The sequence below is a fragment of the Alligator mississippiensis genome, chromosome 2 (genome assembly GCF_030867095.1).
Source record: "Alligator mississippiensis isolate rAllMis1 chromosome 2, rAllMis1, whole genome shotgun sequence".
In the NCBI taxonomy this organism is placed as follows: domain Eukaryota; kingdom Metazoa; phylum Chordata; order Crocodylia; family Alligatoridae; genus Alligator; species Alligator mississippiensis.
The window spans coordinates 167,492,744-167,564,832 of NC_081825.1; the positions used below are offsets into that span (position 1 = coordinate 167,492,744).

General features: G+C 45.5%; 1 protein-coding gene and 1 long non-coding RNA gene across 2 annotated transcripts; one reads left to right on the forward strand and one right to left on the reverse strand.

Annotated features, from left to right (window-relative positions):
- Positions 1-3,400: 3,400 nt before the first annotated feature.
- LOC132248272 (zinc finger BED domain-containing protein 5-like) lies at positions 3,401-5,302 on the forward strand. Its single transcript, XM_059721310.1, has one exon. It carries the CDS (start codon positions 3,401-3,403, stop codon positions 5,300-5,302), a length of 1,902 nt encoding a protein of 633 aa, XP_059577293.1.
- Positions 5,303-18,710: 13,408 nt separating this feature from the next.
- Positions 18,711-21,678, reverse strand: LOC106740025 (uncharacterized). Its single transcript, XR_001373428.2, has 2 exons — positions 19,148-21,678; positions 18,711-18,968 (listed from the first exon to the last, which is right to left on the reverse strand). It is a non-coding gene; the product is annotated as an uncharacterized LOC106740025 (long non-coding RNA).
- Between the last annotated feature and the right edge of the window lie 50,411 nt (positions 21,679-72,089).

The window sequence follows — 72,089 nt, forward strand, 5'->3', positions numbered from 1 at the left end:
GAGAATAGAGAAGAATGAGCATGAGAACAACCCTGTTTAGGTCTGGCTACTAACTAGTAAGTTAGTATTCAAATAAAATCATAGGTTTTAGAGATTGTAATCAATTTTAGGTTATAGCTCCGCAACAAAAAAGATCCTGTAATAGGTAGCCAACATGTACTGCCATCATAAGCGAACCATATTCTGTTCCAAGCACCCAACTATTTAAATTTATAGGCCATCTGTTGCATGTGTTATATTAGTTCAGCATTCTCATCAGTATTGGAAAGAGCTCAGCTCAGTCAAGTTACTGTCTTTCTAGGTCTCTTGAACCAGCCAAACCTCAAGCTGCTACTAGTGTAGAGGCAGGCAAAGAATTCCTCCTTGCCCAAGGCCTGAGAGAACGAGACACAACACTGGTGGGGTTTTGATGTTTTATGACCAATTTGGGGTGTAAAAGCCAGCAGTGGAGTAATATAAAATGGCTTCCTGTTATCCTTGGATCTGGGTCATAGGGCTTTTTTCAAAGTTGTACTAGCAGGTTTGTTTCTCTTTTAGCAAGCTGCAGTATTATTGCTAGTACTGCAAAGGCTGTAGAGACTTTAGCAAGCAGTAGCAATAAGCAAATGCTTCATAACAATTGATCAGATGCCATTACCATACTCCTTCAAACATAAGGCATCATTAAGACTCACCTTCATTTTTAGACTTTACATTTAAGATGATAATAAAACATCAAATAAGTATAGTTGCCTTATATAATGGTCCAGGGATTAAGAAAGAAACAGGCTTTTTTGGTACTAGCTTGGGATGTATCTGCTTTTTTTCCCAGACTTAATTTTTCCCCAGATTGTTTCACACTAAAATAGAGTACAGAAGAGTTGCATTCTTATGTGTTTAATGACAGGTCTGACATTGCTCCTATTGCAGGAGGGCTTCTAGAACTTCCAAGGACTTCCATGTCCTTTTGTGGTGTCTTGCATGATGGACTTGTTTGTGTGGTTGTTAGGTTTTTTTGGGTTTTTTTTTGGGGGGGGGGGGGGGTTCTTTTTTTCTTTTCACAATGAAGATGGAGACAAAGGTGGTTTGAAGGCATTGAGCATGTGAACAGGAACACGGGAGTCTATTTTCTTTTTCTCCAATAGTAGTATGTAGCACAGACACGTACATACCCTGTGATGAGAATACAAGAGGGGACATTTAAATATTTGTGGATTATTAGTAAATGATATGTAAGAAGACAAAGTGTATGTTTGGCCTTCATCCAAAGTAGAAAAATGAACTCTCTCAAATCATTCATTTGCAGACAGCTTCCTCTGAAATTATTTGATATATCAAATTCATTCTTAAATGTCTAAAAATAACATGGAGCCACTCAGTGCCATGCCATAGTGAAGACTAAGGCCTATTTTGCCCTTAAAGCAGGAATTCAGCCTATTTATTTTGCAAACCCAGGTACAGCATGTCCTCCTCAAACTTACAACACCATAAACAGAATAAATCCTATATCACTCTTAAGAGTATAAAAATCACCAAAAATCACTCTTAAGAGTATAAAAGCTGATCTCCAAATTAGCTCTAATAGGCGCCTATGAGTCTTAACAGAATAGTGTGACATATCAAACTTTATATATACTTAATTGAATTCTCATTCATAGGCTATATTTGAGGAAATTAGGTTGCAGTTAAGCTTTAGTTGTTCCCACTATGTAAGGAAACAGGCTGTTATGTGACAGGCTTAAGTTTCAGACATCATACATAATTCATTGGATCACTGCATTTTCTTAGGGCTACTTAACTCTGTGTTCTAAAAATAAGCTAAAACACAGTGGGCATGTCTACTTGTGATGCTATGTCACTGTAGCAATGCACTAGAGCGACATAGCATCCATGGGCAAAACCTGCAACACCACATCTATGATGCCATAGCAACGTGCTCCCCATTATATCATGTTGCAATGGTGATATAGTACCTAAAACAGCACACATGGCTCCTTACCAGTTGTTACGGTGCCGTCTTTTAGTACTTCCAAAAGGCAGTACTAAATGACAGCACAGTAACAACAGTGCCATTGTAACAACAGTGTTGAAAACCAAAATAGTTAACTACACAGTGAGAAGAAGGAAAGGCTGCTGGGAGCATTCATAGGAACTGAGCTTGAAGTCCCCAAAGAATCATCCCAAAATGCAGTGGGGACTCCTATGTTACTGCTCGCCTTGCAGTGCATTAGATGGAAGCCATCAGTTTTCCTCATCTTAGTCCAGTATGAGTGTGCATCACCACATTTAGGGATGAGTTATACCACACAGCAGAGCTTTCCAAACTGTGTGCCGCGACACATTAGTGTGTCGGTGGCAGTGTGTAGGTGTGTCGCGCGAAATGCAGAAAATTTTGCGGAAGGGCACCGCGGAGCTCCCTTACTTGCATCTGCTTCCCTTGGCCCCTCCCCCAGAACTTCCTAAAGCAGCTAATGTTAAAGCAGCTAAGCCTTAGCAGCTAAGGCTTAGCTGCTTTAACATTAGCTGCTTTAGGATCATGTGGCATCTTGACATAGGACGCACGTGATTGGCGGTGTCAGAGCGGTACGGTGAGGAGTGTGAAGAATTCGGAATTCTCGTTGGAGACTTCTTTAACGGAGCAATTAACGGAGCAATTAGTTGCGAGTTACACCACCCCCAACTCTCAGCTGTGCTGAGCGGAGGAGTCCCCCGGAGGTCCTGGACTGGGACTGCACCGAGCGGGCCGTCCGCCATCTTGGCCAATCGGAACGGAGCTCAGTGGAGGCCAGAAGCCTCGGAATCAGCGTGCTCCCAATCACCCGTGCAAGCGCAGCTGCAGGCTGTCACCCAGTCAACCCACCTGCTGCTGGCTGAAGGTAGGCCACCCTCCCAAACCCAATGTGGCAAACAGCAAGCCACTCACCACGTGGCACTTATAATTTGATTTCTGCCATTTATTTTTATTTTTATTCTGCTGTAATTGTGGATTGACCACCCACCGGCAGTGTACCACCAGAGAGTGCTGGAACTGGACTCTGGACATAGGCATTGCAAATATTTGCAGCAATATAGCCTTGTAGTGAGACATATATATTTACACCATTTTTATTGGACTTTTGCTTCTCTACTTCATGTGTTTTTGCAGCTGAGCTCCTACCTGGACCTATGTGTCCTAATATGTATTGTAAATACTTTAGTTAATTTTGTTTATTTTTCACATTTTCTCCTGGTCCTGATTCCTATCTTTATCTCACTTTATCACTGTGGGAGTGGAGCGCAGATGCTGTTATTTTCATAAGAAAAAACAGAGAAAGATAAGCGCTAAAAACAGTCCTGTTATTTTCATATTTAGTTAATGCTAAAACCTAAAAATAAATTCGCATAGATTTATTCATTAAATTGCAGTTGAATTACCCATAAAATGGATAAGTTTCTAATTAAGAAAAGAAAAGTTGGTGAAGATGACGTTTGCGATGAACAAAATGTAGCCGCTATAGAGGAAACTACGCAAGAATCAACTGTTGAACGGTCTGTATTAGTACGTAAGAAGTGTAAAGGAAAAATTTCCAAGCCTCGTTTATACAATAAAGATTATATGAAACTGGGGTTCACATTTTCTGGTAATGAAAACAATCCTTGTCCTCGGTGTTTAGTTTGTGGGGATATACTTGCAAATGAAAGTTTGGTACCAAATAAATTAAAGCGTCATTTTACCTCAAAATACAGTCATTTGTCAGAAAAACCAGTAGAATACTTTACTGAGCTTTCAAAATCTATAAAGAAGCAGTCTGCATCATTCACAAAGAGAATGAAGACAACAGAGAAAGCTCAAAAGGCAAGTTACTTGGTTGCTCAAATAATTGCCAAAAACAAGGACCCACACACTATTGCCGAAACCACCATAAAGGAATCTTGCTGTGCTATTGTTCGAACAATGTTTGGGCCTGAATTTGAGATAGAAGTTAATAAAATCCCTTTGGCAGATAACACGATTGGAAGACGTATTCAAGACATGTCTGATGACATTAAGCAGCAAATGAAGGATATTTTTCAAGACAATAATATGATCTTTACATTGCAATTAGACGAAGCAACAGATGTCAGTGGGTTAGCACAATTATTGGTTTTTATACGTTTCATTCATACTGACAGAATTATTGAGCAATTCTTGTATTGTCTAGAACTTCCAATGAGAACTAGAGGTGAAGATATATTTAAAACTTTAGATTGCTTCATGATGGAAAATAATTTGCAATGGTTAAATTGTGTAGGAATATGCACAGATGGCGCACCCTCAATGGTTGGTTCAACAAAAGGTTTTATAGCTTTAGCAAAGAAAGAGAATGAAAATATTATAATTACTCATTGCTTTTTACATCGCGAAGCACGAGTCGCGCAAACCATTGGAAATGAATTAAGAAAAGTTTTGGACAAAGTGGTTCAAATGGTCAATTACATTAAAAGTAGACCTCTTCAATCAAAATTATTTGCTCATATTTGTGAAGAAATGGGGGCAAGGTTTAAAAAGCTTCTACTACACACAGAAGTTCATTGGCTCTCAAGAGGTCGAGTGCTTTGTCGTGTATACGAATTGAGGGAAATGATGCTTAAACTTTTTGTGGAAAATCAGCAAAATGAATTCTGCAATCTAATTCAAAACAAACTTTGGTGCACAAAATTGGCATATCTTGCTGACATATTTGAACATTTGAATAAAATAAACACCAGTATGCAAGGAAAAGGAGAAAATATCTTAACAGCGGTAGATAAAATTTGTGCTATGAGAGACAAAATAGCAATTTGGAAAAGGAAAGTGAAAGAAGGAAATTTTGAAATGTTTTCCAAAACTGCTGAGTGCGAGCTAAAATGTGATATCAGCTCGCTAATTGTTGACCATTTAACATTGCTCGGAGAGAAAGTTCAGCATGACTTCCCAAATGTTGAAATTCAAGACTGTGATTGGATCAGAAATCCATTTCTTCCAACTGCAACAAGGAACTTTTCACTTATTGAAGAAGAAGAATTAGCTGACATAAAAAATGATCGAAATCTGTTAATGTTCTATGAAGAGGGTGACTTAGACAGCTTTTGGATTTGCATTTCAAAAATGCATCCAAACATAGCTAAAAAAGCGTTAAAAATTCTTCTGCAGTTTTCTACTACATACATTTGTAAAGTATCCTTTGCAACGATGGCAAACTTAAAGACACTCAAACGTGGAAGCTTAAAAATGCTTGATGACGAAATGCGAGTGTCTTTATCTAATATTCCACCAAATATTCAGAAACTGTGTTCATCCCATCAACCTCATACATCCCATTAAAATGGTAAGTAGTTATTGGTGTTATTCAACTTTTTTTAATTCTTGCACATACTTACATACTGTTACTCATAAATGACAACAATGTATGTTATTATCTTACAAATCATATATTTTTAAAAATATAAATGAAAGGTTTTCATGAGATATGTTGTGTCCCCATACATTTCGTTATTACAATTTATGTATGTGTCCGTATCCCTTATAACGGGTTAGTTTAACCTCCGGCTTGCTAGTAAAACTGAATTACTGTGTCGCGAAATGATGCATGTCTAAAAAGTGTGTCACCAACATGAAAAGTTTGGAGAGCTCTGCCCTACAGGCAAGTACTACAGTGATTTCTAGGAGGGGAAGATGGGTCTTATTTGCAACTCGCAATCCTAATATCTATTTTTTCATATAATATCCTGTCCGGTAATATTAGTAGGCCTTTAGCCATTACCTCTCTTCCTTCCCAGTGGCTTGTTATAGTACTTCCTGTTTCTCCTGTTCCTTCTGCTTGGAGGAGTTCTCCTCTGGCTCCTGCTGCAGCCACAGTGATGGTAGCACTGGCCTCTATGTCTTGCCATCTTCTTGTGAATTTAGTTGCTCAAAGTTCCCAAAACAAGGACACCATCTCTTGGCTGAGCCAAGCCAACCTGTTTCTCTGATGGTATCTGTGAGCTTGTGAAGTGAACTGGAGTTGCAATGTCTATTTAAAGGGACTCATCATATGACCACATACAGAAGGTCCCTTTTGTTGCCAGGAAAAATGGCCATATGGGGCAATGCCCAAATAAGGTAATGAAAGAGAGAATTTTTTAGGATGGGATGCCCTAATGACTCTCAATATTATTCCTGTGGTAGTTGTTGTTGGTAGCTAGACCCAGGTTGGGGTATTATCAGTGTTGCTTTCTCCCTTGTTTCTTTAAACTCTTTCTGCTCTCTCATCATCTCTCCTTTTTACCATTACAGGCCTATAATAAATGTAAAAAACCTCCTTTAGAAAAATATTAATATGAAGGTCATAGACTACTGTTACATTGCAACCAATATCGTACCAACAGGCTTCTCAATATTTTGGGCATGGTGTTTGGAACTGCTCTGCAATTTGTTTTAAAAGATAATCTAAAATTCCATAGGCACATTATACAAAAGCAGATCATGTAGTTAATGAGGCAACATCTCCCTAGTTGACAGTTTGGGACTAGCTTGAGACACACAAGACCTGGACTCTACCTTTGGCTCTGCTGGTGACTTGTAACCTCCTTGAGCAATATCAGTTTTGTGCGTCATTTTTACTATCTGTAAAATGGGGATAATCCTGCAGACCTCCATTATATAATGCTTTTGAGATCTCTGCTTCCTCTAAAGACAATGATGCTAGGGTTTTTTTATTGTTGACTGGTAGTATTTCAAATCTGCTTTTCCTTTCCTCAGGACTGATGTCAAACTACAAGTAGGATATCATTTCCTAAATAATCCCATTTACTCTTGGGTTTAAATATTCATGCCTAGAATATACCCTCTTCCCCCCAGACAACCACTTTCTCCTTCCTAGTTACCCTTGCCTCTTACTTCTGCCTAATTCCCTTTACTGAATTAGTTAATTCAAAACAAAATGGAGTATGATACTAAGCAGAGATCCTAGGCCCAAGGGGTCAGCATAAAATGCTACCCGAAGAGTAGATACCTATGGCATTATATTTAGATGGCCTTTGTGTCATAATTCCCCCTTTACTCTGCCAGTAGTATTATGCAGTTGGCTTATGTCAGAATCAAGTTAGGATTTTCTTCATGTCAGCTCGGTCACTGTAAACAGTGAACAAGAGAGATGGAGTTAGGGCTCTGTATATTCCCACTTTCCACCTACTATGAATCATTATGAAGTACACAGTGCACAGTTATGTACAACCAGACCCAAGCATTTGACTTAAGTGGACATGTGTAAGGTATTTGACTTATTCGTTCCTTAACATACAACTAATCAAATATCTTACAAAATAAATTATGTCAACACACTTTTATCAACAAAAGATTTTTCTATAAAACCATATTCACAGACATTGTGCAAGTAGTTTTCAGATTTATACTGACTATAGTCCATATTCATTTTTCAATAATTTTTCTCATGATTGATGGCAGACTAACCTACATACAGTTATTCAGACATGCCATGCGTTCCTTTTTTTAATGATAGGCTTTTTTTTCTAAGGCCTCTGAAATGTCTCCTGTTTTCCAAGATTTGTCAAAAAGCAACATTAATGGTCCATAAAGCTCCTCAGGCATGTTTTTATATTCTTGGGCACTTATAAATGAGCAGCCATCAGAGCAGAATTACAGCACATTGGAGCAGGCTCAATTAATCAGCGTCCCCATGCTTAAAAATGGTAGTGGGGGTGCTTTATCTAAAGCTTGTTTTGATGAGCTTTAGCTAACGTGAGTGAAAATTCAGCAAACTTTAAAATGTTCAATAATTGATGTTTAATAAAGCCTGTAGTTACTGGTGGCCTAAAATGTGTTTCATAATCTCTGGAAGATGTGAAAACATGATTCTGCAATTTTCTGACTATATATAAGAAATATTTATTGAATATTTCTGCACTTTTGGGGAAACACAGATTTTAAGATCCAGAAGGGACTATCCTAGTTTTCTAGTTGATTTCCATGGGCCATACTGTCACACCCAGTAACTTCTAAATCAAGCTTAAGCCTGTGAACACAGCATATTTTTATAAAAGTATGCATATTACCATTTTTCCAGGTCTTAGCCAAGGCAAAACAGGATCACCTAACCATGCATAATACATGAAATTAGGATCTGGCCCTGGGTTTTGGTTAAAATGATCAGTTCCTTTATACAACCTGGAGTTTCTGTTTCAGTTGTAGTATCTTTGGGCTGTGTTACATATTAATGTTAGGCAGCTCAGATAGCTCTTAATACCTGGACTGTCCACACATTAAAATGTGTAAACTAGGTTTAAGCAGCCTTTAGGCATCTTAAAGTACACCACTCTAGGGCAGCTTTATTGCTGACCCCTGTTACCCAGCTCATATTCCACAAATGTGTACCCACTCCCCAGAGATAAGCCACCCAAGTTTAAATTCTCCAGCATCCCAGGGTGCAGTGTCCCCTTCCTCTACCTTCCTGTTCTGTGTGGACAAACTTTTCATCTCCTGAACTCTACTGCCCAGGGGGAGGTACTGACACCAAGCCAAGCCAACTCCCCCTCTGACCTCCAGGGATCCAACCTGGCCATGCAACTCTTAGGAACACAGAGCAGTCCAGGAGGGAGAGCTAGGGGACCTAGAGGAAGGAGCAAGGTAGGAGGCCAGATTGGGGTCCCAGTAAGATGGACCTTCCCTCCCAGGGCGGGCAGTGTCCCCATGATCTGAGGCAACTCAGTCCCAATCCCAATTTATTAAAACATGAGACTTTATTTAATTTACTTACTCTTTATTTATTTATGTATTTATTTATTTTACTTCTTTTTATTTTATTCTTTAATAGCTTCAGTGGCTGACTTCCTTAATTTTACCGCCTAGTCCCCAGCTGCCATTCCTTACCATTGTCTCTCCACCTCCCATTTCACTACATAGTCCCCACCATTATACTCTCCCCCTTCCACCCTCATGCTCCCACTCCCACCAACCCATCTCTCCAAGCCACCCCAACCTAGAGCAGGGATAAAAGCCTGTCCTGGCTCCTTAGCCCTCTAACAGCAACTCACAGCTGTAGCTCCTAGTCAGGCCCCTTCTTGCCAGCACTCTAATGGCAAGTCACAGCTGTGCAGGTAGAGGATAGTTAGAGAAGTTTTTAATCTAAATATGTGACTGCTCTAAACTTGAGCTAACATTAACACTAATTAACATTTGAGAAGCTCAAGGTGTAATGTGTAACAAAGCCCTCTGCCACAAAAGGATCTTGTCTTAATTTAAAGGCTGTGTCTGATAGAAATTTCATCATCTCCCTAGGTAAATTATTCCAATGGTTAATTAACCACATCATAAAAAAACATGTGCCTGACTGCTAGTCTGAATTGGTTTTGCTTCACATTCCACCTTTAGCTCTTCTTACTACTATTTTTCTGTTCAATTGGAGAGCAATCTGTTTGAATTCCATTCCCCCGGAAGGTTTCAATGACTGTACTCAGTTACCTCTTTGGTTAACTAACTGGATTTGGCTTTGTTTTGCAACTGGACCCACTGGGTAAATACACGGTAGGGTATATACATGGGATTATAGTAAGTGTTCAGAACACAGCACTTCATACACCTACCATTGGATTTCCTGTTTAAAAATGTAAAATTTAGGCAATCCATGCTGAATCCTTTTTGAAAAAACCTGTGATAAAGGTAACGCCTCCTTTCTCAAAGTATCACCAGGATACTTCTAAGGGTAAAATCTAACTATTAGTCCTCTCTGTCATGGCTGCCAACTAATGAACTGTCATTGGCAAACTGTGATTAATTACCAAATCTTGTCTTTCCCATATATGGTCATTGTCAAATGACATCAGAATACAGCACCTGTTGCATGTGTCCATAGGTGCCAACTCATTTAAATACAAGCTGGAGGAAACACCTCATAAACTCAAACATTGCATTAGGAAAGCCAGTTTGCCTTGGCTTCATCTAAAAGTCATGCTCCTCTGTCTGGCATTGTAATACCATAACAGGGCATAGAAATGGCAAGTTGCCCCTGTAGCCCTCCTCCCACAAGGAGGAACAGGAGAAGAACACACAGGCAAAGAAGAAGGAGAACCAGGCAAGCAGTGCCAAGGAGGAGGAGGAGAATGAGAGGTAAATAAGAAATCTAATCAAATGTACAGCATGGGAGGGAGGATGTACTGTTTAATTTTTCAGCAAGGTGCTGCTTAGTGTAGATGCTGCCTTCTTAAACTACATGCAGATTGGGAAAGTTGTGAAGAATTTTTCAGGAATTACTTCCTGAACACAGGAAATTAGCTGGGCAAGCTCTTAATTAATAAACTAACCAGTTTCTAACTAGCCTAATTTCCCAAAGAATCTCACTCATTCGATTTTTCTTTCATACTGACTGGCTAGAACTGTGAAGCTGGGAAATGTAGAGAGGTGAATGTCAAAATCATCTTTTATATTCTCATTTTCTTCTCTCTTTATTGCAGTCTTAACTCGGACTGTGTTCTACTACAGGAGAAAAAGATAATCTCCAAGAACCTCTCATTCTCATGCCTAGTGACTTCTGACACATCAGTGAGTCAACACTACCAGGCAATGGAGTGACTTTCCAAGATCCAGGCCCCCTCTTACCAATGGAGCATTGCCAGCCCTGCCATTAAACCTGAAACTGCATTCCTTCTGTGGCCTTTTTTGTTTTGTTGCATTCTGTTGCGTGCACATAGATTGCATGGTCTTTCAGTGTACAAATAACCTTAGAGAACAAGAAGTAGGGACGCTTGGAGGCAGCTTGCTCTCAGTGTTGGACCAAGTTAGGGGTTTGTGCCAACATTAGCTCAAATGATTTAATGTATTTTGTATTAATCTGAATTAATTGAACATTTGAGTTACATTGTGCAGGTTTGGAATGAACACATGTTCATACAAACTAAATCATGCTATCCTCAAGTTCCTACAGGCAGAAGCTCCCTTTTAGTGCTCATCATTGAATGGAGAGACCAACAGGTGTGGTTCCTGGAACTTAGCCTCTCTGTGTGTCATCATAGGCATTTGGATTTGCTTCTACCACATGCGAAAGGACTATCCCTGCAAATGAAAGAAACGGTAATAGTGGCCTGCATCAACTGGCCTATCCCAATCTAATTCAACTATAAACATGGAGCACCTAGACACAAGCAGTGAGGCTGCTCTGATGCCCTGTAATTACAGCACATCAGAGCAGACTCAATTAATCGAGTCTGCTGGAGCATGGTAATTACCATGGTAATGTCTCTGTAAATCAGGTTTCAGGAGTCTTTATCTGGATACCTCAAAAATGAGGCACCTAGTGTTAGATGCCACATGTTTTAGCCTTCAGCTATAACCATGTTAATAACGCAATAAAAAAGAAAAATATGAAAGGAGTTATTCCACCAACAGAAGCAGCACCCTATTTGGGTACCACTCTCCTAGACATGGGACAGATGTAACATCATCTATGATAAAATGCCAGGCTCTATGGATGCGGGAACAACAGGGAATGTGAGGTACCTTGATTTTTAACAAGGTTTTTGACACTGTCTCCCACAACATTCTCATTAACAAGCTAAGGAAATTCAGACTAGGCAAAAGTACTGTAATACACATACATTACTGGTTGGATTATCATGTTCAATGAGTAGAAATCAGGTGCTCAGTGTCTAGTTGGGAGGAGGTATCAAATGGGTTCGCAAGGGGTCTGTACCACATTGTTTAACATCTTTGTGAATGATGGGCCTGAGTGCATGCTTAGCAAATCTGTGGATGATATCAAGTTGGGTAGAACTGCAGAACCTCTGTAGGATACAGATGAGATCCAGAGTGACTTGGATAAACTGGAGAAATGGTCCAAAATCAATCAGATCAGACTGAATAAGCACAAGTGCAAAGTCCTGCCCTTGAGACAGAATATTTGCATGTACAAATTCAGACTGGCTAGCCTGCTGTATTAATAGGGGTATCACTTGCAAATCAAAAGAAGTAATTCTTCCACTCTGTTCAACGTTGGTGAGGAATTACCTGCAGTACTGTGTCCAGTTTTGAGCTCCACACTTCAAGAAAGCTGTGGACAGATTGGAAAGAGTCCAGCATTGCAACAAAAATGATTAAAGGCTAGGGTAAGCAATGCATGTCTTATAGGGAAAGGATGAAAGAATTATGGTTATTTAGTCTGGGGAACAGAAGACTCTAGGGTGGTCCAGAAGTGCTCTTTACACCTCTGGGATCCTAGGACTTTTGCACTAACCTGAGCCTCTTCTCTCTGCCTTTTAGACATGCTCCTCCTTTTTGCCCAAGCTCCACTCGCTCCCCACACCCAGCCCCTGCACCGGGAACCTCCAATCTCAGGATTTCAAAGTCAGAAACAGCCTTCCCTGTGTATAGTAAACTCACTTATCTAATGGGGGTATCCTAGAGTCTAATTGTTGCCATCCACTCTTCAGTATACATATAAAATCTTCCCTAAATATAAATCTAGGGAAGAAATTGCTGTGCAGTTGAAGGGGAAGGAAGTGAATGACTGAGAAACTTCTGGGAAAACAACCACTGCAGAAGTGAGAAGATGGCCCATACCTGCTAATTCCTGGTTGATGTCATTCTGATGTCATAATCCCATTCATATTCCAAGTAGTATAAACCACAAACACCAGAACAATACATAATGTTTGATAGTAGCAAGAGCAAGAGCAAAGGCAATTAAAATGTGTAGCTAGCATCATTAGATTCCAGTCCTGTCATCTAATGGAAATTACTGTAAGATGATGGCAGCGGCACATGTTCTGATATGAAAATAATGTTATATTAGTCCATATACTTGAGTTTCCCATGCAAGTTATGAATAGGAATTTACTTGGATCTAAACAAGTCGGAAGTTATTAAATGTGTGCCCTCTTGAAAAAGTATCAACTATGAAACAATGAAGTTTCCCATCTGTACATTACTGTTAAATGGTTGGCCAAATTTTGAAATTGCTTGGATGGTAGTATTTTTTTCTTATTTTTGGATTTAATTTATATATGTAACTTTGACAGAACACCTTAATTCCTGCAAATTTTTTGCATTCAAAACCTGAGCAAGCAATATTTAGCATGTTTTTTAATATCTGATGATTTTTAGTCATTGAGTATTCTTGGAAACTCAAAGCAAGACTGGTATCAGCCAACAATAAAAGAGAGAGAAGGTCATCTTTGCTCTGTTACATTTTCTTCCAACTGCATCTCCACCTCAAGACACGCGCCCCCCTTCACCCCAGAGCATGTGTATAGATGTTCCAGGGGAACAATGTGTAGTACTGGAGATGTACGCATTTAGAGGATACAGCAGAAAGCCAGAGATCATATTTGTGGTTTTCAAATACAGTCTCAGCAACACAATCATGAGCACCACTTCCTATGTAACAGGAAACTGCTCTTTTCTGTAATTTCTTCAGCTTGTACTGATATCTCTGAAATTTATACAGAGCCTGATAATTATGACATGTCATTTTACTCTCCTGTAGTGAACTGTAATCAGTTTTCAATGATGTCTACATGTCATCCAAATCTCCAGGTTTTGCTATGTGTGGCCACCAAATAACTTTATCCATTGAAATGTATATCAGTTTATTACATTTGTAAAATGCTCTTGAACATTTGAGTCTAAGTGGTGCTAAAATATTACGGTAATTTGCCAAGAATGTTTTTGAAATTGATAAGCAGACAGAATTTAGCAGGGGAGATGCTGAGTTCTCACTTACTAGAACTTGAGAACAGGATGCATACATGCAAATATTAGGATCAAGTATTGGTAGAGAGAAAATAATTGAGCGCTTGAACAATTCAAGTAACTACTTCGAATTGTAGGTGAGTTAAGTTAGATTAGAGTCTGTGAAATGCTGCATAGCCCATTACCAGTTATCCTAGAATCCATCCATTCTCTGAAAGAAGGACATTTTGACAACCCTGTGGCTGTTAAGACTCACTGAGTATGTCGACAAATGGGTATTAATGACACACAATAAACTCTGGTGCATATTGTGCCAGAGTTTATTGATCCTGGACACCACATTTACATGTACACCCAGGACCACAGGGCGGCCAGGGGGATCAGGCTAGCAGGGGGCCCAGGGAGGTCCAACTTAGCTCACATGCTGTGGAGGGGCTGACTGGGTTATGAGGGTACTCTAGTGCAGTGCTAGTTAGCCGGCAGCCCCTGCACTGAAGCACCCTCTTACCTCAGGTAGCTGGGACAGCATCTACACATGTCCTGCTATGCACAAAAAAACTGTGCAGCAGGATAGTACTTGTATTTATTTTATAGGGCTGCACATGTAGATGCAAAGACATTTACCGTGGAGCTAATTACACAACTCCAGAGTAAACATCTCATGTAGATGCACCCACTCTTCACATAATCTTAGAGTAGCCAAAAAGGTGAAAAAAAATATCTCCATCTAGTCTGAGATTTTCAGTCTAGAAATCAGCCATGTGAAAGAGAAACAATTCTATTGCTCTGTTTATTTTTTCTAGCTACAATGGTGAAACCCAACACTGTTGTGTGTGAGCACCAGAGTGGTATGAATATGGCCCATGGACAGCACCAGCTGCCACCCTAAGAACAGAATCTGGTGTCAGCCAGAGCCAGAATCTAATTCCAGGAAGGATGTATTGGGACAACAGAGTTAACACAACTAACATTTATGTAGTATAGTAGGATTCTTAATGATCTGAAGAGTTCAGGATCTCTGGCTCTCTGCTGTATCCTCTAAATGAGTACATCTCCAGTACTACACATTGTTCCCCTGGAACATCTATACACATGCTCTGGGGTGGAGGGGGGCAGGGTGCCTCAAAATGGTGGTGGGGGCTCTTTAACTAAAGCTCATTCGATAAGCTTTAATTAAAGCGCCCCACCATCATTTTGAAATGCAGAGATGCCAAATACATGTGATGTGGAGGCTGCTGGAGCACACTAATTAGCACACTCCATCAGACTCGATTCATCTGGCAGAGGTCCATCATGTGTATAGGTGGCTCTTGGCTCAGCATGTCACCGACATGCTTCCAAAAGAATAATTTATTATTTGTTGCAAGTAAACAGTCCTCTACAATGGAATATAAGAAAAGTCATGGGTACTCAGACCTGTTCCCATAGCCTCTCTTCAATAATGGCCAAAGGTGCTTCAGAAGAAAAACATTAACAATTCCAAAATGGATATCTGAGACCTGACTTTGCTTCCTTAATATCATCAGGAGCTTTCCTGATTTCAAGGTGAGGTAACCTAGTGTAGGGTAAATTGTTTCTTGTCTACCCTGCAATAAATTGGCTTTACTTTTACCTAAGGCATGATCTTATACATCCTTTCTAATTAGGATGATTTGGGAAATTGTATAAGTGAATTTATTAATTACAATTTTTTATAAGTTGTATGTTTTTGCAGCAACCATATCTCTTGCACTGAGGAGAGAAGAAATTGGCAACTATGTTTCTTCCCCTGAATAACAGCAGTTGGGGCCTAAGAGAAAATCAGATTGGCCCCAATATAGGCAACAGCTCATCTGTAAGGAGGGATGTAGAAGCAATAGCATTCACTGCCCCCACTCTACCAGATCTGTCCCTGGAAGTATTCTGATTGGGATATAATTGCTGCAGGCAGGTTAATGTACAATAAGGAGAACTGGACCGGTTCTTTTTCATCGGTCTTTAACAGAATCATAGAATAATAGAAAATAAGGTTCATAAGGGATCTCATGAGGTTCAACCCCCTGATCAAAGCAGGACCATCCCCAACTAGATCATCCCAGCTAAGGCTTTGTCAAGTTGAATCTTGAAAACCTCCAAGAATGGAGATTCCACAACCTCTCTGGGTAACCTGTTCCCGGGTTTTATTACCCTCCTAGTGAGAAACCTTTTTCCTAATATCTAACCCAAACTTCCCTTGCGGCAACTCTTTGTTCTGTCATTTGCCACCACTGTGAATAGTTTAGCTCCATCCTCTTTTGAACCCTGCTTCAGGTAGTTGAAGACTGCTATTAAGTCCCCTCTCAGTCTCCTTTTCTCTACACTAAATGAGCCCAATTCCATCAGTCTTTCCTCATAAGTCATGTGCCTCAGCCCCCTAACCATTTTTATTCTTGACTCCAAGAGGAACATGGGCCGACAATGTGAGGTCACGGTTAGTAGGGCTAACCATACCTTGTCGTGCATCCATAGGTGCATCTCAAGCAGGGCCGAAGAGGTGATCCTCCCCCTCTATGTGACACTGGTCAGGCCGCAGTTGGAGTACTGTGTTCAGTTCTGGGCACTGAACTTCAGGAGGGATATGGACAGCATTGAGAGGGTCCAGAGGAGGGCCACCCACATGATCAGGGTGCAGCAGGGCAGACACTATGAAGAGAGGATAAGGGACCTTAACCTGTTCAGCCTTCACAAGAGAAGGCTGAGGGGGGACCTGGTGGCCGTCTATAAACTCACCAGGGGGGACCAGCAGAGTTTGGGAGAGACCCTGTTTCCCCTAGCGCCCCCCAGGGTAACAAGGAATAATGGCCACAAATTGTTGAAGAGTAGGTTTAGACTAGACATCTGAAGGCACTACTTCACAGTCAGGGCTGCTAGGATCTGGAACCAACTTCCAAGGGAAGTGGAGGCTTGACGTCTACATGGCTGGGGTCATTTGAGCCTGGTTTTCTCTCCTGCCCAGGCAGGGAGTCAGACTTGATGATCTACAAGGTCCCTTCCGACCCTACTTCTATGAATCTACGAATCTAGTGCGGGGGGCACAGAGTGTGTGTGGTTGTGCAATGAGGGGCAAAGGGAGAGTATATGTGTGTATGCCTGTGTTTATAGGGTGAGTTCCACAAGCACACCCCACCATACACATGCAGCCACACCCCCCTTGCACTGCCATACATGAAGAGCCCCACACCCACACCCCCTCACACATACCAGCCACCCTCCCCTAGACACAACCCCCCACAAACCCCATACCACCCATACCCCACATATCCACACACACACATACATGCTCCCTCACCCCACACCTACACCCCACACACCTATCCACCCTCCCACAAAACCACCCACATACCCACAACCCCCCACAAACCTATACCCCCACAGTATAGGTTTTTTAAATCAAATATTTTTTTAATTGAAATAAATGAATGTTGTAGATGTTCAATTTTTAGAATATAATTTGGTATTTTTCTGGTTCTAAGATGGCAAAACCCCTTGCTGAAAGGAATATTTCTGGGGGCAAGGGGAGGGACTTCTGGTGGCAAAGGTTGGGGGTTAGGGGATGGGACTTCCGCTCCCAACATGGTGACCAGGGTACGGGGCACCTGTCAAAGGGTGGGCTACGCATGTGGCCCTTGACAGCTTGCCAAAACTTGGTAAGCAGCTCTCCACCTGAAATAATTGCCTACCCATGTTCTAGGACCTCTTCAGCTGCCCTTCCCCTACCCCTAGTAGCAACCGCATCTTCCTTGTCTTCCACTATAGTTAGCCATTTCAAAATTCCAGAATAGAACTTCATTGTTTGGCCAACCAATCATTGCTATGCACCTTCTTAAACCTCTCCTCAGAGGACAAGATAGAATAGTAAAGAACACAAACTTTTAATCAATGGCAAGAAAGCAGGCTGGGCCTTTCTGTTAAGTTTATATCATAACACAAAGAAGGGAGCTGTTCAATGGCTTGAGAAGGGAATGCATTTATAATTCATAAAAACAAATGAGAACCAGTGATAAAATTATCCAAAACATCCAAATGACTTTAGGTTTCTGAGGGCCAGAATTTTAGATGCATTTTAGGGGCATAAAAATGTAATTGGGAGCCTAGTGGGATTTTCAAAACATACTTTTTAATCTGAATGAGGAAGAAATATGGGGGCAGGAGGAGCCATAAAATTTTTAACAATCAAAATGCAATTTTTAATGGCTAAATACCTTGAAAAAATCTGGCACCAAAGAGCAGATTTTAGAGGTACTTGGGTACAAAAATCCCTTTGATTTTACTGATCTAAGCCACAACTGCATCACTATTAAAACTGGGAATTCCTAACACTTTAATGCTTTTAAAAATGTTACCCCATACATTTTTCTTCCCCAAAACCCCACATATTTTTCTTTTCTTCAAATGATTATTCTCACTAATGTCTCAACCCAAAAATATAGTAACTAAAGCTGAACACAGTATTGCAGGTAAGAGTAAATAATTTATTTAGAAAGGTATGGTCTTTTCCAGGTTATTTTCTACCTTATCTTTAGGCCTCCTAAAAATTTTACTTTCAAACAGGGCAGGACATTCTATAGGTTGCTTAAACCCTTTTCAGTTTTGATTAACTCAACCTTGTCATCTTCAAATTGTTCCATTTCACTGTTCATCCAGATGACTATAGTCAGCATTAGCCTTCCACCAGGCACCAGTAGGTACCACCCATCTATATTGCAGCAGAATGAAAACTGGCCTTTGCTCACTGTCTCTTAGCTAGTGTTCTTGATGTTACACTAGTTTGTCTTTTACCCTATGACTATTCACTTTGACCTCTTTCCTGTTAGTGTCTGTTTGCAGTGAACAATAGATGAGAAAGTTTGTGGGCACTTATCTAGCATTCTTTCCAACTAAAACATTGGTACAATGAAAGATATTACCAAAAAAATCTTGCTTCTCACACACTCCTTGGGCCATCAACATGACTATGAACAACACTCCAGTAGTACAATTTGCATTGACTAATACACTCATAACAAATTGACCCAGTAATCAGACAACAAGGAAATGGCATTCCAAGAGTTTATTGACAGAAGGCATGGGTCAAATAGTAGCAGACTCCTTATGTCTTGGAAAGTCTCTGATGGGGTTTTGATGGGAGGACTTTTTCGATGTTGATGTGATTTTGCTCTGGCTGAAGTTGGAGAAGGTGACCAATTACTTTAAAAACTTTTTGGATTTTGTGCCAAATTTGGGCACAGGAATCCATTTGTAGCCTAATATCTCCCTCTCCTCCTCCTCCTTCTCCTTGACTGACTTCTGCGGCCTCGAGGTAAATATAAACAGCTGTTAATTCACGTGCTCAGCCCATGGTAAGGATACATAGTCTCATCTTTTCTGATCTCTTTTTGAAATAAGGAAATCATGTATGACAGTAATTCATTTAATCTGCATTAAATGTAGAAATCAAAAGCACATACATATTAATTATTTTAAAGGTTTTACCTCTCCTCTTCCTGCCATATCGCTGCCTCCTCCTCCTTCTGTATCTCCCCCCACGACGCCTGCTTCCACGCATCCAGTGGCAATTCCTGCTCCTGCTCCTGCTGCGTCTGACAGTTGCCATTTCCTGTTGTGATTCTGGCTTGCAAGTTCTCTGCAGCTGAAGTGGCACCTGCTCTTCTGGAAACAGCCAGTCTGTCTTGGATAGTATCAATATTTGTGAGCTGAACTGGCACTCAGGCTAAAAATGAAAAGGCTGCTAATTATGACATAGGATGACATCAAGTCAGCCACCTGTGAAGAACTACAATGAAGTTTGCTTTATATGGCTATTAATATTTACCATATATTAAAATGCCCATAAAAGGAAGGAACTTAAGACCCAGAACTTAAAGACCCAGAAATGTTGTTCTCCTTATGCCTGAAGAAGGGTGTTTGTGCCTGAAATCTTGCAAAGAGCAATTTTTCAAACTATTTAGTTGGTCTAATAAAATATATCACATCTACCCAAAGAACCTTGTCTGTCTATGTCCTTAGAGCAACATGGCTACAAACAACAACCCCAGAAATTTTAACAAATGTATCTTCAAATTATTATACCATTTGAAATAATTAGAGAGTATTACAATATAATGGCCAGATTACCACATAAGTTTTATACCAACATGTTAGGTTTCTAAGATGCTTATTATGTTTGGATAGCAAAACCCATGTTTTGTAAGCACAATGGGGCCTTGATATCTGTTTGGCATTTTTGCTGTAGTACAAAGCAAAAGAAATAGATCAATCCAACTGAGGTTTAGGTAGAGTACAGTGTATTGGGAATTTGCTCATCTTCTACAAAGTGCACCACAGCCAGCAAAGCCAACAATCCATTTCTGCAAAACACGGACTTACAAGTTAAGTTAAAAGATGAGTCTAAAGGTAATCTAGGTGCTATACCTTGCACTTTCTTGGATACACATAATTCCAGCAGTTCAGTTTTATACCCAGGTAATGACATTTAAACAGAGGATGCCTAAACACAGCCAAATACATTACTTTAGAAAGTCCTTTGTGATTCTAGGATGAAATGCATATGAGTATGTATGTAGTAGAAGTGCAAAGTGTTAGACTGTATCTATTTATTAAATTTATATCCGGCCCAAGGTGGTTTACAATGATGATGATTTGTCTGTCAGGTCTTTGTTGGAAAGATATGTTTAATACATTTTATTATTTTCAATTTGGATGCTTTTTATTAGGTCTAGGTATACATACAGTTTATTAGATCTACTATATCTAAATAAGAGTGGTCAAAAGAATTTAGTATGGACAATAGAGTCAGCAGTTCAAAAATTTAATCAGTAGCATTCCAGTCTCCACTTTGTTCCATTTGCACAGACTTTGTACCAGTCTCTTCTGCTGGTGTAAAATAACTGTGAAATTCAGCTGGGCCCCATGGATTCCCTTGAGAAAAGATTGCAAGAGAATATAGCAAGATTTTTGAGGAAGTAACAAGTTATATTTCATGTTAAGAGATAACCAACTTCTCTTTGCCCACAGAATAAGCAATGTCATAGCAACTATTTTTGGGATCCTCAGTAATACCTACCTGCAATATGACAACTGCAATGCAAAATACTGTAAGCATGCAAGGACCCTAGAGCTTTGGCTTTGTAAAACGTGCCAGATACAAAACACACCCATTACTGCTTTGACTTCATTGTGTTTCAAGGGAACACCTCTTACAGGAATGAATGAAAGAAGCTAAATCTAACACACTCTTGGCAAATCTAAACTATGTAATTAACTACGTTTTTACACCTCTCCCCTGCATATTTATTACACCAAGGCTATAGACAGAAGACTCATTTGAGATAATCCTGACTGTCCTGGGTTTTAACTAGAATCAAAATAGTAAGTGGCATGCACAGGCTTTTGCTAGGGTGACCACCCATCCCTAATTGGGCAGGACAGTCCCAAAATATAAACATCAAGTCCCAGTCCCAGGGTGAATGACTCTGGTACAGCATTTGTCCCAGATTCCCCTTGACACACTCAACTATTGTCCCAGTATCATGTGCAGGGATCTGGGTTTTCCATTCACCATGGAAAAACATGGATTTTCTCCTTTGAAGAAGAAAACCACAGTAAATGGTCGGTTTCCCCTTGCAGGCTGGCAGAGTTCCAGCTTCCAAGGGGCTGCTTGAGGCTGGGGAGAGTGGGATGCAGGGGGCGCCACATGTATGTGTGCATGCGTACACATACACATGCCCAGAAATGCAGCCAGGCAATGGTGAGAGCAGTTCCCCCAGCTGCCTGCAGGTAAATCTATGGGGCCAGCGGGGGTGGAAGGCGAAGACTGAGGCCTCCAGGGTGAGGGAGAGAGTGAGGCAGGGTTGGCAGCTGTGGCTGGGGGTGCTGACCAGCCAAGATGGTTCCTGGGCCCTGGTTGTGAATGTGCAGCTTTGGGGCCTGGCCAGGGAGCGCGACGGAGTCACAGGAAGCTCACTGGGGGAGCAGCAGGCAGGTGCTGGTTCCTTGCTGCCGCATGCACTCCTGAAGAGGGGGACATAGGAAGGGACAGTCCCCCCACAGACACATGCCGCCCCCCCCCCCCCCCCAAATTTGTGCACAGGACAGAGGTGGAAGCAGGTCGTCCGCTGTGGGCTTAGGTCTCCCCACCCTGCCGCCCAGTCCCCAGGTCCTCTGTGACCCAGCAGGTGGAACCCAGCATGGGATTGCGGAGCAGGGAAGAGATGCTCACTGCTGCCACTGCCACCAGAAGCACTACACTAGGCATGTTGCCATAGCGAGGTGCCCTTTGCCTACCCAGTAGTAGCAGGGGCCACAACTCCCCATTGCTGCTGCCCCTGCCCCTGTGCCCACCCAGCAGTAGGCAGGGGGCACCTCACCATGATGACACAGTTGGTGCAGGGCTCCCAGTGGCAAGACAGCAGCACCAAGCCTCTCTGTCCTCCCACACCAGGTCCCTCCCACTGGGATGCAGTGGCTCTGAGGGAAATGCAGCAGGTCAGGGAGCCCTGAGCCTGCAGTGGGCAGCCTGCATGCTCCCCCTTGCCCTGCCCTGCCCTCCATAGGCTCCCCTCAGATCTTCTCCAGCTGTGCTGTCTGCAAGGGAGGTGGGCAGGTATGTGTCCTGCCTTTTATGCATGGAGCCCTTCCAAGCTGCATTGCTGCTCTTCTGCTAGTAGGTGGTCAGGGAGAATATACAGCCTGACAGGATTGTCATTGGAAAGAACGGCAATTAAGTTAAATGAGTTACAACAAGTTAGCACATAGGTAATGGGGCCCCTATGCCACTACTGAGGAAGAGAGGGTTGGGGAGCAACAGGCTGGCTCCAGGACCTTGTAAGAACTGATTAGAAGTTAAGAGGCCCTGAGAAAAACAGCTGCCCACCCCAGGTGTGGAAAGTGCAATAAGAGTCTAAAACAGGGAGGCTTCAGGACCCCAGGCCATGACTGACAGCCCTGATGGATGAGTGACTGGTCTGGTGACCAAAATTGGGGGGTTGGGTGTGTGACTACAGGCTTTATAAGGCCATGACCTTTGCTGAGGCCTCAGCATGGCTCTGACCTGCCTCAGGGAAGTTGCTCCAGACCACGGGGACTGAAGGAAGCTCAACAATAGTGTGCACCAGAGTGAAATCACTTATGTTATATCTTTATCCTTTATTACTGTGTAAGACCCAAAAACCTGGAACAGTGGCAAGGGGAGGTTTGGATGGGGGCTGACACAGTGTGGAGAGTGGAGACAGGTGCAGGACTGTGAACTGGGGATCAGAGCCTGCAGCCCAAAGGATATAGAGAAAGAGCATGCAGCTGAAAAGGGATGTGAGGCAGGGCCTGAGGTCCAAAGGACTGTGTAGGCAGTCCCAGAGCCCAGGTGGCATAGAAAAAAGGGCCAAAAGCCTGTAGGGCTGAATGAGGGAGCCTGAACCCCACCCAGGTGAGGATAAAAGACCATGAAAGACTTTTAGCCAGGTGATGATCAGAGTGGAGCAGGTACCCAAGGCCTAACTCTGGCTTCTGAAGCAGCCTCCTAAGATACAAAAAATCTGGAACCCAAAAAATATGGCAGGCATAGATCCAAGGCTAGTTTAGCAAAACCAGAGCAGGGATACGGACATATTACAGGTGCTGGGGATACCATAACCTCCCTCCTCCCCACTGGCAAGTGCTAAGGTGGTCACACCATACTTCACTAGAAGTTGAGGCAAGACAGTGGGTGTGAACAGTTGTAGGATTTCAGCACAAAAGAGTTTCTCCCAGTAGAAATGCAACTTCTCTTTAACAGCCCAGCATGGACTTCTCATCTCTTTTCACTTAGGCAGCTCCTGGCTTTGACTCACACCTCTTTGTCAGTGTCTAATTCATGTCTTCTCACACACGATCCCTGAATTTCTCAGACTTGGACTGTTAGGGCCAGAAAAAAAGGTGTGCATCAAAGGGGGAAGATACATAAGCAAGAATGTCTAAGCTAAAGTTAACCAGTCCCTCTTTGAATCATTTACACTAGTTAAATGCAATAGACAAGAAGCTATTACTCATGTAACAACCACAATTTCATTGAACTTACAGATTTATGAACACTACTAAAGACCCTATTTTTTTCCATGCCAGCGGATGGTGCTTGGTATGACAGTCTATTTACTTATACATATTGTAGCAGCACACCTGTGGGCACTTCCCACTTTGAGCGCTTGAGCTGGCTGTGAGGCAGCCTACAGGTGGCTGAAGAGCCAATCAGGCTGTCACATGAGAGCCAGCAGGTGGCCTGATTGGAGCAGGGCTACACAGCCTCAGCATAAAAGCAGGCCCTGAGGAACAGAGCTAGCAATTGCTGCAGGGATACTGCCAAGGTAACAGCACCAGCTTGAGATCTGCTGCTCCCAGGAACATTCTGGAGGTCAAGGGTAGGAGCTAAGGGAAGGAAGAGGTTTCTGGGGACCCAGTGGGGTCCCAAGAGCCAGGGAGATGGCTCAGCCTAAGGAGAGGAAAGCCAGCCTAGGAAGGGGCCTACTGATGAGCTAGGTAAGCTCCTCAGTACCACTAGTGGTGAGGCCAGAGGCTCAGGTGAGCCCAGTGGCTGCCAGGCAAAAGTTCTCTGGGCCTCTAGACAAGCCTTGGAGAAATGATAGCTTATGGTGGGGCCCAGAGGGAACCCCTGTTGAATAGAGGGGTCACCTGCTGCCAAACTTACTCTAAACCCTCAACCGATCAAAGCAAGTGGGCCAGGGCCAAAAGGGCTTGTAAGCCCACCATGAGGGACAAGCCAGGGCTGTAGAGAGCTGCTGACACCGTGACTGGCCTGGAGGTGGGGCCAGAGTCTAGAAGAGGCTAAAGGTCCCCTCTTTGGGGGGCGACACCACAGCCAGAAGAGGGTAGAGGTCAGTCAACATGCAGTCTGTTAGGAAGGAGTCTGAAGTACAGCCTCTGGATAAGAGGTATCCTTTAAGGGGTCGGAGTGAGTTGGGCCTAGGACGGAGGGCAGGTGACATGGTGGAGCCTGTAATAAAGTGCCCAGGACTGAGCAGCTCTGAAAGAACATCTGGAAGCCCAGGGAGGGGAAGTAAGACCAGGGCAGGCAGGCCTGCATTGGTCCTGGGGAGTGACCTAAAACTATACCCTGCTGGGGAGGATGGTGTGGTGGGGCTGCTTGTGGCTTGGCAGTCCCCAGGAAATGCCACACCAGTGCCCCCCTAGTGAATGGAGTGTATGGGGTGCCAGGAAGTCTCAACCCTCGCTGCCTTGTGGGTGACCCTGTGGAGGGGAAAGACTGGGGGAGCATACCCTGAGAGAAAAGCAACAGGCTTAGAATAGATTATGGAGGCCAGGAGGCCTGAGACCCAAAGCCTGAGAGTGAGGGTTGGGAAACAGCACAGGGGCTAGGAGGGCCCAAGGCCTAGTGGAAGGCCTGAAGAAGGGTAAGGTCCAGGCATGTCAACAGACACCTGAAGCCTAAGGGGTGTACGATCCCATAGCCCCAGTGAGGAGGCAGAGTAGTTACCCCAGTGAAGGGGGCAAAGTGTGAGGGGCTAGGAGCCTAATGAGAGGCAAGGAGCCCAGAGTGCATATGGAAGTAGAGGCCCCAGTGAGTGGGGCATGAATTGAGGCCCCCAGTGACTGGGTATGGGACCAAGGTAAGTCTCCAGATGCCTAAGGCCAAGTTTGAGCCAGAGACCAAGTGCAGCCCAGCTACTGAAGTCAAGGTAGTAACAGAGGAAGTGATCTTTGGATGCGATCTGTGAGGCATGTGACACAGTAAAGGGGCAGTTTCATAGATTTCATAGACATTAGGGCTGGAAGGGACCTCGGAAGATCATCAAGTCCAGCCCCCTGCCCAAAGGGCAGGAAGTCAACTGGGGCCATAGGATCCCAGCAAGATAAGCATCCAGTTTCATCTTGAAGGTGTTCAATGAAGGCACTTGAACCACCTCCGGTGGCAGGCTGTTCCAGACCTTGGGGGCTCGGACAGTAAAGAAATTCTTCCTTATGTCCAGCCTGAAATGGTCTTGTAGTAGTTTATGACCATTCGACCTCGTCATTCCTTGGGGTGCTCTGGTGAACAAATGTTCCCCCAGATACTGGTGGTCACCCCTGATAAACTTGTAGGTGGCCATCAGATCACCCCTGAGCCTGCGCTTTTCCAGGCTAGAGCCCCAGGGCTCTCAGCCTGTCATCGTAGGGTCTGCTTCCCTGACCTCTGATCATGCGCGTGGCTCTTCTCTGGACTCTCTTAAGCTTCTCCACATCCTTTTTGAATTGTGGAGCCCAAAACTGGATGCAGTACTCCAGCTGCGGCCTCACTAAGGCCGAGTACAAGGGGAGAATGACGTCCCGGGATTTGCTTGAGAAGCATCTATGGATACAAGCCAGCGTTTTGGTCGCTTTACTAGCCGCAGCATCGCACTGCAGGCTCATGTTCATCTTGTGGTCAATGTTGACCCCCAAGTCTCTTTCTTCCATAGTGCTAGCCAGCATAGCACTGCCGAGCCTATAAGGATGCTGCGGGTTTTTCTTCCCAAGGTGGAGAACCTTCCATTTTTTGGCGTTGAACACCAGTTGGAGCTGTGCATTACACCCTTGGCATTGAATGAGCAGCCTCCTGCATCTTTCCATCTGGTATTATTACATCAAGTTGTGGCAAGGGAATTGGGGCAGACTGCCCTAGAGAGGTGGGTGGGCCAAAACTGTGACTGGCCCTAAGACAGGCCCCTGTCACACACATATAAGTACCCTATTATATACAGATTTCACATAATACTGCCTGCTCCTGGTCCTTTAGCTTGTATATTTGACAAGTATAGGCTTCTTTACAGTAAAGGAGGTGTCAATAGTTGTAAAGAAGTCGAAATATGAGGGAGTTTAACAGCGCCTTTTGCATTACTTCCTTGTATTTCTTCATTGCACACTTCCAAATCACATCCACTTCTACCAGTCATGAGCTTACACAAAACAGGGAACATCAGACAATATCTTCTTCTCCCACTGGGGAATAATGATAATGACCATTAAACATATGCTCCTTATTTTGGTCTACCTCCTGACCTGGAGATGGAGTCCATGGGAATTCATCCTGTCTGGGGTAAGGGGTCGGACCTGATGCTCTGTTTTGGTCCCTTCTGACCCTAAGCACTATGAAACTATATCCTGTGGCAAAACAAACCCAAGGTGTTGGAATCAGAGCCTCAGCTCTTAAGGGGTCTTCTTATTTTGAATACAAATAAACCATGTTGTTTTGCACTAGTGTATAACTTTGTAGGGTCATGTAAAGGTTTCAGGCTGCAACACGAGGGAGAGCAGTGGGCTGATGTGGAGCTGAAGTGCTCAAGACAGGTGACTGTCATTATTCATACTTACACATTTTATCAGTCATAATAATTCAAGGCCTTTCAAAGTACATCTGCTGTTTAAATGAAGACCTTTAGCTTATTTTACTTTTAGTAACTGCACTTCATGCTGGGTGAAAAAAAGTCTTTTATTTTTCAAGTGACAAAAATTGGTTTGTGCTGGCTTTTTATTTTTTGATAAAAATATGCATGCATTAAGGTTTTTGTGCTGTGTATTTTTTCATTGTAATGTAATTTGCAGTGATTACACCTTTCTGCATTCCTAATAGAAATACTGACAGATGTCCATTTCCAACAAAACCAGTCAGGGCTGGAGGAGAGCTGTCTTATAAAACCACTATTAATATGCAATGGATTGAGCACCTCTTTAGCCATTTTAGTATGTACAGACCTATTTACTCATTCTACACTTAGTTGTAAGTATGCTGTGCATTATGTTGCTTAGAAACATGGTTTTGAACACTGAAGAAATTAGAAGTGCTGCTATAGCTTCTATTTGTTTTGCAGCCCTTCAGCAGAAAAAATGGACTAGAATGTCCATGTGGGGAGGGGCAAAAAAATATCTTTACAAGGTATCTTTTAAATCAAAATAATATAAAGAATATAAACAACATTGAATCATTTTAATTAGACTCCATGCAGATGTCAAGAAGAACAAATGACCCTGAGAGTGAGGTGAAATGATGGCAGCACACTTGAAGCATTTGCTTTTCTCTTTCATAAATGTTAACAGGTTGTACCAATTAGAAACAAACTAGGGTTTTAAGACTCAGGAAGTTGGGTCATGAGGTACTCAAGGACTATGCTTAGTGGCTGGAACAGTTCTAGTCATTTCTAGCAGGAGTCAGGAATAATGTTTATCCAGATGATCAATATAGAATAACCAGCTAAGGGACTAACCTGGAGACAACCTGGATCTGGTATCAGCCATGGTGACAATGAAACCGGATGGCCATCAGTTTTCAAGCAGGACTCTAGCTAGTCTAGGGGTAGGCAATTATTTCAGCTGGAGGTCCACTTAATGAGTTTTGGTGAGCTGTCAAGGGCCATAAGGGTAGCCCCACCCCTTGATGGATGCCCTGCCCCTGGTCGCCATCTTTGGACTAGGCGTCCTGCCCCTAACCCCTGACCTTTGCCACTGGAAATCTCTTCCCTTTGCCCCAGAAGTACTCCTTGTGGGGAGGAGGGAGTTATCATCTTGGAACCAGAAAGAGAAACAAGCCATACACTAAAAAATAAAACAAAAATATAATATTTTAATTTTATTTAAAAAAATATTTTTGTCCTGATTTTTGAGTGTTTGCATAATGTATATATAGGCGATTGCATAATAGTTCAAAATAGTCTTATTCATGTATATTGTGTACAGGGGGTAAGGGAGTGTATGTGGGGAGGTGGTTGTGCAGTGGGTATGTGTGTATTGCGTGAGGTGTGGGTATGGGTGTGGTATGTGGATGTGTGTGGGGGAGGGTGTGAGTGTGGTGGGCTTGGGGCATGTGGGGGTAGAGTGTGTGGCTATGTTGGATGGTGGGGTGTGTGGGAGGTTGTGGGTGGGTGTATGTGTGTGTGTAGGAGGGGAATATGGATCATTAGAATCCCCAGAGTGTGCAACTCCCTGGAGCTGCTTGTGATAGCAGCAAGCAAGGTCAATCCTGCCCAGCTTCATGGTACACAGCTCCCTGCACTCTCACCCCAGTCTCCAGCTGCAGGTGGCAGCAGAGTGTACAGCCTACCCCACCCAGCCCCATAACACACAGTTTCCTCCCAAGTCCCTGGCCACACATAGTGGCAGCATGCAGGGACAGCCCCACCTGGCCCCATAATCCGCAGCTCCCACCTGAGTCCCTCACCACCCATGGTGTCAACATATGGGGCCAGCCCCACCTAGTCCCATAGCACTCCCACCTAAGTCCCCGGCCACACATGGCAACAGGGTGAGGGGTCAGCTCCACTCATTCCCAGAAAAAGGAGTTCCCACCTGAGTACCTCTCCGCACATGGTGGCAATGAGTGGGGCCAGCCCCACCTACCCTCACAACGCACAGCTCCCATGCTCCTACCCAAGTCCCTGGCTGCATGTGGCAGCAGCACATAGGGCCAGCCCTACCTGTCCCCATAGTGTGCAGCTCTCCACACTTCCATATGAATCCCCAACCACATGTGGTGGCAGCATATGGGACCAGCCCAGCCCCATAGTGCACTTTTTCCTGTGTTCCTGGCCACTTTTCCCCCAAAGGGAGTTGCTAGCTGTGGCCTGCTGGGGCCCTTACCTGAATTTCTGCTCCTGCAGGGAGGGAGAACTAGGAAACAGCCACAAGGTTGCCAGGCAAAAGCCTCTGCCAGGCAGAAGCTTCTCATCTCCAGTACCCCCTTACTTCGGGGCTGGGGCAGGTCAGGCTAGGCTGGGGTGGGTGTTGGCCCTTGATAATTCTTTCAGCTTTGGGAGGGGCACCGCCAGATGGATGGAATCACCTGGCGGGTCAGATCTGGCCTGCGGGCTGTATTTTGCCCACCTGTGAGCAAGTTTCATCTCTGAGCTCTGAGGTAACTGCCAAATAAGCTAACACCCAATAGGAGGTGGGGGGGGGTTGGTTTTTTGTTTGTTTGTTTTTTAATATCAGCCAGTGGGGTGTATATAAAAGAGGTCTGATGGGATATACTATACCTATGATTGTGTTGGGTATAGTGAAGTTGATAAAGCAACTCTGGAAACAGCATGAGATTTCCCAAGACCAGGAAGGGCAAAAGTCAGTTGGAAGGACGTGTTTTCTCAGGCAAGAGGATGAAAGAAAAGGGGAAAGGATTAAGAACAAGATCATAGTACCTAGGAAGATGAGGTTAATGTAGGAGTATTCCAGGGCCTTGCTGCAGATTAATTTTAGGTGGAATGGCCACATGTTAACACCTGAAACTAGTTTTAAGCACACTTTAGGCTGCTTAAATTTATACCATTCCAAGGTAATTTTCTCTCTGATCTGTGTTACCCAGCTTATGTTCTATTAATATGTGACCACTTCTCACAAGTAAGCCACCAAAGTTGTAGTCCTCTAGCATCCCAGGATGCTGTGTCCCCTCCCCTACATTCCCGTTCTGTGTGGACAAACTTTCCACCCCCTGAACTCTACTGCCTAGGGCAGCAGTTCCCAACCTTGGGGTCCTGACCCCATTTGGGGTCACAACAATAAAAAATGGGGTCAGAAAGATGCTCAACAGCATCAACTGATTATGATGAATACACGTCCTCTTTATAAATATGCAATTTGTAAACAAAAATGCATTCATAATGAAAAAAAGAAAGAAAGAAAGGCCTACAATGGATGGAGGATGGGATCCACCTCCAAGGAGGAATATTCCGCACTGCTCCGGACCTGCAGAGAGTGAACCAGGAAACCCAAGGCTGCGACAGAACTCCAGCTAACTACAAGTATCAAGGACAATAAAAAGTCCTTTCTTAGATATGTGGGGAGCGGGAAGAAAAGCAAGGGCAACATTGGACCCCTGCTAAACTAGATGGGATAACTGACAATGACACCCAGGAAAAAGCCAACCTATTAAATGGGTACTTTGCATCAGTCTTTCATCAGTCCCACAGGATGCCCCTGCCCATTATGGGACAGGAAGGCCTGAGTGAGGGAGATTCCCTGCCTTCCATCAATGCTGACCTCGTGAAGGAACACCTTGAGAGGCTGGATACCTTCAAGTCAGCTGGCCCTGACAATCTACACTCCAGGGTACTCAAGGAGCTGGCTAGCATCATAGCCCAGCCCCTGGCATGGATCTTTGAGAACTCCTGGCACTCTGGTGAAGTGCCTGAAGATTGGAAGAAGGCAAATGTGGTGCCTATCTTGAAGAAAGGGAGGAAAGTGGATCCAGCAAACTACAGGCCCATCAGCCTGACCTCTATCCCGGGGAAGGTCTTAGAAAAGATTATTAAAAAGGCCATTCTTAACAGACTGGCCAATGGCAACATCCTAAGGGATAGCCAGCATGGGTTTGTTGGGTAGGTCTTGTTTGACCAATCTTATTTCCTTTTATAACCAGGTGACCTATCACCTGGACAAGGGAGAGGAGTTTGTTGTCATATATCTTGACTTCAAAAAAGCCTTCAATCTGGTATCCCATGATCACCTCTTGGCAAAACTGGTCAACTGTTGCCTTGGGTCCACCATGATCTGCTGGCTGGGGAATTGGCTCCGTGGTCGGACCCAGAGGGTAGTGTGTGATGGAAGTCAATTGTCATGGTGCCCTGTGACCAGTGGGGTTCCCCAAGTCTCTGTCCTTGGACCTGTATTGTTCAACATCTTCATCAATGATGTGGACATTGGAGTCAGAAGTGGACTGGCCAAGTTCACCGATGATACCAAACTCTGGGGTAAAGCATCCACACCTGAGGACAGGAGGGTGATCCAGGCTGACCTGGACAGGCTCAGGAAATGGACAGATGAGAACCTGATGGTGTTTAACACCAGAAAATGCAAGGTTCTTCTCCTTGGGAGGAAAAACCTACAGCATCCTTATACGCTCGGCAGTGTTACACTGGTTAGCACTACAGATGAAAGGGACTTGGGGGTCATGATTGACCACAAGATGAATATGAGCCTTCTATGTGATGCTGTGGCTAGTAAAGCGAGCAAAATGCTGGCTTGCATCCATAGATGCTTCTCAAGCAAATCCCAAGACGTCATTCTCCCATTGTACTCAGCCTTACGATGACAGGCTAAGAGCTATGGGGTTGTTTAGCCTGGAAAAGCGCGGGCTGAGGGGCAACCTGATGGCCACCTATAAGTTTATAAGGGGTGTTCACCAGGATCTGGGGGAACGATTGTTCACCAGAGTGTGCCAAGGGATGACAAGGTCGAACAGTTATAAACTTCTGCAAGCCCGTTTCAGGCTAGACATAAGGAAGAATTTCTTCACTGTCCGAGCCCCCAAGGTTTGGAATAGACTGCAGCCAGAGGTGGTTCAAGCACCGACATTGAATGCCTTCAAGAGAAATTTGGATGCTTATCTTGCTGGGATCCTATGACCTCAGCTGACTTCCTGCCCCTGGGGCAGGGGGCTGGACTCAATGATTCTTCCGGGTCCCTTCCAGCCCTAATATCTATGAAATCTATGAAATTTGCACATGGCAGTTATGCATCCACACGCAACAGTTGCAGCTGCAACGCAAGGTGCTTGTACATTACAGGAAGCTGACATAAAATCAGTATGTTGATACTGGCTGGCTGAAATACAAGACAGAGAAGTAATTACTTCAGAGCTGTGGTGTGCCATCTCCACCACAAAACCAAACATCGACAAGTTTTGTCGAGATGCTCAGGCCCAGTTTCACACCAGTTCAGGTAATAGTAAAGTTTTTAAATGTGACTGAGCATGAGAATTTACATATAACCATGTTTATCTGCTAAATAATTCCTACACTATGTAATGTCAGTTTATCATTCAGGGCTTCTTATATGTGTGTTGTATGTGGTTTAAGACTATAGTTAGAATGAGTTATGATTTGCATTGATAAACTATATATATATTTATTTTCTCTGGTATATCACTTTTGAATATAGTATGGTACTTATTGTTTTTCTTGCTAAAAGAAAATGTAATTGTTTATGATCAGTGATCCTGGTTTTCCCTGATAAAAATATTTCAAATTCTCTGATAAAAAAATTGCAAAATCTGTAATTAAAGTGAAAGGACCCTCACTCCCACCCCTCTCAGCCCCCTGGCCCTGCTTATGCCCCTCACTACCCCCCACAACATGCTCAGCCCTGCTGGTGCCCCTCACCACCCACCCACAGTCCCTTGCTTCCCCCAGCCCTGCTGCAGGGGACTCCCAGCTGCCAGGACTACAGGGCCAGGGACCCAGGTCCACAGCCCCCTGCCCCTGGCAGGAGGCAGTGGCTGCTGCAGTGGAGCAGAGCCCACCCCCAACCCCGATCTGGGGGACACAGGTCCCCCCTGCCTCCCCAGGAGTGCATTCCGCTTCGACTTCTGTTTCAATGTTTCGACAGAACAGCGTTTAATTTTGAGTTTCGTTTAGTTTCAAAAGCACTGTTCTGTTCCATGTTGTCAGAATGGTTTTGCTGTTTTGATGCTGTTTAAAAGTTTCGCCCATAGGCTATAATAAGGAAGCATGAAACAGCCTATAGCTTTGTCATTTCTTGCCTGATTCTGATGAAACTTGCAAGGATGCTAGCCCCTTCTGAGAGCATAAAGCCTGCCAAGTTTCAAACACATAGGTGCAGAGGGAAGTGGTGGGGGAAGTGGCTTCTGCCACTGGGCTCAGTTCCCAGCACTGGGAAACTCAGCCCAGCTAGGGGAAGCAACTCCTACCACTAGGCTCACTTCCCAGTCACTTCCCTCAGCTGGGTTGATTTCTCCAGTTCTGGGAACTGAGCCCCATGGCAGGAGGTGCTTTCCCCAGCTGGACTCAGTTCCCCAGTGCTATGAGCCACTGGGAACTGAGCCTCGTGGTGGGAGGCACTTCCCCTCGCCAGGCTCGATTTCCAGAGGCTTGCAGCCCCATGGAACTCAGCCCAGTAGCAGGAGGCAGAGTGCAGCACCAGCTCTGCCCATCTTCTGCCATGAAGAAGGCAGAAGCTCCATGGGCCTGGCAAATGAGTGCAACCCAGTGGCAGGAGGTGGGGAGAGCCAGGGCTGTGCTCAGTGGCGATGCATAGGGGGTGAACATGCACCCCCTGAGAGTGCTGGTGCACCCCCTGATGTCTGCACTTGCCACTCAGACAATGGGTGGGGGGGGCAGGCGGGAGCACTGGTGTCTCCCCCCCCCCCCCGTGAGTGCTGGCGGGGGAGCAGGGCCACAAGGTGAAGTGGCCGTGGTTCCAGGTGGTGCACGAGGACCGGCCAGGGAGCAAGGCCACCAGCAGAAGCGGCCGTGGCCACTTCCAAAAGTTCAGTGGCCTCTTTTTGGTGAATGAGATCAGCCATGGGGGACCACCCCTTGGTCAGTGCTATTGGCTGCAGAGGGATTCCGCCCCCTGGTCACTGACTGGTTGCTGGGGGGGGCATATGACCCCCCTGACATAAGTGGTACCAGTCGCCCATGGCTGTGCTCCTTGCTGGGCTGAACCACATGGGGCTGCAGAACCACTCAGAGCACACCCCTGGCTCTCCCCTGCCTCCTACCACCCAGCTTTCTCCTTCGAAATTCAAACAGTTTCAAAACTTTCAAAATGCTTTGACTGGCCTGGCTTTGTTTCAAGGCTGTTTCAAAGACCTTCATTTCATTTCAATTTCACTGTTTCGAGCTTGAAACAAGTCGAAACAGCATTGAAACGAAACAGCCGGAGAAACTTCACACAGCCCTAGTACATATACATGTACATGGCACTCTCTGCCTGACTACCCTTCTCCCACTCCCTCCCAGCCCTTTGCAGGCTGGAACCCTGCCAGCCTTCAGAGAGCTCTTTGCAAAACTGCAACATCCATGGGTTTCTCTGTTAAAATGAGAAATCCATGTTTTCCTCAAGTAAATAAGAAAAATCTGTACTTTTCTCCACTTTATCATGAAAAATGGAAAACCCAGATCCCTGTTTATGATGCATTTGTTTTATTTTCTTTTGGTTTGTATTGCTTTATTTTTAAGCGGAAGTTTAGAAAGACTGTTGTACAGAGCAACCATAGGAACATTAATAGTGAACAGTAATGTCAGGCTAGTTACATGAATCATTTCTGTGTATTATATACTAAGTCTCAATTTACAACCATGACATCTAGGGTTGTTTACTGGCATGACAGCACAGTAAATATAATTTACAGCTAAAGCAATTGCAATAAGTGTCAAATAAATGCTTTTAATTGCTTTTTTTAGATTTTGTATTCAATGTTGTTTTTAAATCTAAAAAGGAATTTAAATTATTTTAAATGCTTTATATGAAAAATATAAAGACCATAAACATTGTAATGCTATTTTTATGACTTGTTGGTCTTGTCTGCATCACTTTGGGGTTGCAAAAATTTCGTATTTAAATTGGGTCATGCTGAGAAAAAGGTTGGAAAGCCCTGGCCTAGGGAGCGGTTCTGGCACTAAGCCAACTTCCCCTCCCACCTCCAGGAATGTGACCTCTGCACCCCAAGGTGTGCAACCCTGTGCAAACAGCCTTCATAGCACATGCAGCTAGCCAGGTCACAGTACATGGATAGGTCCAAAAGCGGGATCTGGAGGAAGAACAAAGCAGGGGGCCTGATCATGCTTGCATGCTTATCTTGCTCTAATGTCTATGAAATCTATGGAAGTCATAGATTTAATGAATTTCATAGATTTTTAGAGTCAGAAGGGACCTCAGTAGATCACCAAGTCTGGGCAGGAAAGAGTGCTGGGGTCAGATGACTCCAGCCAAGTGTTTGTCAAGTCTCCTCTTAAAGACCTCCAAGGTCGGGGAGAGCACCATCTCCCTTGGAAGCCCATTCCAGACTCTGGTAACACTTACCATAAGACGTTCTTCCTAATGTCTCATCTAAATCTGCTCTCTGTCAGTTTGTGGCCATTGTTTCTAGTTACTCCAAGTGGTGCCTTCATAAACAGAGTATCCCCTATACTTTGCTGCCCCTCCACGAATTTGTAGATGGCCACCAGATCCCTTCTCAGCCTTCTCTTATGGAGGCTGAAGAGATCCAGGTCCCTCAATCTCTCCTTATAGGATCATTTCTGTGGGCCCCTAGCCATATGAGTGGCCCTCCTCTGGACCCAGTCAAGGTTGTCAACATCCCTCTTGAAGTGCAGTGCCCAAAACTGGATGCAGTACTCCAGCTGCGGCCTTACCAGTGCTGCATAGAAGGGAAGTATCACCTCCTTAGACCTGTTCATGATGCACCTACTAATGCATGATAGAGTGTGGTTAGCTCTATTGATCACTTTGTCACCTTGTCAACTCATGTTTATCTTTGAGTAAACTAAGACTCCAAGATCCCTTTCTGCTGTTGTGCTGCTTAGAAAGTCATTTCCCAATCTGTATATGTGTTGGTGATTCCTTCTCCCCAGGTGCAGTACTCTGCACTTATCCTTGTTAAGTTGCATCCTATTTTGTTCTGCCTACTTTTCCAGCCCGTCCAAGTCCACCTGAATCTGTTCCCTGCCCTCCAGTGTGTCTGCTTTGCCCCAAAATTTGGTGTCTGTCATAACCCAGTGAGTTTGGTGCCTCGGCACTATGGAATTTTCTTGACACACGAGAGCCTCTTGCACAGCGAGGGTTTTGCTGCATAAAGAACCCGCGTGCAGGAGAGTGTTCCCGCCACTTTTGCAGCTGCTTTTGCAGGATGCATTTTCTCTTTGCAGCACAGAGGTGCACGGTGCAAAGAGTTCCCGCCATTCGGATGTAAATTCGTGCCCCGCAATTGGCTAGTGCTAAATTATTCACACGTGGCGGCTGGTAATTGGCTTGCTGGCCGTTTAAAAACTAGCGCGACTTCCGCCCAAGTCAAAGAACTTTGAGCACGCTGCAGAGTGCCTCTTAGAGATCCGACTTGCGGCTAGCTGATCGATAGACTGATCACCTATCGATCCTTCTTCCCGTCGCCGAACACAGTCCCAGACGTACCCTTTTCCCGCCGGCTTGAATTACGGACGAGTTTACTGGCATTGGCCTCGCCAGCTGGAGCAACTCACATTGTTGTCCAGACGACCGAACCATTTCCGTCGCAGCCACCCGCAACGTAAGTAAAGTTTTTTGCAACCATTAAGCTTGTCAGCCTCTCTATTCACCAGCCCGCCCTGACGAACGGGTAAATTCTAAATCACCTCGAGTCGGTTCAGCCTGGCCGAGACAGTGTCATCCACAAATTTGGATAGTGTGCTCCCCACACCCTTTCCAAATCACTGATGAAGATGTTGAACAGCACTGGCCCAAGGACCAAGCCCTGGGGGACACCACTGCCCACATCTTTCCAGATTGAGACCGACCCATCCACCATCACTCTCTGGGTGCATCCCATTAGCCAATTCACCACCCACCTGGCTGTGTAATCATCTAAGTCACACCCATTTCATTTTTATATGAAAATGGGATGTGACACCATGTCAAGGGCTTTTTAAAAACCAGGTATATGACATCCATCTCGACTTCTGCATCTAAACAGTTTGTGACCTAGTCATAAAAATAAACAAGGTTTGTCAGGCAGAATTTACCTGCTATGAATCCACATTGGTTGCCCTTCAGCATTTTTTTTCCTGTGGAGTCCCACAAATGCAGTCCTTAATAATTTTTTCAAAGGTTTTCCCAAGGATAGAGGTAAGATTTACAAGTCTATACTTACCGAGATCCTCCTTCCTCCCCTTTTTGAAAATAGGGATCACATTGGCCCTTTTCCAGTCCTCTGGGACCTGTCCTGAGTGCCATGAGTGCTCAAACAGTCTTACAAGTGGTTCTGCTATGACAGTGGCTAATTCTCTCAGCACTGTGGGATAAAGATCATCTGGGCTTGCTTACATGAACACATCGAGCCCCTCCAGGTGCCCCTTCACTAGGTCAGTGCTAACCATTGGTGGGCTGGTGTCCCTCTTGTACCTTTCTTTAGCCCAATTTGAAGATATGTCTTTGCCCATGTTCATGAAGACTGATGAAAAAACTCATTGAAGAGCTCATCTCTGTCCCTCCTATCTGTCACTAATTGCCCTAGCCTGTCCTGTAGGGGTCCTGTATTACCATACACTTTGTTTTTGCTTCGTACATACCTGAAAAAGGACTTTTTGTTGTCCTTAATTCTTGTTGCTAGCCTGAGTAACATTGCTGGCTTGGTCCTTCTAACTGACTCCCTGCAAGTGTGAGCCAAGAAGGTATATTCCTCCTTGGTGGCTACCCCCCACTTTCACAGTCTGTATGCCTCTTTTCATCCCTAGGCTTTCCTGGATTTCCCTGTTCAGCCAAGAGGGTTTCTTGGCCCCTTTGCCTCCTTTTATATGCAATGGGATTGTCTCCTCCTGTGCCTGAAGGATTGTTCCTTTGAGAAACGACTAGCCTACTTGGACTCCTATCTCACCAAGGCTCTTGTCCTTGAGCACCTCACTTACTAACCTCCTGAGCTCATTGAAGTTAGCCTTTTTGAAGTCTAGCACTTCTGCACTACTGGTTATCTTTTCCCCCTTATGACGGATAGTGAATTCCAACAACTGGTGATCACCATCTCCTAGATTACCCTGTATCTGCAGATCCCCCACCAGGTCATTCCCTGTAGCAAACACTAAATCCAATAAGGCATTTCCCCTAGTGGGACCATATACTTCCTGCGTTAGGTGAAGGTCTTGTATGCAGGTTAAGAACCTATGTGAATGGGCGGATCTAGCTGACTGATCCTCCCAGCAGATGTCAGGGTAGTTAAGGACACCCAGGACAACCATATCCCTTGAGCGTACTGCCTCTGAGAGCTGCCTTGAGAATTCCAGGTCTAGCTCATCCCTCTGGTGCAGTGGTCTGTAATAGACTCCCACTACCAAGTCCTTTTCACCCTGATCCCCTTATATTCTGACCCACAGTATGCCAATTTGCCCCTCTTCTGATCCTGTCTTGATTATGAGGATATGTATTGCTCCTTAACATAGAGAACAATGCCCCCCCGCCACCCACACACTTTTTCCCACTCTATCACATCTATACAGCCTATAGCCCTCAATACCTACTGCCCAATCATGGGTAGGGTCCCACTAGGTTTCAGTTAATCCAACCATGTCAAAGTCTTTGTTTGCAGGCAGGAGTGTGAGTTCCTCCTGCTTATTCCCTATGCTCCTAACATTAGAATAGAGACACTTAATCCCCACAGTGGGTGCCCCCTATCCTGGGGTCTATCAGGACCTGCAGTACTTACATAGACTTTTCCGATGCATGGATCATGGGCTGTTGTTCCTAGGTTCTCTCTGTCTTCTGCATCCTCGTCCCCCAACAAACCTAGTTAGAAGCCCTGTGCAGGAGAGCAGCCAACCTGTAAGAGAACAGACTCTTACCTTTTGAAGAGAGAGATGGTCCCAATGAGCTGAGACTTCTTTCCCAGGCCAGGATCAGTAGCTCCCCAAAAAGTGCCTTTCCTCATTGCTCCCAACTCCCACCCACCCTGGGAAGCAGGACAAGTACCCCTCCACTGCATACACACACCCCAATCCCAGTTTATTAAAACATAAGACCTTCTTTAATTTACTTTTTATTTCTTTTTAAATTCCTTTTTTAATTTTTTTTCATTTTGCCACTCTTCTCCCACCCCTCATTTCCTTTCCACTTCCCATTTCATTGCCCACCACCCCCATCCCATTAACTCTCCACCTTCATGTTCAAATGCCTCCCCAGCGAATTTTTTACCCTCCCCCCACCTAGAACAGGGATAGAAGCCTATCATGGCTCACTAGCCCTGTAGTGGCAAGTCACAGCTGTGCAGCTGGGGGACAGTTAGAGAAGGTTCTAGCCTTAATGTGTGACTGCTCCAAACTCAAGCTAGCACTAATACCAATCAACATTTGAGCATCTTAGGGTGTTTGTACACGACATGGCATTTAATACTCCTTAATTTACCATGCCTTAAAAATTTTAATCCAGCTGATTTTGGAGCATTGTGTTTGCGTTTGCATGACACGTGCTTTTGAATGACTTAAGTCCTGTATGTCATTCCCTACAGATTCCAGCAGGGGAAGGCAAATACCAATCTACCTCCAATAATGTCTTTCCTAATGAATTACAGCAAGAGGCACATGTAAGCCAGCCTCCCCAGTCCCCACTGGGAGCCTCCTACTTACCCCCCCCCCCCCACTGGCATTGTCACCCCAAAACCTTATCACTCGCACCCACCTAGGGCTCAGGCCGATCTCCCAGTAGGCAACCCCATGGTGATCCCAACAACAAGCCATGTGAATCTTCCCCTCCCAATCCTTTCCCCCCATGTTACAAAGTAATTACAATTTATATATAGGAATTTATTTATTTTTTACTATATAACTGATATTGTATCAGAAATGTATGGGGTTGGGAGTAGCGGGTGGGTGTTGCCACCCTGGTTGGTTGGTGATTGCAGCTTATAGGGGTGGTGAGCTCTTACTTTTATGGCTTTTTAGGACTACATTTCACAGCATTCCCAAGCTGCCAGGGCTTGGAACAGTTTTCATGCGGACACATGAATGGGGCTGCTTTCTACCTTCCCCTTCCCTGCCCATGATTCACCATGAATGTGTTTGTTTAGAGCAATGTGCAGCTTTTTGGAGTGGTGTTGTGAAATGTTTTTGAAATGGTGGGTTGTTTTTGGGCTTGGGGTGGAATATACCCATCCCACACACACTCCTAAGCCAGAGACTGTTCATTCACTCCCCAACTGCCTGCCGCCCCCAGCCAGCCAACAAAAGGTATGCTTAACCCTTCCATTCATGGGACATGATTGAAGTGGGCTAGGTGCCAGTGGGTAATAAGCCCCTCCCCCTGCCCCAAACTACTGCCAGCCTCAAGGCAGCAACCCCTTATCCCGGTCCACATCCCCCCTCCCGCTCATCCTTCCCTCCATCCCCCTATCTACTACCTTCCCCCGCACACCCCTGTAGACAGACACAGATTTTTTTTATGTTGTAAATTGTAAAAAAAAATTATTGTAGCCTAACCAAAAAAACCCAAACACACGCGCTGCTAGTTGTTGTCAGCAATAACACTTGTGTGTGTGCTTCTTACCAGTTGCTCAAGTGCAATAAAACTGCATGTTCCCCTGTCTCTGTCTGCCTGCCTTCTTTTTCTTTTTGGGAAGGAGCAAAAATGCCTGTCTCTGGGTGGGAGGGGACAGGGGAGAAAACCCCTCAGCTTCTCCAAGACAGAACTCAGTTGAAGAGGTGCAAAGTGTCCTCTTTGATATATATAAAAAAAAAAAAACTTCATGAAAAGCAAAACAAAAATCAGGGGGGGAAGCTATTCAATTGTTACCACAAGAAGATTTGCTTCTCTTTTTGCCTTCAGACTGAACAGAAGCAAGGCAAATTATACGAAGCATTTGAAGTCAGCAAAAAGCAAACTAGCCAAGAAAGACTTTGAGTCAAGGCACTGACAGAGCTTCTTTTCTGATCCCTGATTGAATGGGTTTGTTTTCTTTTTCACTACATCCTCTCACACTTTTAACTTCTCTCAATCCTGCTTTTCTGATCTCCAACTATTTTCTTTTTCACTGGCAGCCTCTTTTCTACCTCGTATTCTATCACTGTAATGTCTCCTTTCAGCCTTTTTCTATTCCCCTGCTCTCTTCCCCTTCCCCCCTCTTCTTCACCTTTTGCCTGTCTCATTTCTACCTATTTACATTTTCACTGACATCCTGCCACACTTTTAGCTTCTCTCACATCTTGGAGTGATAGACCAGCAGAGACTCCCTGTGCCTAAAGAATAGTGACTGCCCAAAAGCTCTCCGAGAACTTTTTTTCAACTACTCAGTTGGTCTCACAAAAGATAATCACATCTACCCAAAGAACCTTGCCTGCTTTTTGTGAAAAGTTTTTACATTTCAAAGAGGACAGTGATCTGTGGGTCAGTCAGGGGTCCCTATGGAAACTGTACCAAGCCCGGACAGCTGGGAGATGCTGGGAACTGTATTCCTGCAATGCAGGGGAGAGTAGTGACAAGCCTTTGCCCATGGGGAGGGTGTTTTTAGGTGATGCAAAAAACAACAGTCAACCATTACACAGAAGAGTTGCCCTCATTCAAATGTTAAGGAAGGCTCCCCCATGCATGCCTGCAGCATTCCCTCTAAGCTATGCAGCATGCATGGCTGCACAGGCACGCTCATGCTGTGCTGCCAGGTGTACCTGCATGACTGCGCATGACATGCAGCTTAGAGGAAATGCTGCATGTCTGCCCCAGTATTGCCACTTGCTACTTTTTCTTCTTGTCTGTCAGGTTCTGGGGTGGATGGGCAGAGGGGGTGAGGGACGACTGCTGCTTGCAGAAAGGTGCTTCAGGATCACAAAAAGGCTTGGCAAGGTCACTACATTGGAATCATGAGTAAAAAAAAGCATTGGACCTCCCATAACAGCACACCCTGCAACTCTTTCCAGTAATGCCATCACTTCATAAGCACCTCCAAGCAAAGCACCCCCACGCTGAGGTAGGAGGCAAGGATGCAGTCATCAGATTGTCTCCCAACCTACCCACCCCCAAACCAACATGGACAGATTTAATGTAATTTACTCACAGTTTTAGTATTGAAAAGAAAGACAAAAAAAAAGGTAAATAAAAATCATCATAGGATGGTTAAAAGAGAATGATTCATGCGACCTCCTGTCCTTTGTGAAACTGTCTTGCATACATGCATGCAACTGACCCAACGTACCCAAGGGGTAGCACATACACTAACCCTGGTCGAGGTAGGGACAAAACTGCCAGGGGATAGTAAACAGTAACAGAACTTCGCAATATAATTAGGTTGCTCTTCCATTTAACTTTATTAATTATTCTGTGCCCCCACGCCCTGCCCTGGCTGCCTGTGGTCAGCTGTGGGAGTAGGGAAAGGGAGGAATGGATGGGCAGAAAAAAAAAAGAGAAAATTGCAGCAGTACTTACTGGCCATTACAGAAATAGCACAGCACCACCTGGTGGCAAAGGAAAATAATTACAAGTCTTTGAGTCACTTACTGTTTGAAGGACATAAATCCATAGATTGGGTGATGTAAGTGAGGAGCGCCACAAAAAGTGGTGGAAAATCCCGTTCATGCAAACACAAATGCATCTGCAGCAGCATAAATGGGCAATTGTGTCATCTACAAATGCCTTTAAAGCACAACATGTAACAAGGCTCCCAGAGAGAATTTGAAAGAAGTGTGGTAGTCGTTGAACCTGTGGTGGAAGTCAATGAGGAAGTCCAGGGGGCTTGCCAGTTGTATAGCTCTTTTTTACACCTTTAGGTTTTGCATTCACCTACATTTCCTTTCTTACTCTTGATCACCTCTCTTTGCTCCTACTTCCCAGTCAGTCTCCATTCCTTCAGTGACTGCTTTCACCTACATGTAGTTAAATACAAACCATTTCTTCATGTAGTTAAATACAAACTATTGCTTCCCCCCCACCCCCCGCTTCCCCCATTATTTAGCTTAGCTATATCTGCTTCTTTCCCAGACCTGAAGAAGAGCACTTTAACAGGTAAGGAGTTTTGCTTGCAGTTCCAAGGCCTTTAAACTTCATGCAGTTCTTTATTTCCTGGGAACACTTGCCTCTCAGAAACCATCACCAACATAAGTCAGTAACAAAACTCAACAGAGTCCATTGATGGTGCACTCACATTCCCGAGTCTCCTCTAGCCCTGAGAAGGTGCCTCTGACTCACTGCTGCTTCCTCCACACTGCAATCTTCCTTTTCCATCTGGCCCGGCTTCAGCCCCAGCCTCAACCCCATGGTGGTGCAGCTGCTTCCAACCTTGCAGCTTTGAGTCTCTTTCCAGACCAAGGAGTAGCTTAGTTCAGTTCTCCCACCACCAGCTGGCTTCCCTCTCTCCTGGCTTCTTTTCCCTGGGAGCCTTTTAGTTTCCAGTGGCTATCTAGTTATCTATATCAGCTGGCCCAGTTCTCCTAGGCAGCCTGCAATCACTCTTAACTGCCTGCAGCAGCTGGTCTGTAGCCCCTCCTAGCTGTACAGTGCTGAGGTGTGCAGTTTGGTGTAAGCCTCTGGTAACCAGTCTGCTACAGGTGTTTTGTGTTCAAAGTCTTGTCTGATGTCTCTCCAACTATACTGTTAGTCCAATTTAAAAAAAAAAATCACAAATCCACCCTTGCCCCATCATGTGAAAGCCTATCCTGACCCAGTAACTTCACTTCACCTATAAAAGATAACAAAAATAAAAAAAGACAAAATCTACCAACACCACTGCTATGACCACCACCAACTAGCTCACTATATTCAGGTATTTAAAGAATGTCTACCCCAGCCTAATTCTGAATTAATGCTTTCAAAGAAGTGACAAATATCTTTGCTTTAAAACCATTTAAAGTGGTTTGAGACTTTTTTAAAGGAAAAAGAATACAACATGCAATTTACAAAGCTAGAAATAAGACTATAAATAGCAGTGCTTGCGCAATAAGCCCTAAGTTCAAAGGCGCTCAGAATTATTTGTATTATGAATGTCATGTTAATTTCTCTGGAGAAGTAGCATAAAGGCATATTAAAAAAAGACCAAACTAAATTTATGCTTAAATTTCTCATTATTTTGTCGTTCCATGGGGACAGATTTATTGTATCATCCTTTGACTGACAGTAAACAATATTAAAAAAAAAATAAACCACAATTTCCTTCCTGTGATAGTGTAACTTGGAAAGGGAAAATAATTTAATGCAGTCATTTCCAGCAGAGGACATTCAGGCAATGGGCTATGGAGTTGGTGTCATCAGGGAAGGGAACAAAAGTGAGAAGGGACAGTTGGAAAGTAGTACTGGAAGGGGCCCTATTCGAGTCTGCTGCCCAAGGCAAGATCATCTCTGACTAAACCATCCCAACAAAATGTCTCTCTAACCTGCCCTTGAAAATGTCTAGAGATTGAGATTCCACAATTTCTTGAGGTAACTGTTCCAGTGCTTCGCCAACCTCATAGTTAGAGAGTTCTTCCTAATCTCCAACCTAAATTGCCTCTGCTGCAGCTTGAAGCTTCTAGTCTTTCCCCTTAAAGCCAAAGAAAATAGTATATCTCCATTATCTCTATACTTCACCTTCAGGTATTAAGAAGGCTGTTATCAGATTACCAGACCCCTCCCCTCCCCCACCACTCCCACTGCCATCACGTCTTCTCTTCTTCAGACTAAATAACCCTAGTTCTTTCAGCCTTTCTTCATAAATCATATTTCCCCAGCGTCTAATCATTTTTGTCACTCTCCGCTGGGCTCTTTCCAATCGGTCTGTACCCTTTTTTAAGTATGGGACCCAAAACTGGGCACAGAACTCTAGGGGAAGCCTCACCAGTGCCAAAAATGGGGAGAAGAATCACTTCTCTTGATTTTCAAGTGACACTCCTGTTAATACAACTAGTATGCCATTTTTTTGTTGGCAACAAGAGAACACTGTTGGTTTATATGCAGCTTATAGTCTACTGTAACCCCCAAATACTTCTCTGCTGTACTGCAGCCTTGCCAACCATTTTCTAACCTGTATTTGTGCATGCAATTATTCAATCCAAAATTCAGGTCATCTGCACATTTGCTAAGCATGCACTCAATCCAATTTACCAAATCATTAATGAAGGTATTAAAGAATATCGGACCTGGAGGGGACCCCACTTGATACCTCTTCCCAGCTAGACATTGAGCCAGTAATGACAACTCACTGAGCATGATGATACATCCAGTTATGTATGCACCTTGCTGTACTTCCATCTAATCTGTACTTCCCCAGTTTATAAATGAGAATGTTGTGGGAGATGATGTCAGAACCCTTGCTAAAATCAAATTATATCGCATCTCCCCTCCCCAGAGCCATAGAAGGATATCAAGTTGGTCAAGCGTGATTTGCTCTTCGTGAATGTATGCTGGTGTTCCTGATCACCCTGTTTTCCTCTAGATGTTCCAAACTAAACTCCTTAAGGACATGCTCCATGATCTTTCCAGGTATCAAGCTCAGATTGACTGGTCTGCAATTCATCAGATCCCCCTTCCTTAAAAACATGCACTATATGTGCCCTTTTCCTGGATGCAGAGGCACATGATTTACCCATGTGAGAATCAGAGATAATAGAAGGGGCTAGCACTGCGGGGGGAGAAAGAGTCTATTAGAAAAGTATATATAAGACATGGCTTAATTAACAGGGACATGCTAGCTGTGCAACAGAAATACAGACATTTTGTAGCAGTCCAAACTGTGCAAGCAGTATTTTGTGACTGAGGTAAAATAAAGTTTCCTCAGGTTGCAGTAATTCAGGGACCAATTAGGTCAAAAAACTCACATAATCCATATAAACTATATTGTGCTTGGTGTAATATAACTGCACAGGACGGCAGAAAAAGGAGTAAGATTACCCTGCACAGCCATGTTAGACCTGCCTGGATCAGTACTCCAGTGGACAGGGGGAGATGGGGCTCATGCAAGATTTGCATGAGCACTACATGCCCTTTTGAGCAAATAGGGATGGCTAGAAGCAGAAGAGAAGCAACTATACCCTGAAGATGGCTGTAGATTCCCATCCACTTACAGCACAAAAGAGAGTGACAGAGAACTGTGCACAAGAGGACACACATGCACTTCAAAAATATTCCTTACAATATTTGTAACTTTACAGTTAGTTTGAATGCTACATCGTGTTAAATTATGAAAGGCGAAACCAAACCTATTAACATCCATGGGTGGGATTTTCAATTTAGTCCAAGGGAGTCAGGAACCCTACTTTCATTGCATTTCAATGGGTAAACCTACACATCGTGGTTTAAGGCAAATTAGCCATTTTTAGGTGTATTAAGGGCACAGGTCTACATGTGTGCACTCTTAATGCACCTTAAAAAAGGCAATGTTAGGCTAATCATGCCTAAATGTAATAGCTGCATAAAGCAAGTATCGAATTTAGACATAATTAGCTAAGGTACCTTAACCCACATGTAGATGCTGTAAGGCGCCTTAAGGCTATGTGACTGAGTGAGCCAGAGCCAAGTCCAGGGGCCCCCATGCTGCTGCCAGGCACTGCCAAGACAAAGAAGTGGCAAGTGCTGTTCTGCAAGTGCAGATGCAGGAGCAGCAGTTCTAGTAGCAGCTGTCCCTGTCAGCGTGTGGCAAGTCAGCACAAGGGCTCCTGTCAAAGCACAGGGGAAAGCCCCGCTCCTGCTTCCCGCCCACCCCCCACCCCCCCAATGACTCCCTGCAGGGGAAGGGGACAGTGCAACATGGACAGGGCCTTTGCTAGTGGCTTCCCTGCACCTGTCCCTCAAGGCAAGTTTGCTGGCCAAGCAATGCAGCCCTACGGGAGAGGGACACCTTGCTGCTCCCCTGGGATTCAGGCACCCTTAAAAGCCCGCACTGGGGCTCCCACCCCAGGACAGCAAGTGGGCTGGGACTGCATCTGCCCTCAGCACTTGGCATGGCTTTCCCTGCTCCACCCACCCCTGTCCCGGCCAAGTGCCAGGCCTCTGTGCCAGTCACTGTGGATGGGAGAGGTGACATCAGATCCTGGGGACTGTGGTTCAGCCCTGGCAGGCTGGGCACAATGCGGCTGAGGGCTCAGCCTTGGGTTAGGCAGGCCAAAGAGAGAGCTAAGCCATGCAGTCCCCAGGATCCGATGCCTCTCCCATCCACAGTGTGGCACAGAGGCCGGGCGCTTGCCTGGGACGGAGGTGGCTGGAGCAGAGAAAGCTGTGCCAGGCCCTGGGGGCCAACATGGTCCTAGCCCACCTACTGTCCCAGGTAGAAGCCCAGCACAGGCACCTGAATCCCAGGCAGGCAATGAAGCATCCCACCCCTGCAGGGCTGCATTGCCTGGACAGCAAACCCACACCAAAGGATGCATGGGGGAACTGCTAGCAAAGGCCATACTTGTGCTGCACTGATCCCTTCTCTTTCAGGGAGTCACAGGGTGGCTTTCCTCCTGTGCTTTCACAGGAGCCCTCATGCCTCCTCTGTTGACTTACCAGACACCAAGTGCTGCCAGAACCCCTGCTTCTGCATCTGTGCTTGCAGAACAGCACCTGCTGCCTCTTCTTCTTGGTGGTGTCTGGCAGCAACACGGAGCCCCACATGCTTGGTTCTGGCCCTCTAGGCCAACCATGTCCGGAGGCTCCCACCCCCTCAGCCAGCACTGGCCTGCACCACCTGGCTACACTGACATAGGCTTCCAGGGGCTGTCCAGGGTGCTGACCAGAGCAGGCTGCCCAGTAAGCCACGTTAAGGCACCTGAAGGCATCCACATGTAGACAGGCACGCACCTAAATCACCTTAATAATGCACCTTAAGGTCAGGTGCACTAAGTTTAGGTACGCATAAATTCATGTGTAGACATGCCCAGTAGACATCTAGTTACCTCAGGATCCTTAGAAAGCCCTCACCTAAAATGACAATTAAGTTACCATTATTATATATTTAGTATCCAAAAGTAAAGCCTAGGCATTAAATAGGTATAGAAATTGCCCAAAAGAACATAAAGTCAGATTTTTGGACATGCTCAACCCCTATGGTTCAGACTGAATTTTCAAAGCATTTATTTGAAATTAATAAAATAAATTATTATGATTAACTCTCAGCTGGAGCACCAGCTTTCTACAGCTAGAGCTCTATATTTCATAAAGACAGGGAAATTGCAGAGCACTGAAAATGAAGCAATAAAACTTCATTTTATTGTATAGAAATTAATAAAAATCAAGAAAAGTTGAAAGACCAATGTTATGCCAAATCATGTGACTTTAATATATACTGTGGTTAGCTTACTTATTTTCATTAGTGCCTTTGTTTATAAGCCTGTCCATTGAGTTCTTTGGGCCATCTCAAGGAGTAAAATGCAATCTTCTGAATAAATATTCATCCACTTGTCCTATCACAGTCACTGTTATGAATCAGAGATGGAACAGATAATGGACTTCAGCTGCAATACAGAAGACATGGCTTTAAAAAAAATTAGGAAGTCATGTAAAAGTTGAAGTTTTACAGAAGGCATGTATTATATGACACCACATTACCTTTTTATGTGCTGTCATAGCTGTAAATTCATTTCTAGAATGTATATGCACATTTAACCCCTCAGATTTTACTACCCTGGTAGACCACAACAGCTTCACCTAACTACAGCCTACACATTCATTTACTATCAACTTAAGAAACTTTGGAGTCTTGATTAACCACAAGATGAACATGAGCCACCAATGCAATGCTGTAGCCGCAAACTCTGGCATGCATCTACCAATACATCTCAAGCAAAACCAGGGACATCATCCTCACACTTTACTTGGCCTTAGTGAGGCCGCAGCTGGAGTACTGCATCCAATTTTGGGCCCCCCACTTTAGGAGGGATGTGGATAAGCTTGATAGAGTCCAAAGGAGAGCCACTCACATGATCAAAGGCCAAGAGAACAAGCTTTACGAGGAGAGGCTGATGGACATGGGACTGTTCAGCCTGGAGAAGAGAAGACTCAGGGGGGACTTGGTGGCACCTATAAGTATATAAGGGGGGTGCATCAGGACCTGGGAGAAGAGTTGTTCACCAGGGCTCCCCAAAGGATAACAAGGTCTAATGGCCACAAACTTCTGGAAGGCCAATTTAGACTAGACATAAGGAAAAACTTCTTTACAGTCCAAGTTTTCAGGGTCTGGAACAGACTCCCCCCAGAGGTTGTGCAAGCAGCTACTCTGGACTCATTCAAAAATGTGTGGATGCCTATCTTGCTGGGATCATTTGACCCCAGCATATTTCCTACCTATGGCAGGGGGACTCCACTCAATTTCTAAAGGTCCCTTCTAGCCCCTAATGTCTATGAAATCTATGAAGCATTTTGTGCATTGACTATATGCTGTAAGTTTTCACACGCAACCAGAGTTTATTCCAACTGATCTTCTACATAGGATTACCTAATTATTGAACAAAATGGAACATACTGCAGCATGAGTGAAAACTGACTTATTTCACCACTGTGGCCTAAAATATCTCTCAAAAAGAAGTAAACTGGAAGGAATTTAATGCAAATTTGTGGGGGGGGGGGGGGGGGGGAGGGGGGAAACTTATCTGTGCCAGGAATTAAATTAATATGCTCACAATTCATGAAGGGGCACATCTGCACAAGAGATTTTACTCAAGATTAAAGCAAATTACTGCACAGTAAGGATCACTTTACTGCATGGTAAGCATCACTAGCTATGTGTGCAGATGTTTAGTGCACAGTAATTTGCTCCAATCCTGAGTAAGTTTGCTACCTGTAAATACAAGTAGCAAATTTACTCAGAAGTAATTACTGTGCAGTTCAGCATGTATAGATGGCCGACCAGAAGCAAATTTGTCCCTGGTCAGCCAGGCAGCAGAGGGCAGGAGATTGCTCCCTGCCCTCCCCCGCCCAGCAGCCATCTGCTGCCAAGGCAGGCTCCACCACTGAAGCCTGGGAAAGGACAATGTCCCACTGTCCCAGCAGGAGGGAGCTCCCAGCCCCTACTCCATAATCATGATCGTGGAGTAGGGATGTGAGATTCTTATCTCCCAGTCTCCGCTCCATGGTAGCAGACCTGAGGTTGGATGATAAGACTCTTCCAGCCCTGACTCTGATGTCATGGAGCCAAGCCTGGGAGATAAGAATCTCCCAGCCCCCACTCTCCAGTCATGATCAGGGAGCAGAGGCTGGGAGCTCCCTAGTGCTGGGGCATGGGGACATTGTCCCTGCCAGAGCTCCAGTGGCAAAGCCTGCCCTGGCAGCAGGCAGCTCCCAGGGGCAGGAAGCAATGTCCCAGCCCTGCCAGGAGACAGCTATCTCCTGGCCCCATGGTCCCTGCCAGCCCCTGGGCTAGCACCCAGGGGAAGCCTAGAGCTCCCCCTGGCTGCTGCAGGGGGCCAATGCAGAGCTGGCAGGCATAGAAGCGAACTGCTGCCTCTGATGTATAAATGCCTCTAGATTACACCTTCCCCAGAGCCTTTGCACGTGTAGGCATACCTAATAGGAAGAAGAAGAAATGCAGCATGCTGCAGAGCCTCATTCATCAGAATATACTGAATCAAGGTACGATTTAAAAAATAATCCTAGGGATGAACTAAGTATATTGGATCCTTCATCCACTGAAATCTTTTTACCTCAATCTAATGCAATAGAGGCCCCAAACAAACACAAACCCCTGTATCCAAAATACAGATCTACTGCGCTAACCATTCATTCCTTCTGTATTTTGGCAGTATGCAAGATAATAATCCATCTCTGGCATAGTGAATGTTCTCTAGGCCCTGAAGGGGATGGAAATGAAAGTGTCACATATGCAGGCAAAGTGGTAACAGGGCAGTTCCATGTCCTGGGCAGCAGTGACACATGGGGCCATGCTGGCTGCCACACTGCTGGTAGCAACAGCAAAGCCAGCCACCACCTGAAGCTATTTTTGCACACACCCCACTAGCCTGCTTAAAGGTGGCTTCCTGGGCTGCTACCTTGGTCATCCCCTCTCAGTTATGGTACTGGACTCAGGATGTTGGATACTTGACACAATTACTGTAAAGTAATTTACCCTGGATTTCACTGCAAACTAACTGTATTACAGAGTAAGTAGTGGACAAATGGCCAACTCTGAGCTAGTCACCAGCAGTAGGTGCTTATAGCACCTCATTTCCACATGGCAAGGGTGCCTGTAAGCATTAAGCAAAGGACTACTCTGGGATGAAATTCTAAGGGAGAAGACAGACACATGATACTTCATAGGTACACTGCAAGGTTGTACATTCATAGATGTTAGAGTCGGAAGAGACCTCAACAGGTCATCGAGTCCAACCCCCTGCCTAGGCAGGAAAGAGTGCTGAGGTCAGGTGACCCCAGCCAGATGCCTATCCAGCCTTCTCTTAAAGACCCCCAAGATAGGGGAGAGCACCACCTCCCTTGGAAACCCATTCCAAGTTTTGGCCACCCTTACCGTGAAGAAGTTTTTCCTGATATCTAGCCTAAATCTGCTCTCTGTCAGTTTGTGACCATTGTTCCTTGTTACTCTAAGAGGTGCCCTGGTGAACAGAGCATCTCCAATCCCATGCTGCATCCCCCAGTGAATTTGTAGGCAGCCACAAGATCATCTCTCAGCCTTCTCTTGCAGAAGCTGAAGAAGTCCAGGTCCCTCAGTCTCTCCTCATAGGGCTTGTCCTGTAATCCCCTAACCATATGAGTGCCCTCCTCCGGACCCTCTCGAGTCTATCAACATCCTTCTTGAAGTACAGTGCCCAAAACTGCACTCAGTACTCCAACCGCAGTCTGGCCAATGCCGCATAGAGGGGAAGTATCACCTCCTTGTATCTGTTTATCATGCATCTGCTGATGCATGATAAAGTGCGGTTAGCTTTGCTGATGGTTTCGTCACACTGACAACTCATGTTCATCTTGGAGTCCACTATGACTCCAAGATCCCTTTCCACTCCTGTGCTGCTGAGAGGGTCACTTCCCAGCCAGTCGATGTGCTGGATATTTTTGTACCCTAGGTGCAGCACTCTGTACTTGTCCTTGTTGTACTGCATCCTATTATGTACTGCCCACTTTTCTAATCTATCCAGGTTTGCCTGCAATTGTTCCCTACCCTCTGGAGTGCGCACTTCACCCCACAATTTAGTATCATCCACAAACCTGGACAGAGTACACTTCACACCCACATCCGAGTCACTGATGAAGATATTGAAGAGTACAGGTCCAAGGACCAAACCCTACAAGATCCCACTACCCACATCCTTCCAGGTCGATCCCGACGCATCTACTACCACTTTCTGGGTGTAACTGCTAAACCAATTTGCCACCCACCGGACTGTGCAAACATCTATGTCAGCCTCTTAATTTATTTATGAGAATAGAATGAGATACTGTATCAAAGGCCTTGCTAAAGTCCAAAAGATGACATCCACCTTGTAGCAAAGTAGAACTCCTCGGCTAGCCACAGTGCTAGTTTCCCCACTTGCCTGTGGGCATGCCACCCACCTGTCTCACCTGCCACACCTTGTTGTTAATTAATCAAGTTGTTAATTAAGGTGGGAGGTTGCCCATTCTTGCCCCAATGCCAGGGGATGCTATCTGCAGCTCCATTCCTCCCCTACACCACAGCCCAAGCCTCGTAGATGGCATCCAGGTGACAATGCTCCCAGCCTACAGCCGGACCAAGCTTAGGCCTCATTGTCAGGCCTGAGATACACTCACATTCATATCGCCCTCCTCTCACTAGGGCATCTCACACTCCACCCTCTCTCACAGGGCCTCTTTCACACATCAACAACTTGTATTGCTTGCTCCCTCTTGGAGCGGGCCCCTTAGTCCACAGGCTTTAGCTAGCTCATACCTTGTGTGGCAGACATACCATCTTTTGGGCCTCTCCCATGACCCTCACTGGGGTAGTGGCCAGTCAATTACCTGACCAGGTCTAAGCTTGCCCTGGCTACTTCCTGGGGCAACTCTATGCAGACTCACATACTGGGCTCCCAGCCCTCTGGTTTTCCCCTCACTGGGGCTCCACACCACCCCCTCACTGAGGCCACCCCCTCACTGGGGGTCTACATCTCACACTACCCCCTCACTGGGGCTCCATACCATCCCCTCACTGGGGCCACAGCGTTCCCTCCCCAGTGGGCTCAGGTGGCCATAGCCATGCCTGGTCCCAGCTACCTTTCTTCAGGGTCCTACACCCCACAAGGCTCAAGTGGCTGCAGCTGTGCCTGGCCTCCACTCTCACTCCTCAGGGTCTTGCACCCCACAGGGCTCAGGTGGCTGCAGCCATGCCTGGCCCCACTACCTCCGATGTTACATAACCCATCCGAAGGTGAGGGCTGGGGTTAAGGCACCCCTACCCACCTTTCTCCAGGGTGGTAACCGGCCTGGCATTTCCTGGGGGCTCCCGTACCAGTGAGAGCCCCTCCAGGCCACCCACTCTGGCAGGGTGCAGGTTGAGGTCATGCCCAGGACCAGGAGCCTCCAAACCATCCCCTACAGCTTCTGCCTTTACCTCCAAGATGTTGCATAGAGCCTTGCAGCCAGGCAATGCTACTGCCTGCTCTGCCAGCAGCAAACTGCCCTGTTTATATAGGTGGCCAGAGATCTAATATAGCCACCACAATCAAGCACCTGCTGGCTGCTTGACTCCTCTCTTAAAGTGACAGGCACCAACAGTGCCCTGCCACACACCTCTACACCTGTGTCTAAACATTTTGTGACCCTGTCATAAAATGAAAACAGATTGGTCAGGTATGATCTACCTGCTACAAATCCATGCTGGTTTCCGTGCTGTATTATTTTCCTGCTGGACTCCCACAAATATGATCCTTCATAATCTTTTCATAGACCTTTCCAAGGATGGAGGTGAGAATGACTGGCCTATAATTACTTGGATCCTCCTTCCTCCCCTTCTTGAAAATAGGGACCACACTGGCCATTTTCCAGTCCTCCGAGACTTGATCCGTGCACCACGAGTGCTCAAACAGCCATGCCAGTGGTTCTGCTATAACACCGGCTAATTCCTTCAGTACCCTCGGATGCAGCTTATCCAGGCCTGCTGACTTGAACACATCCAGCCCATCCAAGTGACTTTGCACCAAGTCAGTGTTGACATTTGGTAGGCTGGTGTCCCTCTGATGTTCACCTAAGAACCCATTAGGAGACTTATCTTGAGCCCTGTTCAGGAACAGTGAGGCAAAAAACTCATTGAATAGCTCAGCCTTGTCCCCCCTCTCTCTCACTAATTGCTCCTCCTTGTTCAGTAGGGGCCCTATGCTGCCCAGCACCTTCCTTTTACTCCCTACATACCTAAAAAAAAGACTTTTAGTTGTCTTTAATTTGTGTTGCCAGCCTTAGCTCTGTAGCTGCTTTGTCCTTTCTAACATCCTCCCTGCAAGCGCAGGCCAAGTAGGTATATTCCTCCTTGGTAGCTTCCCCCTGCTTCCACTGCCTGTATGCCTTCTTTTTGCCCTTAGGCTCCCCTGGATTTCCCTGTTTATCCAAGGAAGGTTTTTGGCTCCTTTCCCCCTTTTTGCTCATACTGGGATAGTCTCCCTCTGTGTCCAAAGGATCGCTTCCTTTAGGAACGACCACCCTTCCTGGTCTCTCATCTCACCAATACTCTTCTCCTGCAGTGCATCATTGACTAGACTCCTAAGCACACTGAAGTTAGCCTTCCTAAAGTTATCTTACCCACACTACACAACTTGTATCCATTCCACTTTTACTACAGTTGAAAACCAATTTACTCCATAGTGTAATTGTGTAATGAATCCACACCCTCACTCATCTGTGATTGCTGTAGATACTCATTTTTACATCATTAAGGACATATTCACCTTGTGAGACTAAAATGTTATCTCCTTCTGCTCAGGTGAGGGGAGGCAGAACATTACAATGGCATTATCTTTCTCCCTCAGGCAGGACAAGGGACAACCCTTTTGCCCCCCACAAACTACTTTCCATATTCACTCGTAGATCTTAAGGCCAGAAATGATCACTAGTTCATCTGCTCTGACCTGTGTTACACATGCCTGAGGGTGCATCTACACATGCGCTTTACTACACAGTAGACTAATTTACTGCACAGTAAAGCATCACAGTCTACACATGTGTGGCAATTAGGCGTGTGTAGACTAATTTGCTGTGCCATTGGTTAGTCCTGTCAGACACAAGTACTATCTGATGGAAATTACTGTGCTTCAATACACATGTAGATTGTGATGGAGCTGGTTGGGGCACAAGGGTGCTTCAGCATGGGGCTAGCCAGCAGGCAGCCCCCACACGGAAGCACCCTCATGCTCCAGTTAGCTACTCCACAGCATATGGAGCCCTGTCAGAGCAGCCCTGGGCTCACCATTCCAATGGGGCTTCATATGCTGTAGAACAACTGATTTATGCATGAGCAGCCCCCACACTGAAGCACCCTTGTGCCTCAGTCAGCTCTCCCACTGAGCATGGAGCTTCATTGGAGCAGCCCTGGGCTGGCAGGCTGATCCCCCGAGTCCCCTGCCAGCCCAGGCTGCTCCCACTGGGCTCCATGTGCTGCATACAAATAAACTCAGGAGTTAATTGCTCTGGAGCTTTTTGCTCCCAGGTGCTCATTCAGATGGTGCAATTCCTTTATTCCTCAAATCATTTTTGTGGCATTCTGCATGCCTTCTTCAGGCTTTCATCATCCTCTTTAAAATGTGGACTTTCCTGCTACCATCTTGGATCCAAAATTTTGAAAAGAGGGGTGTGGGGGCAGCAATCACTGCTGCGGTAGTGGGTACACACCCCACTCTCAGCCTCCCCTCAGCCCACTGGGGTAGGAGGACTGTACTCAGGGAATCAAGTAAAAATATCCCCACCTTTGCTCTTAGCATCCCCACCATTCTTAACAGCACCTCCCCTCCTATTTCTTCCCTCTCCCTCTTTACTTATGCCTCTGGGCACAGGAGGCCACCCACCCCCCCGCTGTCCCAGCCACTCCTGCCCCACTCCAGCCAGGGCTGTGGAGAACAGCTGCATGGGGAGCCAAATTCAGCCAGGTACAATAGTGGTGGCAGCAGCAACAGTTGGTAGGTTCCCCCTTCCTGAATCTGATCCTGGACAGTCTGGGAATGCTTGGTAGAATGGGCAGGGAGAGAGAACCAGTCTGCCACCCTGGGTGCCACCACTATCACCGAACATGGCTGGGACAGGGCAGGAGTGGCTCTGGGGCTCCCCCATGTCCCCAGGTCAGCCACTGCAGCATCAGTGGGGGAGTGGAGAGGGGAGGGGAGGGGAGGGGAGGGAATCTCCCCTTCCTGCACCCAGGGCATAAGTAGAGAGGGAAAGGAGGGGAAGGAAGGGGAGGTGCCGATGAGCATGGAGGGAAAGGGACAGGGTGCTGAGACAGAGGGGGAGAATTCTTATCTGCTTCAAGGACTTAAAGAAGTACCCAGCTGCTGCTCCAATGTAATGGTGTAGATTCTGCAGGGAACCCAGACATCCAAAGCTTCCAGGAACTAGAGCCACTGAGCTACATCATAAAAAGTTGGGTGCAACTGTGCCACCACACTCCCTCTGGATCCACTCCTGCCTATTACCATGTCTAAGGACCACAGCTGAAAAGGCTATGAAAGACATGCTCCCACCTTCTTCTATCCAGGCTACCAGAAAACTTTTCTTCCTCAGGACAGGGAGATAAGACTCTCTCACTGGGACTGTTCCACTCCCTCTTCCAAACACCAAGGGAGTGAATAAAGGTCTAAATAATCCTGGGAGCAAGGACAAGGGCTTAGGTCTCCCCTTCTCAGCTATGTACCTTAGCAACTACTCTACAATCATGCTTCTTTTTGTTTGTTCTCTCTGGCCCCAGACCTCTTGCATTCTTGGGTCTATAGTACGCAGCTTCAACTGGAAAATTAAGTTCTTCCTCAGCCCATCACCACAAGCCTAGCTACAGTCTGGTGTTTGACACCCTGCTTCCTGGGAAGCCAAAAATTATGGGTTTAAACCTCCTGTAGCAGAAGACCCTTATCCCTGCTATTGGAAAGAAGTAAAAGTAAGGGCAGGGTGAGGCAGTGCATCTTATAAGGAATTAGGTAAATGAGCAGCCCTAACACTGGGGGCAAGAGCCAGCAGAACAAGGGCAGCTTGCAGGAAGCCTAGCTATAAAGAGCAGTAGGGAAAGACAGCCTAGGAAAAAGGGACAGAAATCTCAGCCTGCAGGCAAGAAAATGGAAGACTAACCTATAGACAAAAATAGCAGCACCTGAGCCCTTTTACCCTTTAGCCAGGTCAGGTGACTGGAAGGGGATGGGGAAAAGTGTATATAAGCCTGATCCTGGGGCTATAGTCTGACTAGCCTTGACTTTGTGAGAGGAAGGTACTTGACTTAACTCTGCTGAGGAAACAAAGTTTTTGGTTTTGGGGGGGGGGGTTAAGCTTGTAGTTGGAAGCTTGGATTGTGCCTGTAGGGACAAGTGGAGGCCCTGTGGGGAATGTCTGGGAGGTACTCTCTGCTAGAGGGCTAAAGCCCAGATTGAGCCCTGTAAGAGTCTGGGACCCACTAGGCTGCAGGGGTTGAAGCCTGGGTAAAGGGGTTGAAGTCTAGGTGGGTTGGGCAGGGGAGGGTGAAGGCCTTGAGGGGTAGATGCCCCAAATGTAGCCTGTGGTGTGGATGAAGCCCTGGAGGGTAGGTTCCCTATACAAGGCAGCCTGTTGAGGACAGATGGGGACAAATGTGTGTGCCCTGCTCAGGTTTGGATAAAAGGACTGGGCAGATAGGGGCTCTCAGGATAAGAATGGTAGAGCAAGATACTGAGGCATAGCCAGTGAGCCAGTGTCCTGAGGGACTAGAGGAGGTAGGGCAGGGGTTAAAGTAGATTCTAGAGAGCACCATAGCCATCCCCAAGAGGCAGACCCCAGTAGATCCCCCTCATGCTGGTGAAGGCTTGAAAGCCAGGCCTCCCACTTCCTTGGCAGAGCACTCTAACTGCTGTGTTATTAAATAAAGTGCAAGCAACATTACTCTGCTTTTGCAAGAACAGGGCCATAGTACCTGTGTTTTGTACTGAGCTCTGTGCTGGTGTGCATTAGGAGTAACTGAGGGCATCCACTGGACCAGGACCCTCAGGGAACCCACGTTCCACCTAAATTTCTAGATCACCTGGGAATTAGGTGGGAGCTAGGCAACTAGTTGCTCAGGCCTGGGCTCTTCTGGGCAGGCACAGAAGCAAAGCTGAAAGAACCAAGGAGAATTTCACGTCAAAGAGGTGGCTCTGGTCAAACAAAGTTGGGTGGCTGCATCTCCGTTCTAGTTTTAGTTTGCCTAAGATTTGTGGTATATGTGTTTCTCTTTGATCTGCATCCAAGAGTATCTGCTCTTTGAGTATCTTTTGCATCAAATCAATATAAATGTTAATTACTTGGCCACTTACAGAGTCTGTCATTTCTCTTTCTTGAGGGGAAAAAAAACTGTTAGATGTGGGATATTTGAGTTAGCTCAGGGGTCGGCAACCCCAGCACAAGTGCCAGAGCATGGCACGCAAAGGCATTTTATTTGGCGCACGCACCTCGGAGCCTACGGTGAGGAAAAGGCCAGGGTTTCACTGCCACAAGAATCAGGCCCCCAGCTCCCCTGCCATCTAACTGGAGGCGCATGTGCACCCACCAACAACAACAAGCCAAGCCGGGGTTCTGTGGACCCCAGTGCAGCTGCTTCAGCCTCCTCATCACCTGCTGTGAGCAGTTTGGGATCTGTGGCAGGGCCTGCCCAGAGCCCAAGCTGGCTGTGACGGATAGCCAGGAAGCTGCAAGCAGCTGCACCAGAGTCCACAGAGCCCCAGCCCAGTTTGTCAGTGGCCACAGGTGCACATGCACCTGGAGTGGATGGCGGGGAGCTGCAAGGAGCCTGATCCTTTGTTGTGGCACTGCAGCCCTGGCCCCTTTCCCACAATCTGCCCCAAGGCATGTGTGTACCTGCTGCTGGCAGTGAGCCAGGCTGGGGCTCCACAGACCCTGGGGTAGCTGCTTGCAGCCCTTCTGGCTGCCTGCAACAGCCAGCCTGGGCTCTGAGTAGGGCCCTGCTGCACACCATGGAGCCCAGGCAGTTTGCAACAGGCAGCAGGGAGGCTGCAAGCAGCTGCACCAGAGTCTGCAGATCCCTGGCCTGGCTCATTGCCAGCAGCAGGTGTATACATGCCTTGGGATAGACAGCAGCAAAGGGGTCTGGGCTGTGCTACCACAACAAGGATTGGGTCCCTTACAGCTCCCCTGCCATCCACCCTGGCACACCAAGATCTTCCAAACAGAGGTTGCGGATGTTTTTAGCACTCTGCCCAAAAACATTGCCAGCCTCTGAATTAGCTGGTTGTTGGATCTGGAGCTGGACACAAGAAGTGAGTAGAAAGGTTCTATTACAGGAAACCTGGGATAGCTTCCTCTCCCCCTCTGTCCTTTCTTTCTGCCATTTCTGAAAATCCTTTACTCTTTTGGTTGCAGCATTCTCACATCCCACTGATGATTGCATAAGAAAATTACATTTTGGAATAGGAAATTTCAATTTTCCACATGCTTCTCATGTTGAGTGGCACTCATGTAACAAACTCCTGATTGGAGTACTATTTCATACAAGTAACAAATTCTGGAGATTACTCTATCAATAGGTTAATATGAATCTGTGCTGATTTTCATATTGATGGTGCCCACTATCAGCCAATTTGGGGAGAGCAAAATGGACACTAACAGATTCTTTTGAGTTATTAGGGCTCCTGTACACATGCAGGTAAAGGCCCAATGAGGTCTAATACATGATGCATACAGTCACCCATCCTGCCATGCCATACATCCATAGCAGAAGGCATGATTATGGGATTGTACATTAGATCCCATTGCACCTTGATGCCAGTGTAGGGGGAGCCCAGTCCTGGGCTCCACCTGCACCAGCAAGAAGCAAGCTCCCATACCTGGGAGCCCCCAAACTGATGGGGCTACCAGATGTGGGGGCACCCAATGTACTTCCCACAGCTGGGAGATGCAGCTGTCACAGTCTCCCACCCCTGAGGACACATGAAATTCAAAGGCTAAGAGACCACAGCTGCCACTTCATTCACCCCTTGGACTAGGAGACTAGCAACCACAAACTATATAACACCAAGGCTGGAAGACTGCAGCAGCCATGCTCCATGGCTTCCAGGACCCAACCTTTTCTCTGTGACTGGTCCAAAAAAAGCTTCATGCTATTTCTCTAATGAACTTGTTCAGAATTGATATGCTGCCTAATTCTCAACCTACAGACCTTCCTGTTAGTAATTCATGGCAAGTAGTCGGTGTGCTAGATTTTAAGATGTGTTAGTTGTTTCTGATTTGGATATGAAAATTGCATGATGTGGTCACTATTCCCTCTTTCCCTCCCCTCTGCTCCTGCTTACCTCCCTTCTCACCCCAGATTTCAAATGTTCTTGGAGGTTCAAATTTGATGTACTTGAATATTCTCTAATAATCACTTCAGGTTTAATGTTTCTGTTTCTACACATCTTACTCTTGGCAAACTTGTTATCTAACATGTTTGCCAAAGGCGAAGACAAGATTTGTAAACAATCAAGGTGCAATCAGATTTCTTCTTAATCAAGGGAATACTTCAGTATTTGACTAGCCCTAATAGATTATTTTCTACTTGCAACACTCTAAAAAATTAAGATGACAACCTGCATCAACAAACCACCCTCCCCCTAGACATTAAGGGCGCTTATACATGTGCAGTAAGGCTGCTGCAGTGCACTGTAATTACGGCACATCAGAGCAGACTCAATTAATTGAGTCTACTAATTACCATGTTCCAGCAGATTCCAGCATCATGTGCATCAGTGTCCCCATGCTGAAAAATGGCAGCAGGGGCACTTTTCAGTGTGGGGACACTGATGGATGTGATGATCCAAGCACTTTCATTAGAGCGGCTCTCAGAGCTTGAGAGCTGCTCTAATTAAAGTGCCCCTCCCCACTCCCCCCCTCCCGGAGCATGTCTATAAATGCCCTAAAGCCCATCAGGTTAACCCACCTGACATTTAATTTAGTATTGAAACATAGACAAGCTCTTTCTCACTTTCTCAGTTCAGTTTTTTTAACTGTCCATCCCACCTACTGTCTGTTGCCCTGCCATTCAGTTGAGACATGTACAACAGGCTTAAAGTCTAGCTTCATGTCTTCCTTTCATGTGTCCTTCAGTCAACTTTAAAAGAGAAAAGACTCTTGAACCTTTTGAAGAGGTCTGTTTTTTCTTGATAATGATGGCTCCTAAGCAGTGAGAAACACATCATACAGTATCAGCATCCTTCACTTTTTGCATCATTCCAATTTCTTGTGGTATTTCTGACTTTTCTATTCCTCTTTTCTTTTTGTTTTTCTTTAACTGACTCTTAATTCCCTGGTTTTCCTTTTGGTTTTGCAGTGACCTTTACCACCTCTTCTCTTTATGTGTGTCTTCCTTTTTTCACTCCTTTGCCTACAGTAGTAAATATGTCTGTAATAGGTATGATCATAGCCTACTCCGGTACACTTTGTTTGACTCCAGTTATTATTGTTTTGATAAGCAATTCAACAACAAGAAATTGAAATGAAATCACGGAGCATACCGCAAACCCAGTTCCATTCTCTCAACTATAAATAGTACATATCTTCCAGAAGATGATGTCTCATCTTTTTGCAGTGTACACTTCTTTTATTTTCTTTTTTAAATGTGTGGTTGCTATCACCTGCTCAGTTCTTTCAAAATTATAGTGAGGAAAATCTTGATTCTTCTCCAAGAATTATGATAAAAGTTAGCAAGCAGCAATAAAGCCCTGTCATTATTTACTGCTAGCTTGCAAACACAATGCACCAGCTATAAGAGTAAAACAATTCTGCTACTTGATCTTCCTGGAATTGTAGATTCATAGACAAAATTAGCGTTGGAAAGGACCTCAAGATGTCATCTAGGCCAACCGCCTGCTCAAAACAGAACCATCTCCAACTATATCATCCCAGCCAAGGTTTTGTCTACCTGGGTCTTAAAAACATCTAAGGATGGAGATTCCACTACCTCTCTGAGTAGCCTGTTCCAGTGCTTTGCTACCCTCCTAGTGAGAGAGTTTTTCCTAATATTTAACTTAAACTTTCCTTTCTGCAGCTTAGGAATATTGCTCCTTGTTCTGTCATCTGCCTAAACTGCCTGAGAAAAGCCTAGCTCCATCCTCTTTGGAACCACCCTTCAAGTAATTGAAAACTGCTACTAAATCCCTCCCCACCCTTGCACCCCCCCACCATCTTCTCCAAACTAAGGAAGTCCAGTTCCCACCCAGCCTTTGCTCAAAAACCATGTGCCCCAGCCCCCTAACCATTTTTGTTGCCCTCCACAGTACTCTCTCCAATTTGTCTACATCCTTTCTGTAGTAGGGGGCCCAAAACTGGACACAGTACTCCCAGATGTGAACTCATCAGTGCCAAATAGAGGAGAATAATCACTTCCCATGATCTGCTGGCAACACATCTACCAATGCAGCCCAGTATGTTGCTAGCCTTCTTTGCAACAAGGGCAAGCTGCTGGCTCATATTCAGCTTACTGTCCACTGTAACCCCCAGGTCCTTTTCTGCATAGTTGCTGCTTAGCCAAGTAGTCCACAGCCTTTACCAGGGCATGTCTGTTCTGCCCTAAGTGCAGAACTTTGCACTTGACCTTATTGAATTTCATGAGATTTCTTATGTTTTAATCCTCCAATTTGTGAAGGTCTCTCAGTATCCTAGCCCTACCCTCCAGCATATCTACTACTCCCCTATGCTTGGTGTCATCCATAAGTTTGCTGAGGGTGCACACCTTCCCATTTTCCAGATCATTGATGAAGATATTGAACAAAACCAGTCCCAGGACCAAGCCCTGGGGCACTCCATTTGATACCAGCTGACAACTACACTTTGAGCCCAACAGTCCAGCCAGTTTTCTATCCACCTTACAGTCTATTCATCTAACCAACCAGTACTTTAGCGTGCTTGTAAAAATGTTGTAGAAGACTGTACCAAAAGCCTTGCTAAAGTTGAGGTATATCATGTCTACTGTTCTCCCCACATTCACAGAGCCTGTCCTCTTATGGTAAAAGGCAATCAGGTTGGTCAGGCATGACTTGCCATACTTGCCCATGGTGAACCCATGCTGACTGTTCCTAATAATCACCTTCTTCTCCAAGTGCTTACAAATGGATTCATTGAGGATCTGCTCCATGAATTCTTTCAGGGACTGAACTGAAGCTGACTGTTGTGTACTTCCCCACATCCTCCTTCCATTTCATAAATATGGGCACTATATTTGCCCTTTTCCTGATATCTGTGACCTCTCCCAATCGCTATGAGTTTTCAAAAAATAATGGCGAGTAGTTTTGCAATCACATTGGCCAACGCCTTCAGCACCCTTGGGTGCACCATGTCTGGCCCTATGGACTTGTACTCACCTAGCATTTCTAAATAGTCCCTCTTCTTTTCCCATGCCTGTTCTTCCTGAAAAGTTTATATGCATCCAGGACAGTGCTCCACTCATGGGAGCTATCTCACCAAGTCTCTGCTATTCCATTTCTTTTGCCACTGTCAGCTGCTCGCCTCCTCCCCAAACTGCGTTGCCAGGTGTAGTAGTTTGGGAGCTGACCTTGCCTGTGAAGACCAAAGTAAAAAGCCACTGAGGCTTCAGCCTTTTCCATATCTTTTATCAGTAGGTTGCCTCCCCCATTCAGTAAAGGACCCCCACTTTCCCTGAACTTCCTCTTGTTGCTGACATACTTGTAGAAACCCTTCTTTTAACCTTCCACATCCCCTTGCTAGCTGCAACTCCAAATGTACTTTGACCTTCCTGATTTCAACCCTGCATGCCCTAGCAATACCCTTGTATTCCTCCTCAGCTGTTTGTCCAAGTTGTCACCTCTTGTAAGCTTCCTTTTGTTTTTCAGGACATTGAAGAATTCCCTGCCAAGTCAAACTGGTCTTCTGTCATATTTGCTGGTATTCTTCTGCATCAGGATGGTCTGTTCCTGTGACCATGATAAGGTTTTTTTTAAAGTACAACTGGTTGTACTGGAGTCCTTTCCCTCTCAGACAGGCCTCCCAGGGGATCCTGCCCATGAATTCCCTGAGTGAGTCCAAGTCTGCTTTTTCAAAGTCCAGGGTCCTTACTCTGCTTCTGCTCCTTCCTTCCTTTCCTCAGGATCCTGGTCAAGCAGCAGGTCAAGAATACCACGGCCCCTAGTTAGCCTCCCCAGCACTTGCACCAGGAAATTGTCCCTAACACTCTCCAAAAACTTCCCGGATTACCTGTGCACTGATGTATTGCCCTCCCAGCAGATGTCAGGGTGATTTGAAGTCCCTCATGAGAACCACGGCCTGTGATCGGGAAACTTTCACTAGCTGTTTTGAAGAAAGCACCAGCCACCTCATCCTTCTGGTCTTGTCTATAGCACATGCCCACCATGACATCATCCTTGTTGCTCTCCTCTCTGACCCTAACCCAGAGACTTTCAATAGGCCTATCTCCAGTTTCCTACTGTACCTCTGAGCAAGTCTGCTGGGAACTAAAGATCTCAAGAGCAGCTGCAGATGGACACCCCTGAGAGACCTTACTAGTATACTTCTGGGTTTGGAGCATACCTATAAACACAGGTAGGCAGCACATGGTCATGGTGGTCCTGGCTAGGACGTGCTGCCACCACAACATAAACACTCCCTTACTCACCCCCAAAATTTGACTAATAAACAACACTAATAATGGCTTGGAAGGAACCTACATTACCAAGTAATAAGAATGGATAGAATAAATGAGACCTAGACTACCTCTGTGATCTCTGGGGACCACCAGGCATGTCAGTATGCCTCACAGCTCTTTCTATAGTGGGGTAAATGCAACCTTTTGACAAGGTCCTATAGAAGTTGTGTCATATGGAGATTTCTTGGACTGAGCTTTCTGCTGTTAGGTTTTGTATGAGAAGGCCCATTACTTAGAAATTATCTGAGTTGGCTGAGTAATTTTGGTCACATTTTGCATGTTACTTTGTGCTCTGGGACTTCTGATACTTTGCTATCCTTTCTCAGGGCTGTTTCTTAAGGAATGACATTGATTTGTCTAGATTTTTTCAGCTGCATAAAGCCCATCAATGTGCATAATCCCCTTATTAAAAGAAACCAAAGTTAATAAACTACACAGATATTACTACGCAGACTGTAAAAATGTCTTACAATTAGAGTGCTCTGGGACTGCCATACTTAATATGCACATCCTTGCATTAGTCTAAAATACAATTATTCACATTGTACTGTGGTTCCATTAAGATCTTTTGTAGACTGTCATGAATGCCATCTCAAAGCTCCAAGCACTGCAAAACTGACCTTGAAAAATAACTTTTTAGGGGGTTCACTGCTACAGATTCTCTTCAAAAGACCTCACAATTCTTCTCCCTACCCAAACAATGGCACTTGTTTTGCAAAACACCAAATCCCCTCTAGTCCCTGAACTCTTTATGCTGTGGCCTTTCATGCTTAAAAAGATGTGCCAGGGAGATAATATCAAGCCAGGAGGGGAGTGGGGAGGGGGCTGAAGAATATCCTGCAGTGTAATACTTTGAATCCTAGCATCATGTAAGGGGAGTATACACGTTTGCTATGTTGCTAAGAGGAGAGAAAAGTAGTTTCCAGGGAATCATTTGGTGTGAATCAAAGAATACCACAGAAAACAAAAAGCATGAGCTTTGTTTTAATGTAAAATGGATGGGAAAGGCTCAAATCTAAAAGAAGTGGTGCAAGAGATGGAAAAAGGTTACAGTAAGACAAAGGTGTCAGACTCATCTATTTTCACAGGCCAGATAAGGGGGCAGGACTGGTCCATGGGCTGGATGGTGTGGGGCCAACCCCCTGGATCAGGCCCAGGAACCTCCCTCAGCCAACCCCCAGCATGCTAGATCCAGCACCCGCTCAGGCTGGTGTAGCCCTGCACCATGTGTGACCCACATCTTGGACTAGCCAAAGGAAGCATTGCATGCAGCTTGCATCCTGGACTGTCTGCAGTGGGCACCATGGGCACTGGATCTAGCATGTGAACAGGTCTTGGACTGATCTCGTGTGGGTGGCTTGTGCAGTGTAGGTCCAGAACAGGTGTTGCCTGTGGCCAGTTCAGGCCCCACCACATGCTGCCTATAGATCAACTTGAGTTCCAAGGTCAATATAGGAGGCTGGATGATTTGGTGCTACAGGCCAGATCCAGCCCATGGGCTGCATCTTTGACACCCCTACAGAAAGAGAATGAAAAGGCTGCTGGTGGATAATTTATTGAACTAGAAGGCCACAGTGCAGCAACACCAGCTTCCACTGCCATTGCTTGAAATGAATTACAAGTGATGTGATTACTTTCATGAAGCAGGTAACATCTGCTCATGGAGAAAGTTCTCAAAATCTCTGCATATTATGCCATGTAGGAAAATTTCTTCCTCATTCCAAATTTATACCCAGATTCTGTCACACTTGCTCATGATGAGTTATATCACTTCATATCTGGTTCCAAGTAGTATTACTACAAGTGGAAGAGTGGAAGAAGAAATGCCAGATACAACACTAGCGAAGAGAAAAGACATGGACATCCAAGAGGGTGGAAGCTGGAGGCTTGTGATTTCTGGCAGCAAGCAGATATTCACCTCCACCTGCAGTGGTTCCTCTGGAGAAGAGATATGCAGCCCTAGCAGCAGAGAGGGAGGAGCATGTTCCGTTGGTGGAAGAAGACAAGCCAGGACTCACCGAAGTGGGAAGAAATGAGACAACTGCCACCAAGAAGAAGCAACAAATGGTTGTGGTTGAAAACTCCTTTCTGTGGGGGACACAGGGAGCCATCTGCTGACCCATCCTGTTGTCTCAGGAAGTCTGCTGCTTGCCTGGATCCGAAATGTCATGGAGGGACCATCAAGGCCCATCCGGCCTTCTAACTACTACCCCATGCTGTTCATCCATGTGGGCACTAGTGATACCGTCTTGGGAGACCCTGAGCATATCAAAAGTGACTACATGGCTCTGGGTGCAAGGGTGAAGGGGTCTGGGGCTCAAGTTGTGTTCTGAACAATCCTTCCGATCAAGAGAAATGGCCTGGGCAACAGCAGTTGCATCCTGAAGATCAACACCTGGCTGCACAGGTAGTATCGCCAGCAGGGCTTTGGCTTCTTTGACCATGGGATGTTCTTCCAAGAACAAGGATTCCTGGGAAAAGATGGGATCCAGCTGATGAAGAGAGATCAAAACATCTTCACAGACAGGCTCACTAACCTAGTGAGGAGGGCTTTAAAGTAGGTTTGCTGGGGGATGGAGACCAAAGCCCTGAGGTAAGTGGGGAAGCAGGAGACCTGGAGGAAGAGCAAGTAGGAGGGGGTAACAGACAAGATGCTCTCATACTGCCTGAGAAATCTGGGCAATCAACTAGTTGCCTCAGCTGCCTATACACAAATGCACAGAGCCTGGGAAACAAGCAGGAAGAATTGGAAGTCCTTGCACAGTCACAGCACTATGACATGAATAGAATAACAGAGACTTGGTGGGATAGCTTGCATGACTAGAGCACTGTCATGGATGGGTACAAACTGTTCAGGAAGGACAGGCAGGGGAAAAGAGGAATAGTTGTACTTTATATAAAAGAGACATATGATTGCTCAGAGCTCCAGTATGAAGCTGTAGATAGGCCTGCTGAGTCTCTGGGTTAGGGTCAGTGGGGAGAGCAATAAGGGTGATGTCAGGGTCTGGGGGGAGTCTACTATAGACCACCAGACCAGGAGGAAATGGTGGATGATGCTTTCTTCAAACAGCTAGCGGAAGTTTCCTGATCAAACCCCCTGGTTCTCATGGGGAACTTCAGTCACCCTGACATCTGCTGGGAGGCCAATACAGCAGGGCATAGGCAATCCAGTAAGATTTGGAGAGTACTGGGGACAACTTCCTGATGCAGGTGCTAGAGCGGTCAACTACAGGCAATGCTCTTCTTGACCTGCTGCTCACAAATAGGGAAGAACTGGGGGGGAACATAGTAGTGGAAGGCAACTTGGGCAGCAGTGATCACGAGATGACTGAATTCAGGATCTTGAGGAGAGGAAGGAAGGGGAGAGCAGCAGAGTAAGGACCCTGGGCTTCAGAAAAGCAGACTTTGACTCACTCTGAGAACTCATGGGCAGGATTCCCTGGGAAGCCAGCCTGAGGAACAGAAGAGTCTTACTGAGAGTGCGGGAACAAACCATCCTGATGCTCAGGCAAACTAGCACGTATGGCAGAAGACCCACTTAGTTTAGCAGGGAACTCTACAGTAAACTGTATCACAAAAAGGAAGCTTATAAGAAGTGCAACCAGGACAACTAGGAAAGAATATAACAGCAGCGCTCAGGCATGCAGGGAGGAAGTCAGGAAGGTCAAATCGCAATTGATGTTGCACCTAGCAAGGGATGTGAAGAGTAACAAAAAGGGTTTCTAGAAGTATGCCGGTAGCAAGAGGAGGGTCAAGGAAAGTGTGGATCTCTTACTGAATGAGGAAGGCAGAGGATGCAGAAAAGGCTGTAGTGTTTGATGCCTTTTTTGCCTCAGTCTTCACAAGCAGAGTCAGCTCCCAGACTACTGCACTGGGCAGTACAGTTTGGGGAAGAGGTGAGCAGCCCTTAGTGGTGTAAGAACAGGTTAGGGACTACTTAGAAAAGCTGGATGTGTACAAGTCCATGGGGCTGGATGGGATGAAACTGAGGGTGCTGAGAGAGTTGGCTGATATGATTGCAGAGCCATTGGCCCTCATCTTTGAAAATCGAGAGAGGTCCCAGATGATTGGAAAAGGGCAAATATAGTGCCCATATTTAAGAAAGGGAAGAAGGAGGTTCCAGGGAATTAGAAACCAGTCAGCCTCACCTCAGTCCTGGGAAAAATCATGGAGCAAATCCTCAAGGAATCCATCTCGAAGCACTTGGATGAGAATAAGGTGATTAGGAACAGTCAGCTTGGATTCACCAAGGGCAAGTCATGCCTGATCAATATGATTGCCTTCTATGATGAGATGCTTGGGTCTGAGGATGTGGGGAGACTGGTGATGTGATATACCTTGATTTTAGCAAGGCTTTTGATATGGTCTCCCACAACATTCTCCCAGGCAAGCTAAGGAAGTACAGGCTGGATGAATGAACTGTAAGGTGTATAGAAAACTGGCTGGAGCATCAGGCTCAGACAGTAGTAATCAATGGCTCAATGTCTAGTTGGCAGCCAGTATCAAGTGGAGTGCCCCAGAGGTCCTGGAGCCAGTTTTGTTCAATATCTTCATCAACGACCTGGAATATGGCATAGAGTGCACCCTCAGAAAGTTTTCAGATTACACCAATTGGGGGGGGGGGGGTGGGTAGCAGATATACCTGAGGGTAGGGCAAGGATTCAGAGTGACCTAGACAAATTGGAGGATTGGGTCAAAAGGAACCTGTCATGAGTTGACCAAGGACAAATGCAAAGGCTTGCACTTATGGCAAAACAGTCCCATGGCCCAGTATAGGCTGGGGGCTGACTGGCTGGGCAGCAGCTCCGCAGAAAAGGACCTGGGGATCACAGTGGACAATATGCTGAATATGAGCCAGAAGTGTGCTCTTGTTGCCAACAAGGCTAACAGCTTCCTTGACTGAACTGGTAGATGTGTTGCCAGTAGGTCAAGGGAAGTGATTATTCCCCTCTATTCAGCACTGGTGAGGCCACATCTGGAGTACTGTGTCCAGTTTTAGGCCGCCCATTACAGAAAGGATATGGACAAATTGGAGAGAATCCAGTGGAGGGCAACAAATATGGTGAGGATGCTGGGGGGCATGATTTATGAGGAAAGACTGGGGGAATTGGGTTCATTTAGTGTAGAGAAAAGGAGACTGAGAAGGGACTTAATAGCAGCCTTCAACTACCTGAAGGAGGGGTTGAAAGAGGATGGAGCTAGACTGTTCTCAGTGATGGCCAATGACAGAACAAGGAACAATGGTCTCAAGTTGCCCCAAGGGAAGTTTAGGTTAGATATTAGGAAGTATTTTCTCACTAGGAGGGTAGTAAAACACTGGAACAGGTTACCCAGAGAGGTGGTGGGAAGCTCCATCCTTGGAGGTTTTCAAGACCCGGCTAGCCAAAGCCTTGGCTGGGTTGATCTAGTATGGGCAGGGGGTTGGACTAGATGACTTCCTGAGGTCCCTTCCAACCCTAACTTTCTATGGTTCTATGATACTCAAAGAAAACAAGGTATGCTATTTCTGGTATAACCTACTACTGTAGTCAGTGATCAGTTTAACTCAATATGAGCAAGAATCATCTTAATTAAGCATCAGGCCCCATGAATAACCCAAAATGTAACTGGTGTCCAGGTAATTAATTGTCTTTTTTAACTTGAAGCAGATGGAGTCAGAAAGTACCTTTTAAGAAGAGACAATCCAAAATATTTTAATGTGAATTGGCCTTCACAGCATCTGATTAATTGAGCTCTAGTCCATTAAAGCCTGAGAGAGAAAAAACTGTTGTCTGGTGTGTATGTGTACGCAAGCACACACACATGCTTTAGTCTATTACGTGCAAATCTACCCTGCCTTTTACTTGATCAGTCTCAAGTCAAGAGATGGCTATGGGATGAATCTGCTTAGTACCAATGCACTGCTGCTCTGCTTTTCATTACAGTACATTCCCAAGGGAGCTGCTTTGAATTATTGCAGCTGTCAACTATAAGTGAAATAAATTCTGATTGTAGGATGGTTTTACAGGAGTCATGTGACCAAGCTGAGGGAGGAGTCAGTAGTCAAGTTTTCACTGGTGTTGCCTCCATATTCCTTGTAACACTTTGCTGACAGGGTAATTGTCAACATTTAGCTACTCAGTTACAATAATGCTGATTTTCAAAAATCCTGAGCATCCTGCCAGCCCCATACATTTAGAAGCCTAAATTTGATTATACAATGTGCCCTGCAAAGAGCTTAAACCCCATAATTATTCATTTCAGTCAGCCACTCTGTAAGGTAAACTATTAGATTTAACTCCTCCTAATGGGATCACCCATTCCCAGAATATAGGGGCATGTTTATATTGCCTCACTTCTGACCACCACCAAGAAGCACTCCACACCCATCTGCTTCTGTCCTATGTACATGAACTCCTGGGAATGAGGCAATGCAGTCACTCTAAAGCTATAGTGAACACACACCTAGACCTGCTCTCAGGCTCGCTGGCTTGGGCCTGCTTACTAGCACACTCTCAGGGCTGTATTAAAACAGCTAACACTTCCTCATTTCCAGGATATGATGCATGCAGAGTGAGAGTGAGCACATGGGACAGGGCTTTTCAGGGGCAATCTAGGGGAGTCATAGAGGATGTCTACACATAAAAGCAATGTCAACATGTTCTAGGACAGCCCGGCATGGGGGAGCCTAAACACTGATAATGAGTTGGGAAGAGGAAATGAAGTTCATGAAAAGGGTAAACTTAAAAATGTGTGGGCCGAGCCCCGATCCCACCTTTGTCGCCATGTGCAGTGGCGATTCCGATCTCATTCCCGTCGTCATGTGCGAGCCAGGGGCGAGCCGGGCCCGTCTTCACGCACACGGGCTGTGGCCAGCAGCCTGGGCATGCGGGGTTGGAGAGAACTGGCGGCGCGGTTTGCTACACGCGAGCTAGAATTAGTTACGGAGGCGTAATGGTTGATTGAAAAGATTGTTTACTTACACCCAAAGATGGTATTGGTGTAGGCTGGGCAAGTTTCCAGACACAGCTCCCGCTTAGATCCTCGCTAGAGGAACACGACAAATCGATTGCTCCCATGGAGTCATTCAAGCTCCGCAGGTCCGGTTCGAGGTTCAGAAGGTTCCCCGGAGTTGCTCAGGCTCTGCGGGTCCGAAGTTACAGGAAAGGGATACGTCTGGGATTGCGATCGGCAACGGGGAGAGGCTAGAGGCAAAAGCTCCATCGGTTCGGTTCTATTGCCTCTATTGCCTGCTTAGGGGAGGCGCGTTGGGTCCGCAAGGGTCTGCAGCGCTTGGAGATCTTCACACAGAATCTCTCTCTTTTCCTC

Excerpts from the sequence above, each read along its gene's own strand:
- LOC132248272 (XM_059721310.1), top strand. The coding sequence starts at position 3,401 with ATGGATAAGTTTCTAATTAAGAAAAGAAAAGTTGGTGAAGATGACGTT.